This window comes from Miniopterus natalensis, chromosome 9, assembly GCF_054644295.1.
Source record: "Miniopterus natalensis isolate mMinNat1 chromosome 9, mMinNat1.hap1, whole genome shotgun sequence".
Classification (NCBI taxonomy): domain Eukaryota; kingdom Metazoa; phylum Chordata; class Mammalia; order Chiroptera; family Miniopteridae; genus Miniopterus; species Miniopterus natalensis.
Window position 1 is genome coordinate 5,897,643 of NC_142089.1, and position 60,948 is coordinate 5,958,590.

General features: G+C 48.3%; 2 protein-coding genes across 3 annotated transcripts in view; both read left to right on the forward strand.

Annotated features, from left to right (window-relative positions):
* Window positions 1-9,171, forward strand: part of LZIC (leucine zipper and CTNNBIP1 domain containing) — a 12,657-nt gene extending 3,486 nt beyond the window's left edge. Inside the window, exons 3-7 of the mRNA XM_087820121.1 lie at window positions 573-708; window positions 1,038-1,136; window positions 2,648-2,743; window positions 2,926-3,007; window positions 3,423-9,171. Coding sequence (XP_087676247.1) covers window positions 573-708; window positions 1,038-1,136; window positions 2,648-2,743; window positions 2,926-3,007; window positions 3,423-3,481 — 472 coding nt within the window. The 3' untranslated portion in view covers window positions 3,482-9,171. The remainder of the gene's footprint in view (window positions 1-572; window positions 709-1,037; window positions 1,137-2,647; window positions 2,744-2,925; window positions 3,008-3,422) is intronic.
* A 9,874-nt stretch (window positions 9,172-19,045) lies between these two features.
* CTNNBIP1 (catenin beta interacting protein 1) lies at window positions 19,046-60,623 on the forward strand. 2 transcript variants are annotated; one of them, XM_087820784.1, is made up of 5 exons: window positions 19,046-19,173; window positions 37,770-37,854; window positions 42,690-42,808; window positions 43,376-43,466; window positions 58,301-60,623. In XM_087820784.1, exons 3-5 carry the CDS (start codon window positions 42,713-42,715, stop codon window positions 58,357-58,359), a joined length of 246 nt encoding a protein of 81 aa, XP_087676910.1. In that variant the 5' UTR covers window positions 19,046-19,173; window positions 37,770-37,854; window positions 42,690-42,712; the 3' UTR covers window positions 58,360-60,623. The 2 variants fall into 2 exon arrangements, with proteins under 2 accessions (XP_087676910.1, XP_016070182.1); XM_016214696.2 differs by lacking the exon at window positions 19,046-19,173 and having other exon boundaries at window positions 37,664-37,854.
* The last annotated feature ends 325 nt before the right edge of the window (window positions 60,624-60,948 follow it).

Sequence of the window (60,948 nt, forward strand, 5' to 3'; positions counted from 1 at the left end):
CTGTTGTTATTTGTAATAAATGTTTAATAAATGCTTTGTTTGGTGAATAAAAGTAGTCTCTTCTTCAGGTGGCAAGTACTGCATTGCTGTTGTATTTCAAGGTGCACAAAATTTTACCTACCATTAATGGTAATAATGTCAGCTATTTATCTAGTACCTTTACATACCAAGCACTTTCTGTATTTCAATTAATGTTCCTAGCAACGCTATAAGGAGAGTACTCTCAATATCTTCAGTTTATAGATAAGGAAACTGGGGCTTGGCTGTGTTAAGCATCTTGCCCAAGGCTGTACCATTGATTTATAGACTGCTTAAAAGGAAGTTATTATATGGTTTAAGTGTGCCTCATTTTAATAAAAGAAAGATGTTTAATTATCAAAGTAACTACATTGCAGAAAAATGCCCACATTTTAAATATCTGAATACATCCATCATTAGTATTTTGATATTTCCTTTTAGCCTTTTTCCCCAAGATATTTTTTGTAAATACATGTGTGTGAAGTCTTAGTGTACAAACATTGCTGTTTTCACTTGGAACCCTGTGTTTTTATGTTATGCTCATGGTACTTCAGAGAGGAACTTGATACAGATGAATATGAGGAAACCAAAAAGGAGACTCTGGAGCAACTAAGTGAATTTAATGATTCCCTGAAGAAAATTATGTCTGGAAATATGACTTTGGTAGATGAGCTAAGTGGAATGCAGCTGGTAAGCATGATTTACGTATATTGGCGATACAGATTACTTTTTTCTTTCTTTTTTTTTTGTAAGTATACTTAAGATAGAAAATGTACCCTTTTTTGGGTTTAACTTCTAGATGAGTGTCTACTTGTGGATAAAACAGCTTATGCTTCCAGATCTTTACTTAGTTAGGTATTTGACTCCAGTGACATGCACAGAAATAGCAAATGGAAACTAAAATTGTAACAGTATTTGATAAAGAAGACCTATTAATAATTGAAGACCCATCAATCAATTATTGCAGTGTTCGATTCATTGGAGTATTTTGGTTAGTTTTTACCTATTTGTATTTCTAGGCTATCCAAGCAGCTATCAGCCAGGCCTTTAAAACCCCAGAGGTCATCAGATTGTTTGCAAAGAAACAACCAGGTCAGCTTCGGACAAGGTTAGCAGAGGTAAAGTTTGTTTACTTATTTATTTTTTTAAACATATCTTTATTGATTTCAGAGAGAGGAAAGGAGGGGGAGAGCGAGAGACAGAAACATCAATGATGAGAGAATCATTAATCGGCTGCCTAGCCCGCAACCCAGGCATGTGCCCTGACCGGGAATCGAACCCCGATCTCCTGGATCCTAGGTCGATGCTCAACCGCTGAGCCACGCCTGGCTGGGCAAAGTTTGTTTAAATTGATCCAATTGCTGTGTGGGGTTTTTTTTCTTAGCCCAAGAATTTGCTCATTATGTTATTCTGAAGTTTAAGAATTGGTCAGTTGAGAATGTACCAATACCAAGAGTGAACCCTAGTATAAACGGTGTCAGTGTAGGTTCATCAGTTGCATCAAATGTACCACTCTGGTGGGGGAAGTTTATAATGGAGAGGCTGTGCATGAGTAGGGGCAAGGGGTATATGGGAAATCTCAGTACCTTTTGCTCAATTTACTGTGAACCTAAAATTGCTCTAAAAAATATTCTATTTTTTAAAAATTGGTCAAAATTAGCCCTTTGATCAGTTATTGTTGATACTGAATATAGAAGGTTAAACAGCAAATGGCAGTTTAAATTGCTACTGACCAACCGCTTCTACTTGAACTCCACCTGTAAGGTTTTACTATTTACTTCTGAAGCCCTGAGTTGGAATCCTATCTAGAATTCATTAGCGGCATTGCTTTATGCGTGTGTGGCCTTTCTCACCTAAGAATTTCAAACCTCTTTATAAACCTAATACTTGAAGAAGAGAAGTCTATTTATAGACTTGGATGTAATTAAGGCATTAACAGTTATTTGCAAGCACTGGTAATTCAGTAGGATAGTGGTTAAGAGCATGGACTTAGGTCAGACTGGCTGGATTTGTATTCTTGCTCCATATGGAGGTATATGGCCTTGGAGAAGTTATTTTGTTTAAACCCTTGTGCCTCAATTTCTCCACCTATAAAAAGGTGATAATGATAGTTTCTACCTCTTATGGTTGTTATGAGAATTAAGTGAAGTAATACGTGTAGAGCACATATGTATGTGTAATATGTAATATATATAAAGCACATAGGATAGTACCAATGCATAGTATATACTCTCAGTGTTTCTGGTAGTAAAGGCAATATTTAACCCAAGTTCCAGGAGACCTGTTACCAGTTATCTCATTCAAGCCTATAAACCACACTTCAGTTTAATGAAATGAGGTCTTAGAGGATGGCTCCTCTCTAAAGGAAGCTACTGACTTAGTAATTCCTAATTCCTACAGTCTACTACTAAGTAAAGTTTATAGCTAAGACAATGGTTATTAGCATTAAGATTTATTAGAACTGTGTAATAGCATTTCTGTCATGTTTGTCTTGAATTGTTTCTATAGTTCCTTATAATATTAATCAGCTAAAGGATCTTTTTTTAAAGAAGTAGACCTGAAAAGTTGGATTTTATGCACAGAATGTTTTTAACTGAAATACCATATGCTTTGTGTTCATCCATTGTAGATGGATAGAGATCTCATGGTAGGAAAGTTGGAAAGAGACCTGTACACTCAACAGAAAGTGGAGATACTAACAGCTCTCAGGAAACTTGGAGAGAAGGTACCTGTATTTAATATAATATAGTATTAGGCATTAAGAAAAATGTAAAGTATGTGGTACAGAACCTCTTGATCCGTGATCTAGTTTGTGGTCCTGAGACATTCTTAATGATGGTTCCTAGAACTGCTTGTTAAGATTTGAACCCACTCCACTTGTTTTGTTTTGTTTTATTTTTTGTTTAGCTGACTGCAGACGATGAGGCCTTCTTGTCAGCAAATGCAGGTGCTATACTCAGCCAGTTTGAGAAAGTCTCTACAGATCTTGGTGAGTACCTTCATATTTCTGAAAGTTGGACATGAATTACTGTCCGATAGACAGATAGCATGGGTGAGATAACTTTATTGCCTTCTCTCAAGCTTAGAGGTAAAACCAGAATTGTGTTCTTTATAAATCCCCTTTATTGAGTTTATTTCCCAATGCTTTCTAATTAAAAAATTAAATTAAAGCCTAATGTTTTAAAAATATTTGTCATCTAAACATAAATATAAAAGTAAATTGTAACCAATAAATGGCTCTATGTAGCTGAGTTGTTTGTAGGGGGGAGGAAATTGTAATTCTCTAATAATAGGAGCTAATTTTATTTTCTCTTTTAATATGTATGTAACAAGTTTTTGCCTCTTTACCTGGAACTGTAAATGCATTTGAAATGACCTTTTCGTTTATGTGTTTTTCTCCTTAGGCTCTGGAGACAAAGTTCTTGCTTTGGCAAGTTTTGAGGTTGAAAAAACAAAAAAATGACATGGTGTGGACGCTTGGGACAGTGATCACATTCTTGTTGTAAATGGCATTTTTCTTCTGGGGATTTTGAGTCATTGCAAAGAAATCAAGAGATTCTCAAAGTGCATTAATAACCTAAGAAAAGGTGACAGAAAAACATACTTGTGGCTTGTGTTTATGCCCTTCACCACTGTGCTTTGTGCAGGGCTATCTGCTTGAGTGGTCCTCGACTTGGTGGGATGGAGGGATCACTAGACCTATTCATTATGATTTGTCTGTTTAAGAGAGAGAGTAGACTGTTTTCTCTGACTGTTTTTTTTTAAGGCTCTTTGTTTTTAGGTGCTGTTAGTAAATGAAAAGATGGGAACTAGTCGTTCTTTCCTGCTCATAATTTATCCCCACTTGTTGGTGTGAATAGTGTAGCAGCACCATTAATAGACCTCATAAGTGTTCACAGAATTTTAGAGTCCTAAGTGATCTTAGAAACCATTTTCATTTTACAAAAAAAAAAAAAGGAAGCTGAGGCTCAGAAACAAAGTGACTTCTTAAAGTCACATCAGAGAGTTGGGGATAAAACTTGGATGTCCGGCTCAGTTTAGAGTCTATTGAATTTTATTTTTTTATTTTGTTCTGTTCTTTAAAAATAATTAACATGTACTTGTGCAAGTCCATGTTTATAAAAATTCGATGTCCCAACAGAAAGTTGTCGCTAAGGGACCATTCCCCAGCCTATAAGCTGTCCTGATGAATGGGGCCTATTGTATCTCTGAGTTTTGAGCTTGGAACAATGGGAGCCCTGTTGAGAGTCTCCTGAAGTAACTTAACCTCCTGTGTTGTTTCACCGGGGAAGCAATTGGAAGTGGCAGCTAGAGGCCCTCCCTGTGTGTGACCTCTTTGCTGAAACCCGTTGGGTGGTGACTGCAAATTGCTGTTTACTAGTCAGTTTTTGGAGAAACACAAAATAAGTTCTGAGGAAAAGCAGGTTTCTCTCCTGAGTGTTTACATCTCTCTGTATGCTCAAGCATATAGCTTTCCCCATATGCATGTGTTTGCTTCTTTCCTAGGCTCTGGCTACTTACTCTTTCATGTATTTCTCAATATTCTTTTCCTTTGCATTTTATACAAATTAAAAACATTTTTAAAGCTTCATATATACTGTAAACTCAACTAGGTGCTCTGTCAACTGGACAAATTAGGGGAACTCAGCTACATTAATGCCTTATTTGGAACTTTTAATGGGTAATTTTTTATATGTTGGTTTATGATGGTTAAAAACTCACTGAAATTGTGACAAGCCAAGAAAAAGCAAATTACCTGTTCTTCATCTAGGGCTTTATGGTCAATCATCATTATTTCATTATTCTGTATTTTTGTTTTAACTGAAGTGAATTCACATAACATAAAATTCACCATTTTAAAGTGTATAATTCAGTGGCATTCAATGCATTCGCCAATCACCACCACTGTCTAGTTCCAAAGCATTTTCATCACCTCTAAACGAGATCCCATACTTCTTAAGCAGACACTCCCTGTCCCTTCCCAGCCCCATAGCCACCGCTAATTTACTTTCTGTCTTAATGGATTTGCCTATGCTGGATATTTCATATAATTAGAATCATACAGTATGTGACCATTTGTGTCTGGCTTCTTTTGGTTAGCACATTTTTGAGGTTAATCCTATTGTAGCATATATCAGTACTTCATTCCTTTCTTTTACATATATATATATATCTTTATTGATTTCAGAGAGAGGGAAGGAGAGGGAAAGAGAGAGATAGAAACATCAATGATGAGAGAGTCACTGATCCAACCCGCAACCGGGCATGTGCCCTGACCGGGAATTGAACCCTGATCGCCTGGATCCTAGGTCGACGCTCACCCGCTGAGCCACGCCCGGCCGGGCAGTACTTCATTCCTTTCAGTGGGTGAAAATGTTCCCTTGCATGGATACCATACTGTGTTTTTCCATTTATCTCTTGATGGACATTTGGGATTTTTGTGCATAATACTGCTATTAACACTTGTGTATAACTCTTTGTTTAAATACCTGTTTTCAGTTCTTTTGGATAGGTACCTAGGAGTGGAATTGCTGTTTATGTTTTAAGCCATAGCACACCTTCCCCTTCCCCTCCAGTAGCAGGATGAGGAAAATTAGGACTATTTTGTATTTGAAAGGGGCCTAGATGAATCTGGAGTCCTTAATTTTGGTTTCTCTTAAACTTTCTATAAGACCAACATCAGTGAAATATTTTCATTAACCACATTAATGTATTCATTTTGTAAGTAATGACTAGTACTCCATTTAAAATTAATCTTTTTTTAAAATATATCTATTGATTTCAGAGAGAGGGAGAGAGAGAGAAACATCAATGATGAAAGAGTCATCGATCGGCTGCCTAGCCCACAACCCCTGGGCATGTGCCCTGATGGGGAATCGAACCCCAATCGCCTGGATCCTAGGTCGAAGCTCAACCCCTCTTTAAAAGAGGTCAAGTTTGCAGTGCCTCGAAAGACACTGCCAGTCATGGCCATGTGACCTTTGATCTTTTTGAGCCTCTTTTCCCTTTTGTGTTCAGTGGGGATAATAGGACCTACCTACCACATAGGATGACTGTGTTCCCTCTCTTCCTTAGTACAGAAAGAAGTTTTGCATTGGAGTTAATCCACCACTTAATAGTTCTTTCAAGGGCCATATGATAGATTTTGTTTCACAAATTTGGTATTTAATTCAGAAAAATAATTTGAAAAATAAATAATTTGAAAATTCTGTACAGCTATAGTTGTTATTAAATAACTTGCAAACTATGTTTCCTGTTCATATTTTGCTATATTTAATCTTGGCTTTTTAGACCTCTTGGGAGGTCTCAGACTGCAATAACTAATGCTGAGGCAGCTAACTCTTTTATATCCTTGGGTCAAGTTAATATTTTAATGAAAAGAATTTTTGCATTTTTCAAAGAACTGGAGTTGAAGCAAAAGTAAATTCCAGTGACCAAGTGTCCAACTAGGCTGTTTAATGAAATCTAATAATTTAAATGTTTCCGTGTTTTGCCTTACTCTGTGAGTGGTAAGATAAGTACTCTAGGTGGGCGGTAGAGGAAGAAACCAAGAACTAAAGTGGGTTGTTCCCAGGAAGGAGTTGGAGCTGGGACAGATGGATTGTTAACTTTCATTGTTAGGCCTTTTATTGAAGACACTCAGCCAAAGAATGGTCATCTTAGGCAAAAGAAAAGACTGCAAAGCCACCATTGCCGTGGTATCTTATTACAGTGAATGATGGATAGTTTGAAATTATTACAGAAAAAAAATAAACCCAGACCATTTTGCCTAGAGCTTTTGAGCCACTTTCCTGTCTATTTTTTTCTTATTCTATTCATTATTAAGACCAAAGAGTGCTCTTCTTTGCCTCTGAAAATGTTTTCCAGCATTAATATGTAAATTAAAACTGCCAGCATTCCCACAGACCCCTGAACAAGCTGTAATTGCTCCCAGTCTGTCTGGCCTGAAATGGAAAGATTTAGAAACTGGGTTTCTAAACTAGCATTTAATATTTTCATTAAGTCATAAAAACACAGGTTAAAAATGTGGCTCTTCTAGATATTCCCCTGGAATATGGCCTTTTGTCATCCTAATTCGCTCCCTTTTTGAAATCCCTCTCCCTGCTCACACTGATAGCAAAGTGGAGAGACTGTAATGCTGAAAGGGCCTCAGACACAAGGGGTCAGTAGTGTTCTCAGGAGTTCACAATGGAGAGTCCGCGCTGTTGCCAGCAGAGGACCGGGAAAGGTGAGAGGTTTGAGGCTGTCAGTTGGAAGCTTCCTAATGCCTGTCTTCCTCTGAGATGATCACATCCCTTACAGCCTCAGGCATTGGACTTAAATTAAAAAGAAGTAAACTAGCAAAAAATTATTTGCTGAAAAAGAGTCAGGGAGAGCCACCAATTTTCTTTTGAGTTAGAAAAGAGGAAGGCAGTACTAGTAAGGGTTCTTTGTAAGGTTATGCCTCAGCCACAGATCCTCCGCCCCTGACTGCTGGCAACTGTGACTGATTTTTTGAGGCCTTCCCACAAGAACCTCTGTGTTATAGTCATAATTTCAATAAATGGTTTCAGAGCTTAAGTTATCTTAATTATGTCTGTTTATACTAAAATGTCTTAGTAGGTGGGGTACTTTTTTTGGTGCTGCTCACTTGTGTTACATGGGAACACTCTTTCCTACGAGAGGAGATTCATGGGTTTTTTTGTTTGTGTGTAAACGTGGCTCGTTTAGGCCTGGTGTTATTCCTCCAATACTTATAAACCAAGCCAGGCTGAAAACTGAAAGCCTTATCTTCAGTGATAATCAAAGAGATTGGTAATTTAGGCAAAAACAGATATTTGGCCTGGATTAGATTATAACAGATTGCCTTAACCCTGATTTGATTATGACCTTAGAAAATGTGGTGCTTTTACTATTTAAAAAATAAAAAAGATAACTTGTCCTGGCCAGGTAGCTCCGTTGGTTGGAGCATTGTCCCGATGCGCCAAGATTGTAGGTTCAATCCCCAGTCAGGGCATATGCATTTTTTTAAAAAAAGAAAATGGATAACTTTGCTAGCATCTCAAACCTTACATACATCAAGTTTATTCAGGTCTTGGTAAATTGTACCTTAGATTTGTTTTATAAAGTTCTGGGGATATACTCATTTATTTAAATATTTTGTTTCATATTTATTCACAAAAGGAGCATGTGTATATTTGGAGCAAACAGGTGAACTCTCAGCCCCTTAGCCTGAGCCTTGTGGCATTTTTTTTCATCCTACCAGAAGTATGAGTGGCTTGTTCCTCTGCAAGAAAATATCATGAACAAGATTCCATACAGAGGAGCGTATATAGACATACCTAAATCCACTTTGCATTCTCAGAAAGGAACACATGGGCTCTGTCTTTTAACTTGTGAGCTTGGGGGAGAAGTGAGAGATGAGAGATGTGAGCATGTGCTCACTCATGTGCATGCGTCTTCTGGGAGTCTGACCCGACTAGTTGCACGACCAGTTGCATGTCTCCCACAAGACACTTATGACCTCCCACAGTGCTGCTCTCGCCCGAGTGGAGGTTGATTGTGCCAGGTTAATTTTGTTACAATCAAAGCACTGGACAAATTGTGTGCACTAGGCCATTTTGGTTTGAAAACTCAAAACGTGTTTTTCCCTGGTGGGGATTATGTCTTGAAATTGAGAGGAAAACATGCTTTGGAAAAATCTTAATGACTGTGGGAGCAGGGACAGTTTCTATCTGCTAACTCTTCTGATTATGTCATTCATTCTTTCCTCAGACATTTACTGAGTGCTGATATATGCAGACACAGTACTTGGCTCTTTTTGTTAAACTTTCTAAAATGGATATTATATGGAATCCTTTCTTTAAATAAGACTCTTAAGTGTTTATATAATTAATAGAGGTTTAGATATCCAGCTGCATCACCAAAAGTTTTACAATGATAAAATTGTATTTTAAATAGACCTCACATTAAAAAAAAAAGGTATGTTTCTATCATGGTTAGCTGGGTTCTTAGAAACAGTACTTCAGCTGTGTATCTGTATAGAATATTATGCTTAGAAATAACCCTGATATATACAATTTGATCTAAGTCATCTCTTTCAACTATAATTCTATCTCATCTTTTAATCAGTCTTGTAAACTGCATATCTCATTAAAATATTTGTGTTATTAAGTTGTTTTGGAGACTATTAAATGGAGAAAAAGTTGGAATACTACTATAGGGGAGGGAAAATATCTTTCCTCTACCCTTTTATGTTCTTGGCTGAGACTCCTATAACAAAAGACAGATTAATAAGAGATAAGCATATAAATTTATTTAATATAAGTTTTGTGTAGCATGGGAGCCTTTATAAGGAAATAAAGACCCAGAGGAACAATTAAACCTGAGCCTTTTTATGCTAGCTTAAAACAATTCTTTTTAATCCTCACCCAAGGATATGTTTATTGATTAAAACAAATTTTTTTTAGGGAGAGGGAGGGAGAGAGAGAAACATCAATATGAGAAACATTGATTGGTTACTTCCAATATGTACCCTCACCCTGGACCAAACCTGCAACCTAGGTATGTGCCTTGACTGGGAATCGAACCTGCAGCCTTTTGGTGTACGAGACGCTCCAACCAACTGAGCCGCCCAGCCAGGGCTATGCTAGCTTTGATGGAGAGCGGAAAGTCCTGGAAAGATGTGACAGGACAAAGGCAAGCTAAATACAGTAAACAGAGGAAAACTTAGGAACATCTGTTTGTTCAGGTTGGTCTCTGTCCCTCGTCTTCAGGAGATAAGGATTCTCCTTTCCTCCAGGTACTGGGAAGGCACCGCTTATGAGGTTTTATGACCTGTTTCAGGGGAAGGTTGAAAGTTCTTCCTGCACCTGCCATTTCTCAAATGCCTTCATCTTAAAATGCCAAGATGCCAGATTTCTGGGTATCATGTCCTGAATCTCATCATTCCATTTTTAGTTCTTTCTGCCATTCTTTTTTTTTTTTTTTTTTAAGGCCAGAGATACCCTTTTATTTTTTTAATTAAAAAATTTTAATATGTTTTTATTGACTTCAGAGAGAGGAAACGAGAGACAGAAATATCAATGATGAGAGTCATTGATCAGCTGCCTCCTGCATGCCCCTCACGGGAGATCGAGCCCACAACCTGGGTATGTGCCCTGACTGGGAATCGAACCCTGACCTGCTAATCAACATTCAGCCACTGAGCCATGCCAGCTGGGCTAATTCTGCCATTATCAGTTTTTATCCCATTTTGTCAAGTCACATTCCAACTATTCATGTAGGTATTTTATGAGGAATGGTTATTAATTGTATAAATTACTTTGAAACTACAGTATAAGGAACTGTATAAAAGCTAAATAATACCACTTTTATTAACAATTATTTAAAATCTTTCCTGGCCAGACGTGGCTCAGTGGTTGAGCGTCGACCTAGGATCCAGGTGATTGGGGTTCGATTCCCGGTCAGGGCACATGCCCCGGTTGCCAGCTCAATCCCCAGTTAGGGGCATGCAGGAGGCAGCTGATCAATGACTCTCTCATCATTGATGTTTCTGTCTCTCTCTCTCCCTCTCCTTTCCTCTCTCTGAAATCAATAAAGATATATATATATTTTTTAAATCTTAAAACACATTTTAAGAATACTAAATAAAATGGAGTCATTGTGTTTGGTTTGACTAAAGGAAGCTTGTGTTCATATTCTAGACATTTGAAGTAATGGGAAATAAAGATCATAATATAAAATTAATATAAATATAAAATTCTGTTACTCTTGTTTTTTCCTTTCTTGGAGGTGAGATATATTACTTTTTCTGTTGTGCTTTCTCTTAATAATATAAGTTGTGCTAAAGAGATCTTACAATAACCCAAGACATCCTAATGAGAGAATGTTACTGGGTTTGTGGGAATTTGTGCGCTAATATTATAGTCCGTCCCAGCAGGGTGTCATGAGCAGCAGAAATGGAAGGCAAATTAAAACCGGTTCCTTTATCTTTTGTAGACACCGTAGCCTCTTTAGCGTGCTGCTTCTATGTCTCCTACTCTGAAAAGAAATTAAGTGGAAATTGCCTGTTCAGAGTTGTTTTAAAAAGCCACAAGTGTCACCTGTATGCTTTCTTAATGTCTCCCTCCTCTTCTCTATAAGCCTGTCTTCTGCTCTTTCCTAAGAAAGCTTTTCTACTTATTGGTAAAATAAGTGTCCCTTTTCCGTCTGTATTTAGCCACCAATTAGTAAGATGAGCAGAAATGCTGCATGCTGAGTGCTGTGCTCAGGGCATGGAAGAGGCTGACACCACATGAAGCGAGCTGTAAAAGTGCCTTTTTCTCTTCCAGGAGGGGGCCTCAAATGGTTGGCCTACCCCCTGGGGCCTGGAGCTATTTCAGTCTGACTACTCATTAAAGCCCATCTGAGATATTGCTGAAGCCTTTGGATCCTTTAAGTGAATTGCCTCCACTTGAATTCAGCTAAAAATAGTTCACTTTTACTCCCCACAGGGCTGCTCCCAAGTTACATGAACTCTCCCCTCAGCCTCGCACCCCACCCAAAGTATTGATGTCCACAGCAAGACTAGCTTCTTATTAGAGACCCAGGACTATCGCTGTAAATGTATGCCTAATCGCAAGAAGGGAAGGAAAGGATGAACCCCTTTAAAGCTGAGCCCAAGAATGTGAGACATGCCCTAGCTGGTGTGGCTCAGTTGGTTGAGCGTCAACCCATGTACTGAGAGGTCGCTGGTTCGATTCCCAGTCAGGGCACATGCCCAGGTTGTGGGCTCAATCCCCCCGTGGGAAGTGTGCAGGAGGTGGCCAACCTATGTTCTGCTCTCAGATCCATGTTGCTTTTTCTCTCTCCCTCTCCCTTCCTCTCTCAAAATCAATTATATATATGTATATTTTTTAAAAAGATAAGAAATCAGGATTTGGGGGGGAAAAAAGATTTTATTTTCCCCCTCAAACTAAATTATTTTTAAAAAGAAAAATATTTTATCTAAAAACTGATGAGAGTACATAGCCATCCAAATAAATTGAGTACCTACTATTCCTTTTCATTTGGGAAACATTGTAGAATTGGTAGGTATCCTTGGAACAGTGGGCAGAAGAGTGAGCATTTCTGGGCAAGCTGGAGCCAGCCCTGACAGGAGGAAACTCATCTCATGTTTACTTAGAAATAAGTGTAAAAAGGGATCAATTTGTTTCTTAAAACCTGTAAAACCATCCATCTTTACAGTATGTGCTTCTGATCACCTGCAAGTCATATATATACACTTCATCCACAGGCTCAGTGAAAAAAATTGGGGTCAAGGACCCTGAACTGTTCTGTAAATGATCAAAGTAATTCTAGGCTGGTAATATTACACAAGTTTTACATCCTATCCATTAGAGGCTTTGGGGAAATTAAAGCTCTTGTTTGGGAGCTAAAGCAAGGTGGCTTAGGATGGGGAAAGCAATAGACTCTACCATTTAGTTTCCATCAGAGTGGAAAATGCCTTCATCATAACTGCTTTGATATATTTGAATGTTACTCAACAAATATTTATTCACACCTCCCTCCCTTGGGGTAGAATATACTTATCCCATTGTTTAGGGCTGGCCATGAAACAATTTGGCCAAGGGAATGTTTATGGACATGGCTCCTGGAGGGGCCTTCAGTGTGCTCTCACAGTTTGGCTTGCTGCTCTTGCTCTTCTGCCATTCATCGTAAGAGGAATGTGCCCTGTGTAGCATTTGGTCCAAAGAGAATGAGGGGACATGTGGAGCAGACTTAATCCCAATCTTTAGCTAAACCCTGCTGATCCCAGTCCAACCCATTGCCTAAAGTAAACCCATACTACACAATTCACAGATGCCTGAGCGAAAATCAAGTGGCTTGTTTCAGCCACTGAGTTTTGAAGTGGTTTGTTATGCAGCAATAGCTGACTGATACACCATTCTTGTTCCATGTTAGCCCATTCTCCATGCTAAAGCCATGGTCGTCTATTTAAATACAAATCCAACCATGTCCCATCCTTGTTTAAACCTTCCATTAGTTCTCATTACTTTCGGAATAAAGACCTACAAAGTCCTCTGTGATCTGAGTGTGGCCTCCACCCGCCTCACTGGGGCCTCTTCCCCCGTCACTCTGCACTCCAGCCATCTGGCCTTCTTGCTCAGTTGTTTGATGTCAGCGTGCTCTCTTTTCTCTTCATGGCCTTTTTATGGCCCCACTGTGTGCTGTCCTCCCCACTCTTCTCTAGTTAACTCCTACTTACACCTCAAGTGTAAGTTTAAATGTTACTTTCCCATAGAAGCTCTTCTTGATGCAAGGTTTGATTCCCAATTATATGGTCTCACAGCCCATTGCATTTTGGCTTTTAGTACTCAACTATAGTTATAAAGAATTGTTCAGTTCTGCAACTCATCAGTGTCTGTCTTACCCTTCATGAGGACAAGGACAGTGTGTGTCTGATTTGTACTTTATCCCTTGCCTAGCACAGAGACATGCACCTGGGAAGTACTCAGTATTTTTTGAATGAGTGATTGCCTAAAGAGACTATGCTGAACAAAAGCCAAAGGATACATAATAGTTCACATGTGATGTTGAAGATCTGAACTAGTTCAATGGAAAGGTCCTGTAAGAACTTAGTGTGAGGTAGTGTGAATATTGGAACACAATCAGAAAAAGACACCTGCAAAGGAAGCATGGTCTCTTATTAGTTGCAGAGCCAGGGTAGTTACAATGAGAGCTAGATTCCTAACTATTACTGAATTAGAAGTGAAAACTGGTTATAAGAGGAAATGCCATTATCTGGAGGGGGACTGACAATGTGGAAAGTTTGGACTGTTGTAGAACTATCAGTGAATTTCCAACAAGTGAAGATAGTCCAAGAATTTGAAAATAAGGTCAAAACTATGTCTTTTTGGGTTCTTTGTAAAGTGTCACAGCTTATCCAGTAGGGAGAAACCCTAGGTATCATGATATATACAAAGAAAAAGTAAAACCTACCAGGAATGACACAAGGTTTGAAATTTGGAGTGAAAATCCCATGAAGGTTTCAGTTCAGAGTACAAAGAAAACAATCAGGATGGATGGAGTTACAACTTTTAGAGTTTTGAACAAGAAAGACACATCTCGAGGGGAGACGTGGGACTCACAGCCTCAGGATTCACTGGCGAGCCTCCTCATGTCACCCCCATCCCCACCTGCCATCACAGAGGGAGCCTGTGGAAGCCGTTTCATTTTCATATTCCAGTTTGTCAGCATTGTATACAAATATAGCCTAAGTTGTCTTTTTTTTAAGGGAAAATAAGTGGTAGAAAATTCTGAAAAATTCTTTAGCTATTACACATCTTGGTCTATTTCCCTTGGCTCTATTGCTTGTCTAATTAAAGTTATTTCAACAGAGGATCCTAGAGCGCTGCCTGTGTTGGCTCTCATGTTCTTTGCTTAAATAATTAATAATCATTACTATCGGTTATGCAGTGTGTGGGAGAGGGGTGAGTAGTCCTGGATCCCAGGACGTTTGCACCATGCCTGTCGCCTTTGCATAAGCTTTCATGTGAGGCTTTTCATTAGCTAGCACCACAGTGTAGGCTTTCCGCCCTCAGCCTTTAGTGCTTATTAACTATAAAAAGGAGCTCCATCTGATTCACCAGCTGGGGGCAAATACTGCTGATGGGAAGTAATTCCCCGGAAGGACATTAAAGAAGAAAGTGAGGAGAGGAGGTGGGGAGACCAAACCACAAAGTTCATTTAGATTGAGCAATCTCTGCTGGACCAAAATGCAAACTAAGTGCCTGTCACATTACTGCAAAGCCAGACCTCAGTCTTACAAAGAGCAAAGGATTTAAGAAAACCCCTAGCTAAACACTGGAATGTCAAACAGGAAGGTTTATAGTCTCAGGTAGGTTTGAAATTTTTCTACTCTTAAAACAATGAAGGGGAGGAGCAAAGCTACAAGTAGCAGTAACAGGCCCCACTGCTTGTTTACAATAACTGCTGGGCAGCCGGTAGTCAGCTGGGGCGGAAGGAATTGTTTGTCAGGAATGGTCTTTTCAGTCTCACCTAAGTACACTGATAACATTGCAACATCTAGAGACGTGAAATGCGCTGGTAGGTGCTGGGGGGAAGGACAGCTGTTTATCATTTGTTCCCAGAGAGGAGAGGCTCTGCTTTCAGGGATGGTCATTTTTTAGACTTAATTGGATGATAACCAGCGGAGGGGGAAAAAGGTGATAAATAGACTACTATGCTTAAAGGCAAAGAGACTAGTATTTGGATCCAAATTGAGATCTTATGTTGCTTTGTCTTTACTAAGTGGTTAGAATGTTGGACGCTGCACACACAAAATATTAGACATGTTCATCTATCACAACACCCAGCCAAAGAAATGAATAACTACTTGTTTATACTCTCCCCAAGCGCAAAACAAGCAGGATTCTGGGATGTGGGATGGATCTTACCCATCTGAGGCTGCAGAAGCTGACACTCTGGGGACAGGTTGGCAGACAGCCAGACGTTCACAGCTGCACGTACCCCACGCGTGACACAAAATATGTATATTCACTGATCTACAAAATGCTTTCATCATTGTGATTAATAATTCCGTATTATCTCCACAGTGAAATGAGATGACAAGTGATTTGCCAAGGCAAACGGCACATGGCTGTGGCACTGTCCCCTGTGCACTTAGGCGCCTTATCGCTGTCCTCAGAGAAGTCAGAGCCATACCAAAGGTAAACTGGATGACAAGCATAGGGACCAAAGCCAAAAACAATTATTTTACTTTCTATATTACTGGAAATTATTAATGTTTAAAATTCGGCTCTCAAAAAGAATTTGTTCTCATTTTTTCTTTACTAAAAAATCTCTTATTGTTCAGTACAAAGCCCCTTCCTTTCTCTCCCATTCTCACCTCGTAGGCAGAACGGCCCTCTTATGGGGTAAAATTTGAGGACTACGATCGCCATAACTGCTCCAAAATAGCCCTTCTCCCCTGAAGCCTGCTGTGGCTCCACCGTTGTTTCACACTTGATGTGAAAATTTTACTATGGTGATAGCACTGGAGTTGGGGAAGTAGGAGTGGCTGGCCAATGGGTAAAAAAACCTGGGTGAGGTATTTATACATTTATACACTTAGTTATTCATTTAATATTTTTAATTGATTAATTTTAGAACGCAGGGAAGAGGGGGGAGAAACACTGATTTGCTGTTCCACTTACTTATGCATTTATTGGTTGATTCTTGTATGTGCCCTGACCAGGGATCAAACACACAACCTTGGCATGTCAGAATGACGCACTAACCAACTCACCTACCTGGCCAGGGCCCATTTAGTTATTGATGCAATAACATTTGTTGGGCATCTTTGTGTGTCAGGTACTGTGCTAGGTAGGAGTGGTTCACAGTGACCTCCTTGCCCTCCTGGAATTTATGGCCATTCTGGGACTGGATCTAGCATAGGTTAAGAAAAAGTCTCCTTGACGAAGACCAAATATTCAGTCAGGTGAAGGGGGAGAAGTGGGAAAAATAGAGCCATAGAGGCAGAGGGAACTGCACACTCACCAGCCCCGAAGCACAAAGAAGTACCTTGTGATCAAGGAATAGGAAGAAGGCCTGGGTGTAGCTGGAGCCTAGTCAGCAAGGGTGGTTCAAGGTCAGGCTGGAGCCAGATTATGCAGGGTCGTGTAGTCATGCTAAGGATTTTGAACATCATGAAAGAACTGGTTGAACTGCAGAAGTCTGGCAACATCAATACATTTTAAGAAGATTCCTCTAGTTGCTATGTGGGTAATGGATTGGGGGTGGTAGGAAAAACCTGAATGAGAGGGTACTTGGAACATATTGCTGGAGTCAAGGTGAGAGCTGATAGGTTACACTGGGACAGAGCAGTGTAGGTGGTAGGGAGTGGAGAGATTCAAGATATGGTTTGGGGGCGGAAACAGCATGGACTGGATATGAGGGGTAAAGGAGAGAGTGGTGTCAAGGATACTCTTTTAAGTTGTAAGCAACTGTGGAGCAGTGCCAGTTACTGAAGGGGGAAGCACTGGAGGAGAGGGAGATTTGGGGACCTACTAAGTGTTAGACGGTGTGAGCAAAGCTGGTGCCAGGTCTACTGAAACGGTGGAACACACTGTTAGGGGTCTCCTTTTTTCTCCCTCTCCCCTTCCCTCCCTCCAAATTCTTGTTTCTGTCCAGTAGCATGGCCTCATTCTTTCCCAATTTTCCATGTGGTGGGTGGAGGATGATGCTAACATTTTTGAGGTCACATCCTTATAGTTCTGGATCCAGTAGGAAATACAGAACTCCCCTTCATTTCTAATTCAGAAGGTTTCAGGGAAGAACTCCAGTAGGCTTAGCTAGGGTCATATCCTACTCAGCCAGTCGTCAAGAGGATGCAGCACTCGGATTGGTCCAGCCTGAGAGCCATGTCTTCCCTGTTTTCTTTTTTTGTTTGTTTTTGTGGAGGGAAGAATGTAGATACTATAACTGGTACCTTCATCAGCACCATCGGGTAGAAAGGAGAGAGGAGCAGTTCCCCAAGGAGAAGGGATGGTACTGGGCTATCAAAACAGACGCTCCCTGTCTCCTAAGCCTTCAGTGTTTCATTTTAAGATCCTGCAGATGGATGGTGCCTGATTCAGTCCCGAAGTAATACTGCTATCTAGAAATGCAGAATTTTCCAGCTCTGAGCTCATGGGGTAGTCGAGGCACTGGGTGTGTTGATGAACTTACTATAATTTTGAACTATAAGATCAATATATTTATGAAAATCTGGAAAGAAAGGAAAAGCGTCCATTTCACACTGACACATTTTCACTTTGTGCATTCCTTTCCCACCTTACTTCTTAAGCATATATCTTTTTTAAAAATATTTATACCTTGTGTCTTAAATAGCAAGTGACTTGTTCAATGTTAATTCATTTGTATAATTCATTTTTATGTAAATATCAACATTTACATAAAAAATAATTTGAATGTGTAAGTCGTTTGTTTGTTTTGTTTTGTTTTGCACTTGTGTGGGCTGAAAAACTGGAAGGACCAGCAAATACACGTGTCCCTTTCAAAGGGAAGGTGGGTGTTCAAAGCAATTTACATTTTGCCCATAAAGGGCTGTTTCTCCCTAATACTCTCTCCAGAGAGAGCCAGATAGAGTCAGATTCCCTATAGAAACATTTTAATCATGGACCCCTTTCCTTTAGAAAAATGCACTCATTGGTGTTCGTAAACACACACGATATTCTAAGGTTAAGGGGCCCACGAGGCCCATCCCCGGGCTCTCTGGGTGCCGTGGGCCCCAGGTTGGACAGCCCCCAGTTAAAGAGCGGGCCTGCTTCCCAGGCAGCGGCGTTCCCAGCTCCAGGGCTCAGGGAGGCCGCGCCCCTAAAGGTCTCGCCACCTGGTCCACTCAGAATTTTCCGTGGTCCGGGGTACACCGGCCTCAGCAAGGCCTCCGCCCGGCCCGGCAGCTCCCATTTCTAAACACACACCCGGGTGTGGAAGGGACCATTATTCCTACGGGCTCACGGTGCTCCAGGAGCAGCGAGGGGCACGCGAAGTTGCTTTTCTCAGCGACCCCTGCGTCCTGCACCCCGGCCCCGCCCCCAGGCCGCCTCCTCCTCCGAGCCCGGCCCCGCCCCCTGCCCACCTCCGGCCCCGCCCCTCCCCTCGCTCCGAGCGCCGCTCAGCCTCGACTCCCGACCCTGTTCCACCCGCCCATCTCGTGGCCCCGCCCGGTGTGTGGGGGGGTCCATGGCCGGCTCCGCCCCTTGCTGGAGGCGACCAATGCGTGCCCCCGAACGCCCAGTAACTCCCGCCCCACTGGCCTATGTAACCAATGAGCGTCCCCGCCCACCCGGGCCACGCCCCCTACAGCAGGCCCCGCCCCGGCCCTCCGCGGCCCCCGCCACTCTGCTGGGCGTCGCCGTGGCCGTGCCTCCGCCGCCCGCGCGGAGCCAGATGCCGCCCCCTTCGCCGGTCCCTCCCCCGGCGGCCTGGCGCCTCCCTCCCTCCCCGCCGCGGTGACTCACGGAGCGGGAGGCGGAGGCTGAGGTGGCCGCTCCCGCTTGCTGCTTCTGCTTCTGCTGCTGCTGCTGCTGCCGTCGCGGCTGCTTGGGGCGAGCGTGCCCCGGAACAGGCCGCCGCGCGCCGCGCACGGACCCGCAGCCCACGCCGGCCCGGCCGGGTCGGGCGGCCCAGGTAAGCGCCGAGGCCAGCCCGCGTCCGTAGCGCCCGGGCCCGCGCCGCGCCTGGGCTCGGGGGAGCCGCCGGCCCTTTGTCTCCCGGGGAGGGGCCGCGGAGGGCACCCCCGACCCCGCTCCGACCCGCCGGCCGGGCCCCCGGCGCGGCGCCCTGGTCTGGGCCAGGCCTCCTCGCCCCTCCGGGCCGCCGCTGCCGCCCGCCCCCGCCGAAGACCACCCTGCGGGGCTCCTCACCTTCTCCCGGGGGTCGCCTCCACAGGTGTCCGAGCCGCCCGCCCTGTCGCTCGCCTCGCCGCGTCGGCGCGGTTGTCACGCCTGTCAGCGCCTCAGGTCCCGCGTCCTCTTGCCTCAGCCCTCACCTGAGCCCCGCTCTCAGCATCCTGACCCCGTGTCTGGAGCTCCTCCATATTTCCCCCAAGTCCGTGCTGCCGAGGTCTGGCCCGGGGCTGCCCTTCCTCCCTCTCAGTTGGCGGAACTGTCGTCTCCCGGTCCCTCCTCTCCCCGCGAGGGGTCCCGGCGGGTACACATTGTAGCACACGCCTCACCGGTAGGGCCAGCTGTTCCGTGAGCCTGCAGAATTAACCACTTGGAGCCCCAAACTGCACGTCTCCCCCCTTTCCATCACCCCCCACCCCCACCCCACCCCCACCCCACCCCAACCACCTTCCTTCTTTTTGAACTTGGCAGCCAAGACACATAGCTCTGGACACCCAGCCTGTTAGGCCCCGCGTGCCTCCCTCCCTCCCGTGTGCTGAACTTGTCTGAGCAGTGCCTGCTGTCAGGTTAGCCCTTGGGAAGGCCCAGGAGGCCTGTGCTGGCAGCAAATCAAGAGTTTTATGAGTAATGAGATGTGTGGCTTGCAGCACCTCCTATCTGAGGATCTAAGTAAACTATAGCTGTTAGTTTTTTTGTCTCCTGCCACTCAGAACTTAGGGGAGGGTGCCTGGTGACTGCCGGGTACATTGAGGCAGTCGCTAAGGGACCCAGAGGCAAGCGGGAGTTTGCTCCCAGGCTCTGTTCCCAAGCGCCTGGACTCTTCGCTTCCTGCTACAACTGCTGGGCTCTAGTTCCTGGCTTTAGACCATAAATGATATTGATCTTTTGGACTTTTAAAGTATCCAGAGATACCAAGTTTCCTCTGACTTGAAGCAGGACTTTGAATCATAAATAAAGGTGCCAGCTGTTAAATGCCAGTGTGTCATTCATGGTTTCCGGGTGGAGTTTGTGGTCCTTGTAAATACAAGTTGCCTCTATGGGATAGAGATTCATCCATTCAGTAGCGAACGCTTACTATGTGGCAGGCGCCATTCAAGCACCGGGGTTCCAGTGGTGAAGGCAGACCCGGCTCCTGCCCTCCTGTGGCCGACATTCTAACATTCTAGTTGGGAGGGAGCAAACAAAGCAAACAGAATCATTTCAGTAGCGGTAAGGGCTGTGAAGGTGGGAGGAACCGGTTTGGATTTTATTCCCAGTGCAGTTAGAAGCCATTGGAGGATTTTCAGCAGAGAGGTAATAAGATCTAAATCTAAGTTCTCAAAGATCGTGCTGGCTGCTAGTAAGAAGCAAACATAGAGTCTGGCTGGTGTGACTCAGTGGTTGGCCGTGGAACCATGAACCAAGTGGTCACAGTTCAGTTCCCTGTCAGGGCATATGCCGGGTCTCATCCCCAGTAGGGGGTGTGCAGGAGGCAGGAGGCAGCGGATGGATGATGTTTCTTTCTCATCGATGTTTCTACCTCTCTATCCCTCTCCCTCTCTCTCTTAAAATCATATTAAAAAAAAAAAAAAAGAAGCAAACATAGAAGCGGGGATACCAGTTGGGAGACAGACTATTGCAGCTGCCTGACAAGAGATGATGGAGGCTTGGGGGACCAGCGTGGTAATTGAAAGTGAAGCAGTAGAACCAGCCTGCTCCCCTGGGAGAGGCTGAGGGCTATAAAGCAAAACTTCAGGGAACACTGCCTGTGATTTATGTCTAGCAGAGAATTTCTAGACCTGACCATGTTCAGGTTTAGCTCCACAAACCTTACTTGGTACCTGTTGTGAGTCAGGTACTGCACTAGACTCTAGGGGTACAGACATGAACAAGGGGAATAGGGAGCAGTCCCCCCCATGTAACAATGTTTTCACAGAAGGGTCACCACCTCCTTGATGGAAAGAGGGTTTGTGGGTTTAAAAGCCAGTTCGAAGTGGAGGAGGGCAGAGCACACTAGGCGTTGTGCCCATGTCTAGCTGCATTATTTAAATGACAGCATTATAGCCCTTCTGCTGCTGTAAGATGTTGCCCAAAGAAATTGGAACTGTTCTTAGCTAGGAGAGCATGAACAAGTTCAGTGGCCATGAACTTGAACCATTAACCAGAATAAAACTTGATCTTCATGCCCCTCCAAATCTGTGCTGTCAGAACGCGTCAGAACTAGAGGACCTCTGGGGTTATGTAGGCCAGGCCCTTTTATGGTTGGGCACCTGTGGCCCCTAGAGGCTGAATAACTCTTGAAATTCCATAGCAGTTTGTACATTTTCTTATGGCACCCACCGCTTTTTATCTCTATTTCAGCTCCATGTGTACGTGCATGACTCTAAGCTTTCTGAAGCCAGGATCTCTATTGGGTTCATCTTCGCATCCCTCACAGCGCCTCAGTCAGTGTCCTGTACAAAAAGTAAACTCATCAAGTGTTGGTTGACGTGCCTGGGTGTTTCACAGCACCTAAAACTAGAAGTCAGGTGTCCTTACCCTTGTCCCCCCTTGTCTTTTCATCAGACCACGCTTCCTTTCAGATTTCTCTTCATCCAGTGTGCAACACTGGTAAACCCAGCAGCCTCCATCTCACTGAGCTCCCAGAACAGGGCAGCCCTTCCTTGATGGGCCTGCTCTCTCTCCAGCCCTGCCTACAAGGAACAGCTGCTGGATTTGGATCTTGGTTCTGCCATTGTGAGCTGTGTGACCTTCAGCAAGTAACTTAAACCCCTCTGTGCTTCAGTTTCCCCATCTGTAAAATAATAATACTTCCTTCATGAAGTAGTTGGGAGGGTTAAATAAAGTAATACCTATCAGATGCTTAGGACAGCACCGAGCACTGAGTGCCTGCTTGGCTGAAGTAGCAGCCATTATCTCACCATTATTTATTTATCTTATCTCCCAACAGAATTTAAGCTGTTTGAGGGCAGAGATTTTGTCTTTTTTATTTTATTTTTTTGTCTGCTATTATAGTTCAGTGCCTAAACTTTGTAGGTACTCAGTAAATATTTGTTAAAATGAATCACTTATTGAGCACCTATTAAGTGTAGGCACTGCTGCAGGTGCTGGGGATATAGCCAAAAACAAGATCACCAAGATACATGGTCTAATATAGTTTATGTTGTAGTGGGTGAGATAGATAGTAAACAAGTAGACAAGTGAAAAGAATAACCTAGAATGGTTATTCTAGGGAGAATAAAACTGGCAATGAGATGGGGAGTGACGAGAGTGGAGGTTAGGTCATAACTTTAGCTAGCTCTGAGGAGGTGACTTTGAATAGACACCTGGTGGATGGACAGAGAGGACAGCAGGAGCAATAAAGCCCGTGGGGCTGGAACGAGGTGGGTGAGGAGTTGGTAGGGGCTGGATCTGTGACCACAGTGAGGAGTTTGGATTTTACCCTTTAATTCCGAACAGTGGGAAGTCGCTGTGCAGGAACTTTTCCTGGTGGTCCCTCCTGGGAGAAAGAGCAGGACACCAGGAAGAGTAGTGAGTGTGCTCTCCTTGTACTGGGAAGGCTTTTGGAGGCCAGGAGGCCAGCAGTGTTGAGTTTATTTCCATTAGATTCTTCCCTTTTCTGGCCGAGGTACCTAGGAGATGTGGGGCTATCAGCCAGGTTAGTGAAGGTACAGGTATGTGTCTATGTCCTGCAGATTCCACTGAGCCCTCTTTTCCCCGAGTCCATAAGTAATCAATAAACATTTCTGGAGTTGAATGAATGAGAGGGCCAGCGCTTAGCATCTCATCCTATACACGGGTATGTCCTATGTTCTCTGCTCATTTCTGTGTGAGTTAAAGATGCTTATCTTGCCATTGACTCTAATGTAACCTTGGGGTTTTACTGTGATTCTTCAGGTGTGCACCAAGGACACCTACACAGTGTCTCTGTTGGGGGTATACCAGGATTGACTGGGCAGCTTTCCCCCACCCCCTTCTCTTCCAGTCTCCTGCTAAGGATCACCAGGCCCTCTGTAGAGGATCCGGCCACACTGTCACTGTTTGGTCACTTGATCAGGAACACAGTGGTACCTAGAAAGCATCGGCTATCTTTGGTCTGGGCTGAGTGGAGTTGGGCAGCTCAGCAGAGCACTCAGAGAAATGGCATTTCAAACCAAGGGCTTCAGCTTGCCAGGAATCCAGAGTTGGCCTCCTTAGACTGCGTGCAGTTGGCCGGCTTTTCAAATCCTCGCTCAGGCATCCCCTTGTCAGTTAGTGGCCACAATGCTATTTGCTCTTAACCTTGAGAGGTCAGCAGGAGTTAGTGGGAATCAAATAGGACTTCTGTGTTGTAAGTCACCTTCAGGGTCCTGGGGCATTTCATTGGCAGGATCCGAAATGCCTGTTAGGCACTGTCATCTGTAGCCTTGTAAAAACTAGACAGAGTGGGCGAAACATTTGTCTCAAGTAACTGGTTTGCTTTTTTATTATAAGAGTGATATGTGCTCATTCATTTAGAGAATGAGGAAATGAATGATACTGGCATTTCACACACAGTGTCTCACTTAATCCTCACTGTAGTTTCTGAGATGCACACCATTTTACCTGTTCAGAAGCCAAGGCTTAGAAAGGTTGAATGACTGGTTTGAGGTCAAGCTAGTGGGGAACAGAGTCAGATTCAAGCCCTGGAAGCATGTACGGCTCCTGAGCGTGAGCTCTGGGCACCATGTTAGATGCTGCTTCTTAGTTGAAACAATAGAGAAGGGAAAAAATCTCCCTTAAGCCTGGCGTGGGTGGCATTGTTAGGGTCCGGAGTTAGCGCACTGGCTGCTGCAGAGTTTGAATCCTCCGCCCTTTCCCTGTCTCTTCTGACCTTGGGCAAGCTAATTAACCTCCATTTGCCTCACTTTCCCCAACTGTAAGTGTGGATAATGATACCTGTACCTTCATAGCTCGCAGGGGCATTATGATGTCTGAGCCAAGGCGCTTTTGAACTTCTTTTATGAAAGGGCGCTGAGCACCAACTGCTGTTATACTCAGTTATTAAAGACCTATTAGGCCCTGATCCTCCACAAAGCCTTGTTAAAGGGGGAAGGCAACAGCCCACAGAGGGAAAGGTGGCCTCCCGTGATGGGCATGGCTGGACCAAAACATTGTTTTCCTCCTGAAGTCTCCTAACAATTGAGGGTCGGGAGTGTTTCTCCATTCTACACGGTTGTGTTGTACTGTGTAAGCTTCTGTAAGTACCTGTGCATAACACGATCGAGGGCCATTCACAGCAGGGCAGAGAAGGGGTTAAAGGGCTTGGGTTCTGATCCTGCCTCTGATGTCTTTATAATAAAAGCCAAGAACGCAGAGATACCAAGGAGGGATGGCAGTCTTCCATTTGTCTTTCCTTCCCTCCCTCCTAATGATTCATTAATTCAATTAATAAATATTTACTGAGCTTTTATTGCAGTCTGGGCCCCACTGGGAGTTCAGTGGTGAGCAGGGTGAAGAGAATTCTTCCCGTATAGTCGAGGGCCAAGAAGCTTATTATCTAGTCAGAGTCGTGTGAATGAAGGAAGAACGTGTTGGTGAGTGTTTTGAACTCTCGGGGAGAGTCAGGATATCATTTCCAGATGTACACATCAGCCCCCATGGGTACCTGCCCTGGGAGGGCATTAGGTGGAGGGGCTGTTTGGCTTCCCAGAAGAGCAGAGGAAGAGTTAATAGATCAGAGCCCTTCTGCGCCACACTTAACAAAAGCTGCTCTTGGTGTGGGCATCTTTAGAAACAATTAGCACCTGATGGCAGTGGTTAGCAAGAACTTGATTTCTGTTTAAGGCCTTAACCCTTTGTTATTGGAGTTCAAGTCAGGGAGAGTTCAAGATCTGGGCGGTGGGCTCTTTCCAAAGTTTTTTGAAGTTATGCCACCAGTCTAGTGAGTTTCTTATGAAATGACTGCCAGACCTTGTCTCTCCAGAATGCTCTCCCTGCCTGATAGGCCTCTCTCTGCCAACGTTGGAAAACAGGTATATGGCGGCAGGCGGGCTGTGGGCCTAGTTGCTCAGTGTTCTCCGGCATGCTCATGGGGTTCCTGAAAGAACTGATGCCTGTGGACACCTGTGTCCTCGAGCCCCCATTTGGGGTCAGTATAAACAGAGTAGGGTAGGGGAAGTTTCTTTTTTCCCTGAGTCTGCCCAGCACCAGGCCTCAGGGTCACTTCAAAGAGCAAGGTCGGGGAGGCCCAGCAGTTCATGAGAAAGCACACAGTGTTCCTGTCTCCTTCCAGCCAGGACTGGCGTGGAGAGGGCAAAGGGCTGGCAGAGGCATCTACCCACAGTTGGAGTGAGAGGAAGGCGCCAGGATAGCGGGGTGTGCTCCCAGGCAATGTTACTTTCACCCAGACCCTGACATGTCCCTGCGTTCCTGGTGCTAATCAGCTGCCCCCTCAGTCTGGGGGGGCCCAGAATCATTCAGCATCTGATCGAGAGGAAATGGCTAGCTCGGCAAGGAGACTGGGTCACTCAGTGTCCCTGGACTTCTTCAAGTGTGGTTGGAGCCCACAGGGGGACGCCAGTTCATCTGGGAGAACTTGACCCACTTTCATATCCTCTCCCACGTGGAGAGCTGGGTGGGAGGCTTTTGGAGACCAGCTCCAATTAAGGTTTTTTCAGGCCTGAGTATCTCCTGAGTATCCAACCCACATGTTTCCTGCTGTGGAATTCTGTGGTCCATGTCCCTGAACTGAAAACAACCCGAGACAGATGAAGTTACCGCCTTGTTCTGCAGTCTTGGATTCTGCAAGCGTAGCTTCCTGTGGGGATCAGGGTCCCTTGTGGGTTTAAACACCTCTCACAATGTGAGCCCCACCCTTGTTCTTCCTGCTAAATCACTAGGCAAACCAGGGACCCAGGTTCCAAGGAGATGGGTTAACCCTGACCTCCCTGCCCAGACCAAGGCCTCACAGCGCAGCAGCCCTGACTTCTGACAGATCCACCCTGACCCTTATCCTGGCAGATGGTCCTTCTGCTGCAGGAATGTGAACTGAAACGTGTTCTGGACCCTCTAGGTTTCTTCTGTTCTCTGCAGGTAGAGGGCATTTGAATGTCCATTTGTAATTTTATGTTTGTCCTGTGTGTGGTTGGAGGCTCTGGAGCCTGCTTTAAATCCCTGAAGCTTGAGTACTGCCAAGATGATTGGGGATTTTAAGCTGGTAAAGTGGTGATTAAGGGCCCCCAAATGATCCAGTCTTATTTACAAAGGAAGGAGCAAGAGGTGAGGTAGGGAAACTGCTAAGGTGAGCTCCGGCTACGCTGTGATTTCAGACCCGCGGGAGCTTCCCGTCTGAGGCAGAGGCTGTTCAGCAACGCCCGTCACCACCACCGTGTCTGTCCCCATTGTTGGCACTGCCCCGTGCCTTTCAAGGCACATGGTGTTCCTCCAGCCCATTGTTGGAGTTGCAGGAAGACGGGGGTGCAGTGATTTTAGGAGACATGATTGGGCCTATAGGCCAGCAAGCTGGCTGTGGGGGCATCTGCCCAGGGCCCTGGCTTTGCTTTCCTGCATGGAGCAGCCTTCCTTCCAGAGCTCATGGTGGGACAGGGTGGAGTGGAGTTGCCAGAACAAGTGTCTGTCCTTCCACCTGGCGTGAAGCTGCTGCTGCCACTTGCAAGGCAGCACATGCCCATCGGCTTACGTTTGCTCCAGGCGTTGGCTGCCCACCCTAACGTTCCATCTCCTGGGAGAGGAGTCTCCTCAGGCCTGTGAGCAGTGATGTGGGGCTTGGATGCTCAACACCAGGCCCTGCCCCGGACTGGCCGACAATCAGAAAAATCTTTCTTTTGTTCTCATGTTCTTACCCCACTCCATTTCCTTTAAAAGAGTCATTTATTTATTTATTTTTTGGAGTGGGTAATGCATATACATTGTACAGAATTCAAAAGGCTATATGAAGAAAATGTGTCTTCCTTCTTCCCTGGATTCCCATCCCTGGAAGAGACTGCTGTTAGCCGTCTTGTGCATCTTAACCGGGGACATTCTGCACATGTAAAAGTGATCATGCCACATGTGTGACCACACACAGGCCTGACATGCACTATTTTATTTTCACACTGTCATACAGTGTTCTGCACCTTACTTTTTTTCACTTCACAATAAATACTAGGACTCTGTATACCACCACCACCATCATCATTCAGCTAATACCGCTTGAGCATTTCCTGTGCGCTGGCTGTTGTTGAAAGTGCTTTACTTTATCTATCTACTCCTTCACTTCTCACAACAACCCTATGAACTACGTCCTGTTATTGTGGACAGTTTGCAGATGAGTAAACAGGCACACAGAGAGGTAAGTGTATTCATAGGATCAATTCCTACAGGCTGAATTGTTAGAACAAAGGGTACATCTGTTTCAGTTTTTAGTATTGTCAAATTTCCCTTCGTGGAGATACTAACATTTTATATACCCACTAAAATTGTACAAGAATACCTATTTCCCTGATACCCTGGCAGAAATTCTTAAACTTTTTGATTGTTGCTAATCTGATTGGTGAAAAGTGGCATGTTATTATAATTTTAATTTGCATTTTCCTTATGAGGAAATAAAGCATGATTTCATCTTTAAGAGCCATTTATGAACAATCTATTGTATTGTTTGTCCATTTCTTTCTTGGCTTGGCAGTCTTTTTCTTATTGATCTACAGGTATTATTTATATATTAAGGAAGTTTGTCCTATAGCTGTGATGTATATTACTACACACATTTCCACAATTTGTCATTGTTCTTTTTAAAATATATATATATATATTTTATTGATTTCAGAGAGAGGAAGGGAGAGGGAGAGAGATAGAAACAAGCATGATGAGAGAGTCATTGCTCGGCTGCCTCCCACATGCCCCCTACTGGGGGTTGAGCCCGCATCCCGGGCATGTGCCCTGACTGAGAATCGAACCATGTTCTCCTGGATCATAGGTTGATGCTCAACTGCTGAGCCATGCTGGCCTGGCTGTCATTGTTCTTTTGGTTATATTGTTTTTTTTCCATGCAGAGAGTTTGCTATTTATATAATCAGATTTTTAAATTTTTTCTTTTATCACTTCTAGGTTTTGCTTCATATTCTTTTCTCCCACTGTTTTGTTTTTTCTGTGTTTTCGTCTAATATACTTAATCTCTCTTCTCTACAGTTAAAATTTTGCTCCACAACCAAGGTATCAAACCCGGCATTGTGTTCCTCCAGCGGGATGTTGACAACATTAGCTGTAACAGCTTCTTGCCATAATGTTTAACTTTACTCTAATCTAAGGAACAATTAGACACATCCACCTTGTGGGACATCCTAAAGACAATGGTCCTGGGCTCTAGAAAATGTTAGTGTTGTGATAGACCAGGAAAAGCTGGCGAACCTTCTAGGCTAAAGGAGGTGAAAGAGCGTGGGACCCAAGTGCAGCTGAGATCCTTGATTGGATCCTGGGTTAAACATCGGTGAAGGCCAAAGAGGGGAGTGGGGCTGGGGAAATTTGGACATGGGCTGTACATCAGAGACTACTACTGGGCCAGTATGAAGTTCCGCGGGGGTGAAAAGAACTCTGCGGGAGAACGGCCTTAGGAGAGACATGAGACGCTTAGCGAAGTATCATGATATCCGCAACTTTCTCACAAGTGCTCAGGCTAAGCAGCAGACGTGCTCACATCTGCACCACATGGAGAGGCGTGGGACAGACATGGCACACTGTCAGCAACGGGGCCCTCGGGGCGGGTATTGGGCTGTTCCTTGTGCTGCTTTTTCAGCTTTGCTGTGGCTTTGAAATTTTTCAAAATAAAAAGGTGAGGAGAAAAGAACACCAACCTTGTTCCATCTGGAAGTTATTTTTGTCCCAGTTCACTTGGCTTTGTCTGGCTCTCCCGGGTCATTGTCCGGGATTTCTGGTTTCTTGCCCCTTCTTTTATGGCATACACAGTCACCTGTTTCCCTTTCTCTTAGGGATTTCTGTTTTGGATGAGCTATTCTGTTTTGGACTTGGACGTTTTTATGATCGAGTATCTTTTTGGCAAACATGTGACTTTTCTAGAAGCAGGTAAGAACCGGTGTGCACTGGTGCCTGTTGTCTTGTTTTAACAGCTCTGATGATCAGTTATGTGTTCCGAGTAAATTTGCAAGGAAGTCTCATTCTCTGAGACTGGAGTCGTCATCCTCAGGAGACTGTCGCGCTGATGTGCAGTGTAATTCATCTTGCCCTCGTGGACCTCGCTTGATACAGGCTTTTCCTCTCCGGTAGGGGTTTTCCAAGAGTCAGGTTCTGCTTGGGTTCTGTGGACATGGGATTGTGAAAGACTCCTGGGTTTCATTTTATGAAATGTGACAGTCTTGGGTGAGTAGCTGGCCTATAAACCAGGAGTCTTTTTGCCAGGGGAGTGCTAACAGGCCAGTTTTGCCGGAAGCTTCTGCTGCCTTTCTATGGCTCGGTGACTAATGGTTTTGCTGCTTTGGGAATCGGGATGTCATTACAAATGGGTAATAAGGATTTGGCTCCTAAACTGGTTCCCTGGGTGCGCCTGTCTGGGTGTTTATGCCTACACCCATTGAGAATGGGGACAGTCTCTTGTGGCCCTCACACGGCCCCTGTGGCCTCCATTCCATTTCTATCCACATGTCTGAGCTTTTGCACTGTGGCCCAGGCCTGGAGCAAACCCTGCAGGTGGCTGTGGGTGGATTCCTGCTGCTTTAGGTGTTCTGTTTTCCCATCAGAGCAGCATGTGCATTTTCTCTGGTCATTCCTCACCTAACCTCCTGCCACCACTGTCCTTGCCTTCTGCTGGCCAAGTTTAGTGACCCCTCAGAACTTCTCGTCCTCACGCTGCTTCCCCCAGCGAGTTTCTGGAATAAGTGCCTGTAGGTTCTGGAGTTGTCTTTGTTTAAAATATTTTTGACTCTGATTATCAGCTTGTTCAACATTTAGGAAGGAAGGAAACCGAGTCTTCGGCAGCCTCTTAGGGGAGGTTTCCTCCTTCCTTGGATTATTTTTTGTCCAGAGGGAGCTGGAGGGAAAGGAGAGGGAAGGTCACTGCCTGTGTAGTAGGGCAGAGCAGTTATCCAAACAAACAGTGCATATGGCTGTGTGACGCTGAAAGTATGATGAATCCTTGCAAGCAGTAGCTATGGTGTGGGTATTTTAGAGGTAAACAAACATACCTATATTCTTATGCAAATTAGCACATACTTGTATGCTGAAAGCCTGTAAGTATAGGAGGCAGTAACCCTAAAACCTATTTTCTTTTTTTATCCTCACCTACGAATATGTTTATTGATTTTTAGACAGTAGAAAGAGGGGACAGGGAGAGAGAGAGAGAGAGGGAGGGAGGGAGAGAAACATTGATGTGAGAGAGAAACATCCATCGTTGCCTCCTGTATGCACTCTGACCGGAGATGGAACTCGCAACCTAGGTATTTACCCTGACTGGGAATCAAACCTGAAAGTTTTTGGTACACAGGACAACGCTCCAACCAACTGAGCCACCCAGCCAGGACAAAAACCTATTTTCTTAAGAGTTTATAGGCATTTGACCCAGGAGACCGCACTGAGAGCCTGTCAGCAGGGTCCTGAGGACAGCCATCCCCAGAGCTGGGCAGTGAGCAGGTGGCTGGCTCTGGAGGCCAAGTGGCTGCTAGCCTGTCCCTCTGGGGGCATGCACAGCTGGGGGCCCAGCTCTTGCCCTGTAGGCAACCCCATTGATTTAATGACCTACTTACTGCAATAGGAAGCTGGAGGTTCCTGGCCCTGGGCTTCTGAGGGGCTGCAGTGAATCAGATTCAGGAGGCTTATTTATTTGACCCAATTATAGGAGACTTTAATGGAGGGAGAGTGGGGACCAGGGGGAAGAGCTGGGGAGGGCAGTGATTTCTGGGCAGGCCAGCCTGCCGTGAGCACTGGGAGGGCCCCGCAGGCCATGCCTGGGCCTGCCTTTGAGGGCAAGGCTTGTCCCTGTGAGAACGAGGGTAGCGTGAATGTGTCCACATGGCTCTCAGTGGAGGAACCTTCTACAGCTCCTGATAAATAAATAGCACTGTGTCACTTTCCCCCCTTCCTCTTTAAAAACAAACAAACAAACTTTAAAATTTCCCAATTAGAATTTTAAATGGTGACTCTACAGGATTTGACATAGCCCTGGGCAGCAGGGTTGAAGGTGATGGGCCAAAATGCACATTCTGGCATCCTTTTCTGGAGGTGACCTGAGGTCTGTGAAACCTCCTGGCCAGGCTCCTTCTCTGGGATTATTCGGCTTGGAACTGGTCCTTCCATCCTCAAGTTGACTTCAGCAAACTCCCTAAGAACACTGACCAGCAGTGCAAATGGAGTTTTCTCTTGGTGAGGGGGAGGAGGGTTGTCACATGCTGGGGTACCTCAGCCGCTAACCTAGGTCACAGGAGAGAAGAAGGGTCCTTCTGCCACCAGCTGGCATGGGTGAGCTTTTGGCACTGCCAGGTGCTTGGCCCATGAGGGTGATCCAGCCTGGGAGCCTTGTGCCCAGGATGGAGGTAGGGCCATTTCATCCACTTGAAAGCTGGGGTTTCCAGCCCTTACATTCACTTATAAATAGACCAGGGCTCTGGAGTGTGCATTACCTACCCCCATGGAACCTGCCAGAGTCCGAAGGTCACGAGTCAGACTGAATCAGAGGACCATCCGGAGCGGGATTCTGTAGGCCCGCTGGTTCCTGAATTCAGGTCTCAGGCTCCCTGCCTTGGCCAGGTTTCAGGGCTCCAGCTGTTCTCTGGGAAGAAGAAAAAGAATCTTTTTAAAGTAGGTCAAAAGATGCCTTTTTTTCCTTCTGTCACTGTTCCCCTACTGTGCGAAGAGGAGAGAAAACCACCACCTGCATGTCCCTTGGTCAGAACTGTGGAGCTAATGACTTGCCCAGGATGGGGAGTGCCCTGCTGCAGCCAGAAACTTCCTCAGGCTCCAGGTTCCCTTCCCGTTTGCCTTGTTCTCAGAGCTGTCGGAGCGGCCACCAGGTACTCTTTCTTAGCTGTAAAACGGTGGGTTTCACTCAGTTCAGGACTCAAAGAGACAGTAAGATTGGGTAACTTTTTCTACAAATCAGGCCAAAATCACAAATACATTTTTTATACCAGAAGTTCTAAACAGATGCCTTGTACCAGTTCAGTTACATCAACATATATAACATGTATGGACAAGTGCCTTCAGTTCCTCCGAGTCTCAGATTCTCTGAGGAAAGGAAATCCTGAGTTTGGGAGCCTTCCTTCGTGGTGCCCAAGTGAATCTAGCACAGATGTGACTGGCAACACTGTCTCATCCAGCCAGGTTCTTCACCACAAGGATCTGAGGTTTTTTGAGGGGCCACGAAAATACTGGAGACCAGAAAAAAATATGTCAGCTCCCTCTACTCTTGTGAGTTATATGAGAATTCTGTTTGATGAGATGGGTTCCTTTTGATCTGTCTCTGAGAATAAGGCTGCCTGGGGCCTCTGAAGGCCTTCAGACCAGCCTGTGGCCTGCCCTCAGAAGGCTTCCAGTTTGGAGGTGGAAACAGATATGCAGACACCACTGCCACTCCTCACTCCCCAGTGGCTTTTTAATGTTTTCCCGGCTTTTAATTTTGATTTCAAATCTACAGAGAAGTTGAAATAGTACAATGAACACCCCTATCTATGCCTTTTACCTAGATTCACCAATGTTAACGTTTTGTCGGATTTGCTCACACATTCTCTGTCTCCACACGCATTCACACTCACACTTTTTTTTCTGAACCATTTGAGAGTAAGTTGCAGGCATCGAGGCATTTCATGCTTAAACACTTCAGCCTGTATCTTAGGAACCAGGATACTTTCCAGCATAATCACAACATAATCAGTATATTCAACACATATAACGTTGACACATTACTATTATCTAATAAATACTCCCTATTAAATTTTCTGCAATTGCCCAGTAATGGCCTTTATGACTCTTCCCCCCCCCCCCCCATCCCGTCAAGGACCATTCATTGTATTTGGTTGTTATGCTGCCTTATCTTATTTTCTGATTGGCAGTAGTTTGGGGCTCTGGCTTTCTTTTTTTCTGTAAAGTAGATTTTCATTTTAATTAAAATGGCTAATGCATCTATAAATTTCTGAGCCAGAAGGGGCTGATAGGATGGAGAGAAAGCACAGATTCTAGTCCAGGCTCTGTCACTGATTAGCTCCATGGCCCGGAGCAGGTTATTTGTCTTCTCTGAGCCTCAGTTGTCTCATCTTTAACAGGAAAACGGTTCTTGCCATGCAGGCTTGTTGTGAGAACTCACATTAAATGAGACAGTGTGCTGAACGTGACTGACATTGTGCCTGGCCCCTGGAAAAGGCTATAGCAGCAACAGTAATTATTGTTCTGCAGTGTTGCTGGCTTCACAGAGCAGGAAGGAGCTCTGGATCAGGTTTGAATTGGATTGGTGACCTCAGGACAAATTCTTAATCCCAAGCTCATGCCCTAAAAATGGTGCTGCGTCCTGCAAACTCCCTGACTCGCAGGGCCATCATTAGACCTGTTTTGCTCGTGCTGCTGGAGCGTGGTTCGAGAATGTTGAGCCCAGCTCTGGATTGAGGAGGCTGAAATGTGGAATTTATTAATTAAGGCAGTTGCTCATGAGGCCATACAGTCTGGGAGGTTGCAGTTTAATTACTAAGAGCGGAACTTGTGGAAATTCTCTCTGGTGCCCCAGTTTTGATGTCATTAGAGTACCTGAGGTGCCGCCTTGCGTGGGACTCCAAGCCAGAGCTGCAGATCAGGCCTCAGTCTTGGCCCCCTCTTCCTGGCTCCGAGCTCATTTTTATCCATTTACTTGTATACTGGAGAGCAGGTGAGTGTAGGGGTAAGAGCTCAGATAGTTCGGGTTTGACTCCTGCCCCAGAACAGTGTAGGTCACACTAGCTGGGTGGTCACAGGCGAGGTACTCTCTGCATCTGTGTCCTCACTTGTAAAACATATAGAGATGTTTGTTATGAAGATTGAACAGTTTCACATAAGTGAAGATGAAGAACAAGGCCTGGCCAATAGTAAGCTAGAAAATGTAAGCTATTTCTTTAAAGCAGTGATCACAACCAGCGTGACTTTGCCTCTTAGGGGACACATGACAACATGTTGGAGATATTCTTGGTTGTGTCTATGTAAGAACGTCCAAACCTGTAGAGAATTTTTATAAAAATGTATTTGAGCCAAACAAAGGACATGCCTGGAAGCAAGATCTCAACAGACTGAGAAAAATGCTTCCTATGATGACGGTCTGCAGCTCCTTTTATGCTGTTGGAACTAAGGAGGGAATGTGAGGAAGATTGCATAAAGGTGGGAGAAAGCAAGGTGGGGGTGGGATTACAGGATCGTTAACAAGACTCTTGAGGGTGGTTTAACCTAGGTACACAGAAACAATGGACTGGGCTTGCTTAAGGCAAAGAAAACCTTTCACTAAAGAAGGTACATGCCTATGGCTTAACTTCCCACCATGACCTGCCCACTTACTAATTTACATCAGATCACCTGTGAGGTTATTTTCCATAGAACCCCTTTTTTGACCACAGTTGTCACAACCAAGGTGGTGGTGCTACTGTATCTACATCATGCACTGCTTAATGATAGGAATATGTTCTGCATTGTTAGGTGATTTTGTTGTGCAGAGATCAGAGTGCACTTACAGAAACCCACATGGTACAGCCTCCTGCACACCTAGGTTATATGGTGTAGCCCACTGCTCTGTAGGGGAGGAAAAATAATTCTTCCTCTGCCCTTCTGGATTCTTGGCTGAGACATCCCTGTAATAAAAGACAGATTAACAGAAGAAAACCAAACAAGTTTAATAACATGTATATTTCCTGTATACATTGGAGAGACCCAGGAAAACTAAGTAACTCACCCAAATGGTGAAAGCCACCACCTTAGATACTGTCTTCAGTTGAAGACAAAGATGTTGAGGGAGGGGGGCTCAAATGTTGGGGGAGGGAGGAGGTTACCAGAAAAGCACAGTAAACTAGGGCAGGGTTGCTATGCCAATTTAAGTCTTGTGCACTGATACGAGTCTCTAGAGATAAGGTCATCCCCAGTTCCTGGTACAAATGGAGATCTCCCTTACACATGTAAATGTGTTTTATAAAGAGTAATTTCTACTTGGTTTTCAGAGCTTCTCCCATGTCTGCTGTTTCTTAAAATTAACCAGCCTAAAATAATCCTTATGCCAAATAGACATATTTGGGAGTGACAGACTCTTCCCCTGCAGCTCCTAGGCTGCAAAGCTGTACAGCATGTTATTGTACTGAATACTGTAGGCATTTGTAACACAGTGGTATTTGTGTAATTGCAAGGGCTCCGATGTCACTAGGCGATTGGAATTTTTTAGCTCTATTATAATCTTATGGGATCTCTGTTGTATATGGGGTCTGTCATTGACTGAAACATGACTGTATTATGCAGGGCCCAGGGATGCTGCTAAATATCCTACACAACAGTTATCCAGTCCAAAATGTCAGTACTGCCAAAGATTGAGAAACCAGGGATTCGGCGCAGCATGAAGAAAACGTGGAAGTTAGGTCCTGTTCCCCTACCCCCAGTAGCTCTTCACCCCTTATCATTCCTTTGAGCCAGTTGGGAGCTGGTGGGCGAACTGGGAGGGAAGAAGAGAGGAAAGGAAGCTGGAGTATTTTAAACCTTTGAATTCTTATTTTTAAACAAAAATATCCTGTAGCAAAAATATCATTCTTTACATTGCCTGTGTTGCCGTCTGATCTATCACTAGTAAGAGTAATATTTATTGAGTGCTTGCTGTGTACCAGGCACTATGCTCAGTGCTTTCTTTGTGTGTCATCTCATTTAATTTTCAGCCAGCACTTCAGGCAGGTACCATTGCTGCCTCCATTCTATAGATAAGGAGACTGAGGCTTAGAGATGGGAAGGCTCTAACTATCTAAAGTTTAACTCCTGGTCTCTCCCCCAAACTGCTCCACTTGTGCCTCCCCCATCTTGGTTGGTAGGAACGCCCACCTTTAGTTGCTCAGCCCACCTCCTGGGAGTCACCATCATACTCCGCTCTTCTCACACCCCACACTGCGCCCACCAGCCCTCCTTCCCCTTAAAGTCACCAATACAAAGCTCTTCTCTGCTCCTTGGAAGGGCCCGAGCCCTGTAGACAGTAGGAGGCTCACTGGCTGTTTGGTAGGTGAAGAAACTAAAGCCCTTCAGAAGTAGAGAAGGCTGTCTATTTTCGTCTCCTTCTGAAGGAATGTGGGGCCTTGGGTAGAAAGTTCCCCAGGGGCCCTTGGTATTTGGGTGCTTTGATATCTAGAGGAATGAAAGAGCAGTTAATCACTATAAACCTCTGTCCCCACAGGGGTAGTCTGAAGGGGAGGGGGTGGCAGTGTCGGCTGATAGCTCTTCCATCCCAGGGCCATCGCTAGGTGTAGGGACAGGCAGAACAGAGACCCAGAGGGTGGAGCTGCATCTTTGTGTCTGAAACCTCATTTTTTATGGAAAACGTGTTTTCTTTAACCCCTTGGATGAACAAGTAGCTTTCTTTGCAGAAATCTTTGAAGACACAGGGTTTCAAAGCTCCCCTTGGTCCTGTACCTCCCTTGGCACAGATTTCTCAAAGTATTGTCCTCACACCCTGTCCTCACTGCAGGACATGAACCCCGCTACTCTGAGGTCCATGTCACAGCAGAAGAGGTGACCAGGAGGCAATCAGTGAGCAGGTCTCCCTGACGACCCCTGCTTGCCTTCCCTGTGTCTCCCGCCTATTGGCCTTGGTCCCTGCTTCTGTTAAGTTAATCTGCAAAGGGCCTGAACAATGCGGTTGTGTGGGGGAGACAAAAGACAAGAAGACAGTGTTCTTTGATTCCTGGAAGAGGTGTGTTTGGCACAAGTGGACATGTGGTCAGGCTAGTAGGTTGTAAATGATCTGCACTGTGTTGTGTATTAGTCTTTGTTTCCATATACCAAGCACACAGACACAATACATATCTGGCACAAAAGAGGCAGAGTGCCCAGGTACCTGTACCTGCTTATATTTAGGTTTGGAGGGTGCACCCTCTCGTGCGGATGTGGGACTTGCTGGTCAGCTGCCCTGGAGTGACTCGCTCAGGTCCGTAACATCTCCCAGCACAGCTCTCAATTGGACTTGGTGACTAACCCAAGGGGAGAAGGGTGTGTGCTGACCTGCTTTAGCTGGAAATGACAGGCGAGCACAGCCGCAGTCAGCACCTTATCCCAGAGATGTTGGTGCAGGTTCCCTGGGCTGGCCAGACACACAGGTATTTCTGGACCGTGGCAGAGCCTGTTGCTATGAGCTCCCCACCCGCGGTCCTGTATCTGTCAGCACGGGGTGTGTGCTCCAGGTTGGAGTCTGGCAGCCGTTGGGGCCCTCTTGGCTCCTCCCATGACCTATGTTCTGTGTTTCTGCAGGGCCGCACCTTCCTATTTCTCCCTGGCCACAGCCCGCCCGTCACAGTTGAGCACCCGTTTGCCTGAAGTTAATTTCCAGGAGCAGGTAAGGACCTCGGGGGAAGGATGGCTGGTGATATGGCTGTAGATCGGTGTTGGGAGGGGGCCTTGGGTACTGTCTCAAGGCTGACAGCAAAGTTAGTGCGTCTCGTTTCCCCCTCCTTCGTCCTTCATAATGCTCATTCCTTCAGAGGGTGGGTTCCCATGGTGAGTGCCGTGGCGCTGCTGGTTGCTTTCAGGCTATTAAGATGGGTACAGTCTCTGAAGACTATTTTATAGAAGCTGTATGAATAGCACAATTATATGGCATTGTATTTGCATGCAATGTAAACATTGTACAAATGTAAATGTACATTTTAAAATGTGAGCATTTAAAATATATTACTTTTTTATTTTTATTTTTATATTTTATTGAATTTATTGGAGTGACCCTGGTTAACAAAATTATTCAGGCTTCAGGTGCACAGTAGTGCAACACATCATCTGTACACGGTATTGTGTGTTCACCACCCCAAGTCAAGATAACGTATCACTTTTTTTTAAATGGACAAAACAAAAGACAAGTGTTGGGACCTATGCGGCAGAGGTGGCTTGTGTATCTAAAGGACCCCCTGCTGTCCTGCCTCGCCTGAGGTTACTCAGGATTTTCCAAGCAGGTACAAGATCACCCTGGGTATAAATGTATATTTCAGTTTATATAAATGTGGGTGTTCAAACAGCATTAGCTTCACTTTATAAATAAAAATGAGTGCAGGTGGCTGTGTTTGTATTCAGGGCCACACGTGCCTGTCAAAGGGAAGCCAGCTTTCGAAGTAATTTATCATAATGGGTCTGATTGCTGCATGTACCATTCAGCAGTCCTGCGTGCCCGGCCCTCTCCATTCCTCTAAAGTGAGATCCGCTGCTTCAAAGCTGGATGCATGTGCTGGTAGAGATTAGGTCCCTGCGGAGGCTGGGCAGGATGTCTCCCAGAGAGTGCAGGGTGGCCTCTCAGGCCACAGCCCCGTTTGTCACTTCTTATCCTTCCCTGTGAGCCCCTTCCTCATTCTCCGTTACCAGCCAGCCTTCCTTCAACAGAGATGCGGGCTCAGAGCCAACAGGAGTGTTGGGGGGGCGTGGGGAGTCAGGAATATGCCTGTGTCTGCAGTGAATGTATGTACCTCAGTTTCTGTAATTGCATTTGTCTCAATCAGATATAATTTTTTGGAATCACCTCCACTTTTATCTATAGCATGACATATGGCCTTAGGCCTCTCCCCTCACTGTTCATTTGGATAGTTGATAGCTGTTTCTTTCCATTTTCTGTTTTTTAGCTCATCTATGCCTTTCCCTAGTTAGCTTCCAGAATGTCATATCTTAAGAGAGGGAGCAAGTCTGTCTCTTACTTGGGCAGTTAACACATTTTCTTAGGATATCAGATGAAAATGCCACTATATTAGATGATGGGACATTGATGGGACTAGCCGGGAGACCCGAATTGAGAAGCGTGGTTACCTTGGCCCATAAGGCTGAGGGCAGGATGAGTAATGGATGAGTCTAAATTAGTTGCAGTTTGGACTTGTGTAACTTAAACACATTTTAATGGAGATAAGTTCTTGATCTCTACAAGGGGAGTAAGAATCTCAAAGGAAGTTAGTCTGATGCTTGTCAGAATGGTGGTGAAAATCTAATAGCCTGTTTGCTTAGATGGGCACCAAATGCAAGCATACCTTAATATCGTGCAGCCTACCAGCGGCTTGAGTGCCATTGCTTGGGTTATTATGGCTGACTCTCTTCATTACTCACTCTCCTCACACTGGCCCCTTGCTGCAGACTGTTTGGAAGTTATGTAAACCAGTTGTGAAGGCCTAGTCCGTTTAGATGGGAGCGTGAAGGGGCAGTGGGGGCTCACTGGCCACGTTATGCCCCGGATCAGCCCTGGGTGTTCTCTCTGCCAGGAGGCAGGGTGGGTGGATCAGCTCACGTGGGAGCCCGAGAACCCTAGAAGATCGTAATTTTTAGAAGTGACAATCTCCCTCCCCGAAGCAGGGAAGGACAGATAAGTAGCAGCCTCTGCCAGGGAAGTGCGCTGATGTGGGAGTGACCCAGCCCCAGAGACTCAGGCTCCCTGAACACCCTGCAGCCCCCCTCCCCCCAGTAATCACTGCATGAGTACGGGAGGCCCCTGGGGGTGGGCCACAGTGGTGGCAGAAGATGGAATGATGCTGGTCTGTCTGTGCAGGGTGCCGGGGGTAGGACTCTTGGACAGAGCAAAATTCTGAAAAATAGACCACATGTAAAAAAATAGCGCGCACACACACACACTCCTGTTGGTTCTGAGCCTGCATCTCTGTTGTAGGAAGCTTGGCTGTCAGGAAAGGACAGTGAGGAAGGGGCTCCCAACCACAGTGAAGCCAGGACCCCTAGCTCCTGGGATGTGCAGCACCCAGTAGAGCTGACCCCTGAATGAATGACTAGATCTTGCTGTGGGACCTGGGACTGGGTGTGGTTTGTGGCAGTAGGATCAGAGTAAGGGCTTGAGCCTGCTGGGCCTACTGGGAGAGTTGAGGGATGGTGTGGTACTGGAACACTGGTTCTTTTGTGTGCAGTGACATCTAGTGGCTGGTCACTTGTCTTCCAGGCTGTCTTTCACAAGGAGAGAGCTAACTGACCACATTAGCCCTTGGACACAGGACAGAGTTGGAAGATTTTACTCCTGGAAGCCCTAGCTCCCAGTTTGGAGGCTTCTTGGAGCATTTTAGGTGTCCTTGGAGTACGCAGTAGCCCACTGCACACAAACTACTCAGGAACAAGAGTCCTTTGGAAAAGCTCAGTGTGGTTCTGGAGACTGGATTAGGTATTTTGGTCTCTTTCAACACGATGACATTTGGCCCTAAATTGGCGTGGGTGTTGTAGGGATGGGGAAGCTTGGCTACCACAGGCTAATCTCCATACTGCATTCAGCCACTGGGCTGTATTCCTAGCACCGGCCATGCATGGTGCTGGGTGGCAGGGAAGCAAAGCATATGTTTCCTGGTCAGGCTGGGAAGAGACAAAAGCAAGTGCTCCAACAAGGTGCCTTCATAAAATTGGGACAACGCAGGGCTACGTAACTGAAAGGGCTGCAGAGGGGCACAGACCCTGCTTTGGCTGTGCTGCAGGAAAGGCTTCCCGGGAAGACGTCTGAGTGAGATGAAGGATGCAAAGAATCCAGTTCCAGGCCCCAGGGACACAGTGCAAAGGCTGCTGGGGAAAAGAGCTCCTTGGCTTGTTCTAGAAACAGACTAGGGCCAGGAAGGCAGAGCGGCAAGGGGAGGAGAGAGGAGAGGGGGGCCAGGCCAACCTTGCGGGCCTCCTGGGGTTTTGGCAAAGACTGTGCATTGGGGGTAGGGTGAACTGGGAGTGGTGTCATCTGTTCAGGCTTTTTTTAAGGATCATGCTGGTGGGGTGGTGGAGTGGAAGGCAATGAGAAGGGGTCAGTGTGACAAGTGAAATCCCAGAGCCCAGTTTCCCACTCAGCTGTACTGGGAAGTTATGGTTGCTCCCTGCACTCTACACACCTGGCCTCGGGGGTGGCAGAGGGCTGCCTCCCATCAGGGATGCTCTTTCCCAGGTACTGTTCTTTCCCAGGTACTGGTTATTAGTTACAGCCTTTTCTGCACCCAGAGGAGGTGGAAGCCGGGTAGACAGTAGACTCAGGAGCCTGGGGCTTTAGTGGCAGAAGGGAAGTCCCTGAAAGGGGATCATGTCACATGGGGCAAATAGCTGCTACTTAAGCCCCAGCTGGTCAGCTTTCTGGCCTATTGTGTGGGCTTTTAGGGCTAGGGCCCCTGTTAGGTTATGGGGACTGAGCAGTTGACAGGGGACCTCCAGGGAAGCTGCTATTCAGGGCTCTGGCACATCTCTGAGTCCACCCTTTGCACCGAGAGCCTCCCTCCCCAAAAGAGCCACCCAGCCTGGGAGAGCCTACTGGTCTAGGGCTTGCAAGCCCCGAGGGATGGATGGTGTGAGGAGTGTTCTTGACCCACCAGCCCAGTGCTCTTGGTCCTTCAAGCGAGCGCAGCTCTTTGGCACTAGGGCTGCTGAGGCTCCACCCCCACCAGCTGCTGCGTTATTTCTGACTCATCCAGGAGTTACAAATATGTAATCTAAACCCCTCCACGCCTGGCTTCCTCTCTAGCTGCTCCTTCCGGAGGGGAAACCCTGAGACTTCTCTCCTGGGACCTTTCTGCAGGTCAGGTCCCTGTTGCACCTGAACACAGCTGCTGCCTGCAGGAGCTGCTCTCTGACAGGTGGGGTGGGCCTGTGAGGGCATTGGCACTGAGCCTGGGTGGGTCTTGTGTCCTACAGCCCTGGGCCCGCCTGTCCCCATCGAGGGACTCTTTGGAGCCCAGCCCGGGAGCTGGCCTCTTGAACTCATCAGGGGCTTTGCCTGAGGGAACTGCCTTGGGGTTTGGGGGCTGGGTACTGATCAGTTTCTCCAGCAAAGGCCTGACCAACTGCCTCTGGTTGTGCCACTTTTGCTCCTTGTAGGGGTTTCTTGCTTTGAAAACCTGGGATACTGTGGGGTCATATAGCACATCTCTTGTGGCTCATAGTAGGAGCCTTGCTGAGGGGGTGGCCAGAAAGTGGAGCTGGCCAGAAGTCTAGGTCAGCATAGTCTCCCTGGGCCCAACAGCTCTGCACACATAGGGGCCACCAGTGCCCACTCCAGGTGGAACTGCCCAGTCTGGTTGGGGCCAGTGGGGTCAAGGGGGAACAGGCAACTCACCACCCACTTGGGGCTCTCAGAAACGAGGCGCTGCAGAATAGTGGGCTGCCTGACAGCTCCCACCAAGCTCCCTGTCTGTATCTGGGTATGTCTCATCCTGACACCCCCTTGTGCTTCTCTTCACTCTCCAGCAGTCACCAGAGCTGGCCAGGGGATGAACCGCGAGGGGGCTCCGGCAAAGAGTCCGGAGGAGATGTACATTCAGCAGAAGGTCCGGGTGCTGCTCATGCTGAGGAAGATGGGATCAAACGTGAGTGCCTGTGGGGTGTCCAGCCACAGCCCCCAGGGAGGGCGCCGGGTGCAGGCAGAGCAGAGGCTGTAGCCACCACCTGTACAACCATGGTCAGGGAGGGGGATGCTGAGCCTGTGGTTTGGCTCTGCGGCTGGTCCAGTTCCAGGCCACTGCCGGGGCAGTCTGCCCTCTGGGCCAGGCTGGGGCCAGGTAGGGAGAGTTCTAATTCCCGACCTCCTTTCCTCCCCTCTCCTAGCCCTAAGTCTCCTCTCCCAGGGAGCGTTTGAGGGGCACTGGGCAGAACAGGCACTGAGAGGGCAGCAGATGTGCAGGGCATTTCTCCAAGCAGGGCCTGTGTCTTCCTACTGTCCCTGCACTGCCCTAGAGCCCAGTCTCAGGTCTGCTCTGAGGGGCAAGGCCCTGTGGACCACGTTCCAGGGGTGGGAGGGGTTGCTCACTCTGGAACTGAGGGGTCAAATCTCTAGGGAGCAAATGAAGAGGCACCTCTTGGGGATCAAGCAGGCCTGGGCAGGTGCCTTCAGAAGTGATGGTCCACCCTCACCTGCAATTCTCTCGCCCTTACAGCTGACGGCCAGTGAGGAGGAGTTCCTGCGCACCTATGCGGGGGTGGTCAACAGCCAGCTCAGCCAGCTGCCACAGCACTCCATCGACCAGGGTGAGTCAAGGGTCGGGGCTGCCGGCCATGCCCTTCCCAGGGGCACCTGTGTGGTTCCTTCAGAAAGCAGCCCTCCTAGATAGGTGTCCATGAGAGACAAGGAGGGACCACAGCTCCCTCCTACCCACAGAGCTGAGCCCCAGGCGGCCACTGCATCTAGCCAAGGAGCCCTGGGGGCCTCATGCCTGGTCTTAGCCCAGTGGGATCCCTTTTTAGGCCTGGGGAAGGCAAGAAGTGGAGGTTTCTGGGCGCCCCTGTCACTGCAGAGGCTCTAATTGTTGCATTCTCAACCTTTGGCCTGGCCCCTGCCCACCCAGCACCCTGTTCAGGGGGAGCAAAACTGCCCCTGTGTGCTAGGACCTGGCCTGGGTGCAGCTACACAGTGGCTGGGGTGTTCCTGGCTGTGTCCAGAGGGGAGGCCCCAAAGGCCCTGGAAGTTCTGTGTGCCCTCGGGAGTTATTTCTTTTTTGGGTGCCCTCAACCAATCATAATAATGATAGTGGGTGACATTCGAGTATATTGTCTAGTAGGTGTGTGCTAAGTGCTTGATACATGTCATTTCATTTAATTGTAGCTGCTGTTTGTATTATTTCCACTAACCAGCAAGGGAGCGGGTTCAGAAGCAACAAGTTACTGCCTTGGTCATGCAGCCAATTACCAGGGAGCCCAGGGTGCAAATGTGCAGCCCGATTCTGGATCTGGGAACTGGGTTCATCACTGCCTGTCCTGGGACAGCAGGAGGCTGCTGGGTATCGACAGGATCCTCCTTTCTGGAAGGCTTATCCTGACCCTGTAGCTCAGAATCCTGACCAGCATCTCCTTCTAGTTATTTATTTTGTTTTTCTTATTACTCTTAGTTTGGATTATTGGCCATAAAATAGTGTGACATGCCTGATGTGAGGGGTTCCATAAGCGGAGTGCCGAGGGGTGCATTTGCCCACCCATGAGGCCATGGGGAAGAGCAGGTCTGGCCCACGGGGCTGAAGTTGCCCTTGTTGTCCTGGATGTCACAGGGCTCTGCCCTGGCGCAGGGCCCAGTTCCCAAGCTCTGACGCTGGGTGTGACACGGCCTGTGCACCTAACTCAGCAGAAATGTACAGGACGTCCCAGTGGCTCGGGCAGCTCCCTGGGACAGCCGCTTGTCTCGTACAGCTTGCCTGGGCCACACTCACGTGGCAGCCTGTTCTGTACCGACTGTGCTGCTGGCGGAGCTGGGAGGGAGGTGAGGGGTGTGGAGTCTGCCCTGGCCTCCTTGCATGTGTTTTCTGGGGGTGCGCTTCTCTTCCAGGCTGATCGGGGTTTCCAGCATGGGTCCATCTCCCCAGTGCTCACATACCTGAGTCCCTGGACCTTACCTTGCCTCCCACCCTGGTCTTGGGTCACTGAGTTAACCTGAATTTGAACTGGGTGGTAAGAGCACCTCTAGTAGGATGCTCTTACTGGAAAAGTCAAGCTAAGCTGTAGAGCTGCCAGTATAGGAAGCAATACACGCATTCCTCCCCCACACTCACAGTGTACATGTATAGGAAAAAAGCTGAAAGTACACCAGGCTGTTAATAGAAAATTTTGAAAGAAGATAAAACTATATAAGGGACTTCCACTTTCCAAGTCATGCATTTTTGTAAAACTAGTTTTTAACATGGCACACACATTTCTTTTGTAATAAGGAAAGTTTAAATAAGTATTTTTAAGAGAACGCTTTATCTCACTCAGCCAAACCAACAATTGAGAATAAAAATGAGCTCTGTTGTGTCGCTTAAGGGGGTCACGGTGACCTCACCTGGCCTGAAACTGCTGAGCAGTCAGGAGTGGATCATAGGCGTGTGGGTGTGACCATGTGGTCCCCAGAATCTGGGCCCTTCTGAGTGTGGGGCATCCAGGGGACACCTCTATCTCCAAGAAGCAGGCTCCTTGGAGATGAACCTGGAGCCAGGGGAGAATCTCTGGGAAGGCTGGTGGTAGGAGTGGTCCTCTGCTGCTGGGTGTCCTGCAGGTGGCCCCTCACCTCCAACCCGAGCCTCCAGGGAAGCATGCACTGCAGAAGCCCAGAATTCCTGTGGACCATGAGTTGGAGACAGGAGGGTGGCTGTGCCTGGAAGAGCTTCACGAGCATGCTGTTATTTCTCTGTGTGCCTAAAGACACCACAGACAAACACGCAATAGCAGCCAAACAGCAACCTGTCCAGTCTCTCCCTCTGTGCTGGTACAAGCCTGCCAGCACGACCTTACATTTTTGCCCTTGCCTGGCACCAAATGGCTATGGCTAAAATTCTAGTCTGCCTACCTTCTCTGTTGGTAGAGACAACCTCAGCTGATGCCACAGGGCATGCTGCTGTCAAAGGCTCCAGTGCTGCCCAGGTGGCAAAAGCCCTGGCTCACTGCTTCCAGTGCAGGGGACCCCAGCCTGAAAGACCCCCAAAGGTCTAGGAGCAGAAGCCTGGTGTGAGTGCCTCCTGCCACGAGGTGGCACTGTCTCTCAGCAAATGCCCCATGCTCCCCTCCTTGGGTCTCTGCAGCCTACTGCTGTTCCAGCTCCCCTCGGTAGGGGGCCTGAGGCCACCCCACCCATGGATCTGTGCTTGGCATTGGTACTGGGGTCCTGCCCACAATCTTTATACCCAAACATGCTTCTTCTCTGGGCCTGGAGAGGGCTGGTACCAGGGGCACTGCTTGCACTCCCTAGACCCAGGGAGGAGAGTGGGCTAGGCATTCCTCTCCCACTGTGATCTGGCCCCTCACCCTGCACCCAGGCCTCCCAGCCTCCCTCATTCCCCTTCTTCCCTTAGTGAAGTTGTGGCCTGTATCTGCTGGAGACCCTGGAGCAGGGTCCTGAACCTGAGGGGCTCACTAAATGGTTCCAGCAGAGGGCCCAGTAGCCCCCAGTACTGAACTGAACGATGGACATGCCTGACCTCTGCTGGTCTGAGACCACCTATGGCAGTCTCCTTCTAGAAGCCCTGCTTTTCCTCCCTGTCTTCCATGTTACCTCTCTCTCTCTCTTCCCCTCTCTCCCCCTCCCCAATTTTCTACCTCTCTCCGCTCATCCCCCCTGTGAGCCCCCTCTTTCCCTTCGCCATGCTGGTCCTCTTGACTCTGGGAGCTCATATATGCTCCAGTGGCTTCCAAAGACACTCATCCTCAGCCCAGACCCCTCTGATGACCCCAGAACTCTATGTGCAGGTCCCTACTGACCATCTCACCACACATCCCACACTTAGCAGATTCAGATTCATAACTTCCCCCGCCTGTATTCTCTGTCATGACAAATGTGCCACCCACATACCCAGTGTCCTCCCCTCTTCCCCAAGTATCTCGGAAGTTACCAACTCCTTTGATTCTTCCACCTTGATGCTGCTCATATCCGCTTTGTCTTCATCTTGGTTTGATCCATTTTGGTCTTAGCCTGTACTAATTTTTGTCTCAGTTATTGCACACAGCTCCTAACTGGCATCTTGACTTCTCACTTGCCCCCCCGAAGTGCACTTTCTACCCTGTAGCCAGAGGGATATTTGAAGGACATGTCAGCAGGTCTCTCCTCCACTTAAAACCTTTCAGTGGCCTCTACTGCCTGAGGATGAAGTCCAGCCCCGTCAGCATGACAAGCAAGACCCCCTGCCTACCTGTGAAACCATGACCTCACGCACCAGCAACAGCCACAGTGAATGGCTCTTAGCTCCTGTCTCAGGCCATGAATATTCACACCTTTTGCCTCTGCATTTGCCTCTTGGCTGCCAGGAGCCTGGCCCTGACCCCCACTCTCTCCCTGCCTCCTGCAGGCCAGGCCTTCCTGTAATTTCCATCACGCATGTACCTCGGCTGTGCTGCTCCCCACACTGTCTCCTGGTCTGCCTCCTGACGAACTCTGAGCTCCTTGAGCTTGGGACCGTGGCTTCCCTCCTCGTGTTTGTGGGGCTGGGAGCCCATAGTCCCTCAGAAAGGCAGAAACATGGAGCCAGTTCTCTGCACACTGTCTCCTGGTCCCTGAGGGTAGCCGAGCAGATCTGACAGCCAGGCAGAACTGACTTTGAACCAGAGGAAATCAATACCTCTCTGGGAAGGTCGCCTTGTTGAGGAGGCCCAGCTGTAGCTTCCAAGGCAGGCGAGACAGAGTGCTGAGTTCACTCCTTTATTATTGCCAGCGCTCCTTTCTCTGTAACATTCACTGGCTATGAAATAATGCATAGTCATTGTAGAAAAGCACGGAAAGCTAGAAACAGCTGAAAAGCTTAAAGGATTGAACCCTATTACAGGATTCCTTACAGGATTAAATCCTATGTAAGCTGTAATCACCGTTACCTTTTGTCAAATTTCCTGTCAGCCTTTTAAAATTATGCATCTGTTTCCATCATAAAGTTGGGACCATATACTATAAACATTTTACTATCCATTTTAACATCCCTTTTTTTACTTATGATAACTTTACAATGTTCTTAAACAATTTTCAAGAAAACATTTTAGCAATTGCATACTATGCAGCCATATGGCTGTGCCATATTTTTTTGACCAATCCTTTACTGTTGGACAGTTGTTTTCTCACTTTTGCTACTAATCATAGTAACAGCAAACACTTAGTGAGGTCCTCCCCTGAGCTGGGGTTCTTGTCAAGGATTTTCGCAGTGAATCCTCACCGTAGGCCTGTGAGGCAGGTGCTGTCACAGGCTCCACTTTCAAAATGGGACAACAGGCTGGAGAGGTTAAGTGACAAGCTCAAGACCACAGAGCTTGTCAGCGCAGGTCCAGGGTGTGCCGCATGTTGAATATCCTTATGTATAAATCTTCCTTTATTTTAGGATGAATTCTAGGAGTGCCTTACAGGCCATATGCATTTTTAAGCAGGGCAGTGATTTACCTGAGAAACAGATGTGATCTAGGCAGTTACCATGGTATTGCAGAAGGGCACAGAAAAAATTTGGAAGAGGTTTCTACTGCTTTGTTATTCAGGGCCCTGCAGTGCCCTTGAACGTGCTGGTTCTCCAAGCTCCAGTCTCTTCCTGCCTCAGCACTGGGCAGGGAACAGGGCCCCAGCGAGTGCCCATCCCAGGCCCCCAGTGCGCTTTGCAAAGGCCCTTTTGTAGCCAGTTGCCTGCAGAACTGGCATCCTGGTGTGGTGCTTTGTATAGGCCCTTGTCCAGGTGCCCTGGGGCTGTAAGGAACCCTGTATAGGCACTGCCCATTTTGCTAAGGAAGCTCTTGCCTATCTTTTCCCCCTTCCTTGGCCCTGGGAGCAGTGGTGCTGGCATGGTGGCGCCTCAGGCCTGTTCCAGGCTCCGTCTGATCACGCTCTTTCTGCAAGAGACTTTCCAGGGAAGGTCCCTAGCCTGGAGCCAGCTGGGCTGTCTCAGGGCTCTGCTGGCTTTCCCCCTCGGAATCCAGAAGCCAAGGCTGCTGGCTCAGGGCATGCTGCCAGAGAACCTAAAATAGGTCATTTGGCCTCAGGGTTACACTGAACCTTGGTAAAGGAGCTGTGGTCATGGGCAAACCAGCAGGAGCAGCAGCTCCAAGGGAGTGGGCCCACCCTTTCCATAGCACCTGGCCCTCCCAGCAGACCTCAGTGGAGGCGCTGACGCCATCTGCTTTTACAGCCAGCATTCTTCCTGGAATCTTCTCGCACACCCTCGCAGCCTCCGCTCTCTCACTTCCTCCGTGCAGCCCTCCCTGCCCCTTTCGGGTTGTTGCTGCTCTTCCTCTGGCTCCTGAGCTGTGTCTCCCTTATGGTACTGTGATTAACGCATTGTGTCAGGAGCCCCATGGGGCCAGGGTCCGTGCTGTGTTCACCCGTAGTCCGGCCTCGGGCACAGAGCTGGGCTTGGCTGGATCCCTGTGTGGACCGAGGCATCTCCCAGAGGCTCCACATGGTAACAAACTCTGGACTGAAATTACAGTCAGGCCCTGGGAGAATGCCACTCTATGGAGTGGGAAGCTAATCTTCTTTAACTTTAATCAACACTTACATGAGAATTACCTGTAACCTAATAATAAAATTGAACCAAAAAATCACATATGCATTGAATCCATCTGAAAAACCAACCAGAAGCACTTGGTATGTGGTAACTTGTGTTACAGGAGAATAAAAAAATCCAAGAAGGCTAAGGAATGCACTGAAATGCAGGCCAGTTGCTCAATTCTGCACTCTGGTTTGGGCCTGTGAAGGGCTGCTGGACCCTTCCTTTGCCAGTGTCACAGGGTCTCTTGCTTAAAAATGAGAACAAAGCCCTTGCGCAACTCTAATTAACCTCCAGACACCCTGTAAGAGGCTGGCCTCTGCCAGGGACACGATCACCAAGGGGCCACTCTCCCAGCAATGGGACACTTTCACTCACATCAGCCCCCGGATCCGTGCCAGGCATAGTGCCAGATGACAGCCCCCGCCCTCGAGCTGCTGGTCTGGCAGGGCAGCCGCAAGAACAAATGTGTGAAGAACTTTGGGCACACAGATCACAGGGCGACTAGTCCCGAGAGAAGGGAGCCTCACCTAGGAAGCCACAGAGAAGAGGTGCTGTTTGGCTGGGCTGGAAGGATGTGTGGGAGTGTGGGTGTGGGAAACCTGGGTGGGGGAGGATGTCACAGGCGGAGGGAGCCCCTGGTGCCTGCCCAGCATGTGCAAGTGTTGAGTGTGTACATGTCCCCCTAAGACACTGGTGTGGTGGTTGCCAGGTGGGTGATAAGTGGCCGGAAAGGCAAATGGACTCAGGACCGAGTTTATTCTGAGGACTGCAAGGAGCCACCATGGACCTAGAGGGGAGATAACAGGCCAGTTGTCATCCATTGAGGGTGAGCGCTGGGCAACAGTTATGGGGCAGAGGTCAGTCAGGAAGACAGCTGGAGGGTCACAGTGATGGCAGGTGCAAGGTGATGCACGTGCATTTCAGAGGCAGGACACTTAGGACCATGAACCTGTAGGCTGGGTGGATAGGTGGGGGTGGGATTTGAGACCAAGGTTCTAGTGGATGAGACAGGGAGGGGAGCTCTGAGTGGGAGGGGCCTGTGGGTGTTCAGAAGGGGGTGGGAGCAGGGTCAGAGCAGATAGAGGCCTGGGTTTGGGTGTGGGTGAGTCATGGGGTCAGGTGAGGTTGTCCAGGGAATGTAGACAGGAGGAAGGCAAGGGGAACTCAGTGAACACAGCACGGAGGACAGTGGGAGGACCCAAGGGAGCTCTGGGAGGAGGAGAGGGTCAGCAGGGTCACTGTCAGGGGTCCCTGGGCTTGTAAATAAGGGGTCAGTGGTGACTTTTCCCAGTTTCTATGGAGTCCCGGCTGGAAGTCAGATTGCTGTGAGCCAGGGAGTGAGAATCGAGGGAGTAGAAGCAGGAGGACAGACGTCTCCCTTCAGAATGTTGGCCAAGAAGGGACAACAGCTCAGGGGGGAGAAGATCAAGGGACAGTCTGTAGAGTTGAGTTCTCAGAGCATGGGCCACAGGCTGCCACACTGGAGTCACCCAGGCCCCACCCCAGTCCTACTGAATTAGACAGATGGGCCCAGGAATCTGCATTTGAAATAGCCCTCCAGGTGATTCTGATGTCTGTTAGAATTTGAGGACATGCCAGGGCTTTGAAGACCTGGTCATTCCTGACCCCTGGAGGGACCCACCCACTCCCAGATTCTGTCCATTTCCTGCACAACAAAGCTCTTGGTCTAGGAGATCTGACATTTTGGGAAACCAAAGGATTAAAGTGAGGGAAATGGGCACCTCACTCACCTGGGAAGACAGACTCCAGAGGGAGGGTGTGTGTTGGGCTCGGGGTGTGGAGGGTGGGCGGGAGTGATGTGGGTTTGGGGAGTGGGTCTGGAACTAGAGCATGTGGACTTGGGGGAGCGGGTCTGGGACTAGAGCATGTGGACTTGGGGGAGCAGGTTTGGGACTAGAGCATGTGGATTTGGGGGAGTGGGTCTGGGACTAGAGCATGTGGACTTGGGGGAGCGGGTCTGGGACTAGAGCATATGGACTTGGGGGAGCAGGTCTTGGACTAGAGCAGGTGGACTTGGGAGAGCGGGTCTGGACCAGAGCGGGTGGATTTGGGGGAATGGGTCTGGGACTAGAGCAGGTAGACTTGGGAGAGCGGGCCTGGGACTAGAGCAGGTGGACTTGGGAGAGCGGGTCTGGACCAGAGTGGGTAGATTTGGGGGAGTGGGTCTGGACCAGAGCAGGTGGACTTGGGAGAGCGGGTCTGGGACTAGAGCAGGTGGACTTGGGAGAGCAGGTCTGGGACTAGAGCAGGTGGACTTGGGAGAGCAGGTCTGGGACTAGAGCAGGTGGACTTGGGAGAGCAGGTCTGGACCAGAGCGGGTGGATTTGGGGGAGCGGGTCTGGACCAGAGTGGGTGGACTTGGGAGAGCGGGTCTGGGACTAGAGCATATGGACTTGGAGAGCGGGTCTGGACCAGAGCAGGTGGACTTGGGGGAGCGGGTCTGGGACTAGAGCATGTGGACTTGGGAGAGCAGGTCTGGGACTAGAGCAGGTGGACTTGGGGGAGCGGGTCTGGACCAGAGCCGGTGGATTTGGGGGAGCGGGTCTGGACTAGTAGAAGAGCCAGCATGGTAGAACGTGAGTTGTGACCCCACAGAATGCTGTTGGTGATGCTCTGTGCTGTGGGCATTATCCTGGCTGCTCAGGTGGGCAGGATAGGTGCCATCCATCACGTTTTACAGATGAAGACATGGAGGTGGATGTGCAGGGACTCACCCTGCATCACACAAATAGGCAGGGTCAGGCCCAGAACTGGGCGCCAGGGTTCCAGAGTCCACAGAGGCAGCCCAAGCCCGGGGAGAGCCCTCAAGGGCTGGTCATGAGGCCCAGCATCCCTGATGGGAGCCGGCTTCATGCTCAGCCAACGTGCCCCACGTCCTGGCCCCCTGGGTGCCTGGTGATGGGTTGTCAGCTGGGAGCCCGGTAGGTGCCACCAAGCCTGGAGCCTGCTTTGGCTGCTGAGACCTTGGTGGATCAGGGCTGCTGTCCCCATGGCAACCAGTCTTGCTGTCTCTGGTAAAAGCTGTCCCCTGGGAACTTCGGGCATCAGAGCCGAGATGTATAGAACCCCCCGGGCTCCTACGCTGCGGTTGCTGAAAACAGTGCGCCGCCCAGCCGGTCGGAGTTTGTCTGGGAGCCTAGTCCAGGGTGCTGCGTGAGCCTCATCCCCGCGGAAACTTTCCCCCTTGGAGGAGCGTCTGAGGCCTGTTTTTCCAGGAGCCTTGCTACCTGGCTCATCTCCCCAGAGCTGGTAGCTGAGCCGCTGCAGTGTTGAGCAGCCGGGTGGCAGACTAGTTGGTACTGACAGCAAGACAATGAGGTCGTTGGGCGAAGAGGTACCACAACCAAAAGTCCTATGATCAGAGAAGGGGACAGGCATCGGGAGCGTATGACTGTGCATGGAGGGTGGCCCGGGTCTGGCAGGTCGGATTCCCTGGACCCCTGGATGGCTTTGAAGCTCTTAGCCAAAGTTAACATCCTGCACTGTCTCCCACCTCCAGCAGTGTGGGAATTTGGAGAGTGGGGTTTCAGGGTTGTATTTCTGAGTTTTCAGGCCACAGTGGTTTACCCTCATTAGGAAGGTGTTAGGCCCCTTAGGAGGTCAGGAGGTCAAGAGATCCCTGTCCCACCAAGTCTGACCCTGGAGTAGTCCTGGGAAGCCCTGGCCAGTGGGGGTGCTGGGGTCTCAGAGAGGTTCCAGAGTGCATGGTTGCAGGGGGCTGGGCTTGGAGGAGTCTATGGCTCCAAATTGGGTGATGTGGGAGCCCCGTCCTATGGCTGGGAGTAGCCCCTTTTCTCTGGTGACATCTGTACAGGGCTGTGTCCTGGACTGTGGGGCCCAGGGCTGGACACCTTTGGGAGCTGAACCCAACATTTTGTACCTTGTGTCAATTTCTTGGCTAGGGTTTGCCCTCAGGGTTATTTTCTCTCTTTGACCACCTTTGTGTGCCAGCTCTGAGCTGGGCTTTGCAGGATCCGGAGCTGGAAGAGCTCTGGGATTTGTCCCCCTGCAGCCTGGTGCTTTGGTGGAATGGCAGGAACTGCACTGTCACAGATGGCTGGGAGGCCTGTCCCTTCCTTCCTCACCTGGTCCCTCTGCAGGGTCCCTCCTGGAGAGGGAGGATGGTGTTGGGAGCTGTCCTGGACTGCTCTGGGGCCTGAGCCCAGCTCTCTGCGAGCTCAGGGTCTGTGCTTTTCCAGGACTGAGTTCTGAACGCCTAGGAAAGGGCGAGGGGCTCCACTAGGGTTTCCCTGGCCAGGTCTAAGAACGAGAGGCCGTGAGTACTCTCACTCCACCCTCCAGCCTCAGGGTTGCGGCCGCCTTCGAGTACCTATTCTGTTCTTTTTCACCCACCGTCACTGACCAGCTGTAACCATGTGGCCGATAGGGGTATGTTCTGACAATTCCGGAAACAGATCAAGGTGCCTAGCATGTTGATGAAAAGACCTTTGAAAGACTTTAACTTAGAGCCTCAAATGTTGAGAGTGACTCTCCAGGCATTGGGGGTTGTGTCTGAGTGTCTTGGGGGCTTTCTCCAAACCACACTGCCTCCTGCGCCTCAGCACACTGTGGTGAGCCAGGCCTCCTGATGGTGACGTGTAGATTCCCTTCAGCCAGCGGGCCGTGGGCCCAGCGTGGTGTTGGTGTGTGGAGCCTGTTCTGGGCTTTTGATGCTGCTGTTGTGAATTCATCCTGAGCTTGCAAACAGACCAGTGACCCTATTGTCTGTCTCCCGCCCCCGACTGGGGGCAGTCTCCCTTTTATAAGCTCCTGCATATTTGTCATTTTTCTCTCCCCAGTCACTTGACTGGTCTGTTAAAGTGGCAAAGCTGGCATTGGGCGTGGGCTGGGATGGCCTGCTGGGTACCCTGCCCTTGGGCAGAGCTGTGCCCTCACCAGCACCTTGGCCCTGCTTTCCATAGCAGGTGAGCCATAGGACTAGGGAGGAGTCTGGCAGGCAGCAGGCCAGGGCAGGGGGCGGGGAAGGGACAGGCATCTAGGGCCGGGGCTACTCTCAGGGTGGCGTTCTGGGTTCCATGTTGAATTTTCTCCAAGGCACCCTAGCGCTGCTTTGATGTTGCTTTTTAAATCCTGGGTCTTGGTTCCATTCTGACAGGGACGGGTGGATTGGTCCAGTCTCTGCCAGGAGGTCTGAGCCCACAGTGCTCTGAGTGACTGGGCAGGTCAGTTATCCCTTCTCCTGAGAGGAAATGGCAAGTGTCGTAGCGGTGAAGGCATGGACATAGAATCTGTGTCCAGCCCACCCTCTGCCTCTGATTCACCAAGTTGCTTTATTTCCCTGAGCTTATGGGTTCCTTGTCTATAAAATAATGATTCGTCCTGTATAACTAGGATTTTGATAGGGATTGTTTTGAACTCCTTTATGATGTTTTGAACAATGATGTTTTATATGTTTTAGAGTGCAAATTTTGTATTCATTTGTTAAATTTATTCCTAATAATTTTATTATTTTTATGCTATTGTAAATGAAATTGTTTTCTTAATTTTATTTTCAGATTGTTCATTGCTAGTGTATGATTTTTGTATATTGATCCTATATCCTGTAACTTTAACTTATTTATTAGTTCTAATAGTTTTTTAGTGGATCCCTTAGGATTTTCTGTATTTAAGATCTATGTTATCTACAAATGTAGTTCTTCTTCCTGTCCAATTGGGATGCCTTTTATTTCTTTTTCTTGCCTGATTGCCCTGGATAGAGCCTTTAGCACAATATCAAATAGAAGAGGTAAGAGTACAGACGTCCTTCCTTGTTCCTAACCTTGAAGGGGAAGAGCTTCCAGTCTCATCATTAAATACGATAACAGCTGTGGGTTTTAGCAAATGCCCTGTGTCAGACTGAAGAAGTTCCTTCTGTCCTGTGTGCTGGATGTGTTTGTCGTGGGGAGGTGCTGGGTTTTATCAGGCGCGTTTCTGCGTCGATTCGGGTGATTATATCGGCTTTTTCCTTTTTTCTATTCACTAACTGATTTTCTGATGTTAAACCAACCTTGCATTCCTGAGATAACCTCATTGGTCAGAGTATGTAATTATTTTTATGTGTTCTTTTTTCAGTTTGCTAGTATTGTTTAGTGTTTTTACATACCACAGGTATTGTGAATCTGTATATTCATAAAAGATACTGGTCTGCAGTTCTTTTTTCTTGTGATGTCTTTGGTTCTGGCTGTTTTTGTCTTAATGTGTTAGAGAGTATGGGACAGGAGAGACCGATCAGCTTCTCCCCTCCTGTACTCACATCTGGCGGGAAGGGGCGAACAGGAGCTATGAGCCCGAGTCCAGACGGTGTTGGCAGAAGTACCAAATCGGTGGACACCGCCTCATCTGTAAAAGAGGACAGGAAACCCGGCTCATCGCCTGAAGGCAGTGGGCTGGGCCTGCTAGCTTCTTTGCAGTGTCTTCCTGCTCTGAGCCCCATGATTCCATGACAGTGAGAGCACCCAAGGAAGACACCACATGCTGGCCTTTAAAGGAGGGGGACTGTGGTGATCATTCTCTGAGCTCCTTCCTGGCTCTAAAGCTCTAGTAGCTGGAATCATGGTAACTAACTGAGCAGCTCACCCTCCCTGTTAGGTAACTGGCCCAAATTCCTTGGAGAAAAGGAGAGGGAAAGCACATCCTCATCTAGAGGCCTTTTGGGTTCAGGGACAGGCCCTTGTTGAGCGATGGGTGCCAGACCAGCTGGTGGTAAGGGTAGGTCAGAGAATGCTGTGGAAGAGCCTACTCCCTTTTGGGTCCCAAAGGAAAGCAGGTCCCTGTGGTGAGGCCTGGAAAACAGCATGGTCCTTTAGGAGCAGAATGGCCTGGGATGGGCAGCAGCTCTGCAGGCGCTCTCCGCGAGTGGCTCCAGCAGCGAGTGGGCGGCTCTGTAAATGAGAGCCGCAGGTTCCCAGCCTTCCCCACCCTGACCAGGGATGGGGCACCCAGCTGGCACTGTGGCACCGGCGGGACTCTAGCAAATCCTCTGCTTCAGGTGTCCTGTTAAATAGTCACTGGAGTCCTTGTGTGACCTTGAGAAGGTTCCTTCCTTTCCCATCTCTCACAGTGCAGCCTGGGTCCACACACCAGGTAGCTGTGGTGTCAGGAGCCCTGGTCCCTGGGCCTGGGCTTCTCCAAGAAGCCAGTGTCCATTCCCTCTGCAACTCTCCATTCCCTCCTGGAGCAGCCAGTGCTATTTCTGTGACTGCAGCTCAGTACAGAGGCGCAAGGTCCCTGTGAGAAAGCCCCTGAGGCAGGCATGGAAAGAGCGCATGGTCTGCCACTGCTCATTGCAGCCAGGCATCCTGTGCTGACAAGTCCCCTTGCCTGGTCTCCCTCTAGCCCCCCACTGATTAGCGAGCTGGGAGGCGGCACTAGGGAAAAGCAGCATCTGTTAGGTAACCAGCTCAGCTGCCATGCAGGGTATGATGTAATCCTGGATTCAGTGGTTGCTAGGAAAATTCTGCCTGCAGTGATGTGTGGTCCTGGGACTAAGACGAGAACAGAATGTCCCTGAGAAGACGGGAGGACTTGCAGGGCTTCTCAATAAAGGACCCCCATCCCCAGGAGTCAGACATCTTGGGCTCCTTTCCAGAGCGTTATTCCCCTCCTCAGGGTGAGCTGCTCGGACCCCATCGAGGCAGGTGTGTGGCCACAGTGCCTGAGCTCTGGTGCCAAACCAGAGGCACATTTCTGCCGTGTTCCGCCCTTGTGGACAGCCCTCCTTCTGCAGCACCTGCAGCAGGGTGCCCCCTCCACTGCCCACGAGGCAGGACAGTTAGGAAGGAGGTCAGCAGGAGACTGCCATTGGGAAGCAGAGAATGCCCTGTGGTGTGGATGAAGCAGCCAACACCATGCCTGGCGGGCGGAATCCTGCCCTCTCCCCTATTCCATTTCACAGGCCAGAAGCTCCACTGTGCACCTCCCACACCACTCACCCTTTGGTGGCTTTTGTGTGCCTGCTGTTCCATCGTCCCCTCCCAGGAGAACTCCTCTAGTCAGTACAGAAGAGAAGCATGTCAGAAAGGCCACGGGCAGCCGACTATTACTGCTCTGGGCACAACCAAGAACTGCCCTTTAGAAATAGGGGAGAAAGTGGCAGGACGTGGGGAGGGTCAGGGCCTGGGAGGCACAGTGGTACCCGCCGGCCAGCTCACCTGCCCTACAGGGTCAGCAGCTCTGGGTGGGAGAGGCAGGTCATTATTTCAAGTGCTTTCCCTCCCCTCCTCCTGCCTTTTCTGGCTGCATGTCAGAGCCTGTCTTATGGAAAACAAGACAAAGGAAGTGATTTCATGAGTGCCTGGACCAGAGTCTCAAATCCACAATTAAAAGCAACAGTAATAAAGATTATGGCCATTATCTGTCCCCAGAGGAGCCAGACTGATTGCAGGCTGGAACCGGGCCTGGTCATGCTCCTTGGAACAGGTGTTGGGCTTGGGCAAAGAGGTGTGGCTACTAGAAATCATAATGAGCAAGGTCCTCCAAAGGGGTCAAGATAAGAATCTTAAGAAAAGAGAGGTTTCGAAGGACCTCTGGCATTGGTGGCTTTGGAGCAAGGGATGTGAGCAGAGCCCTGCTCCAGGACCAGCCTGGGTTCTCACTCACCTCTTAGCTGTGTAGCCTTGAGCAAGCCTGCGCCTCACCCTGGCAGCCCGCAGCAGCCCGCAGCCCTGCAGCAAGGTTGCTGGCATGTCCCCTGGCCAGACTGCAGGGAAGGTCTAGAGGGGAGGTGGGCTTCCTTGGCACTGCTTTGTACTCAGCACCTTGCTAGGGTGAACTGAACGCAACACCTGAGGGCCGCAGCCTCCCTGCCTGGTCCCAGGTTACAGCCCGATGCCGAGGCCCATCCAGCAATTCTCTTCCCCTGGTCTGCAGGTGCAGAGGACGTGGTGATGGCGTTTTCCAGGTCGGAGACAGAGGACCGGAGGCAGTAGCCACGAATCCCTTGGAACATCCTGAAAGCTGGCAAGGGCCAAGAGATCTGTGTGGACCTCATCTAGCTGAGTGGCAGCAGGTCGCCTTCCCCACCCCCTCCACCCCACCCACCCCACCCGACCCCACGGCCACTCAGCGGGGCTGGCATCGAGGGAAACACCGGTGGTGCAGTTATGATTGGCTTAAAGGGATGGACTCATGATTGGCTGCAGGAAGAAATCTTTTTATTTTTAAATCTTGACCAACAGAAACCTTTTATTTTTATTTCTGACTCTTTTTTTAATTTGCGCCTCGGGTATATGGCTTCCCAGGAAGCTCTCCGAGCTCTGGTGCTTTATTTAGGTCACTTTTTAGGAACATGAAGAGGTTGGATTGGCTGCTCAAACTGGAAAAGGATTTTGATTGGCTGGCTAATGGGAAACGGTTTTTTTCTTTGAATGGCTGCAGGTGTTCTGCTGATAGCAACAGCTTCTCTCTATTGAATGCTGAAAACAGGGTTTGGGACATTGGTTGTTATATTTGACTTGAAAAAAAAGAAAGAAACCAAGTGCGCTTTGCAATATTTATTACACAGCTTGCTGCTCTCACATGTTTTGTTTGTGTTTGCATTTGATTGTGGGTTTGGTTTCCCACTGGCTCACCTGTGACTCCCGTTGCCATGGCCTCCCCCCACTCTGCTGCACACAGTCCCTCTGCAGCCGGGGTCCACCAGGAAAGTGCATTTGCTGTAATGACCACACCTGGCTCCACAAGCAAGGGGACCTCAAGGAACCCAAGCAGGACCTGCAGCTGGAAAATGGGGCCCCCAGGAGGTTTGTGTTGTCCTGAAGGAGCAGCCCAGATCTGAGCGATGACCAGCCATTAGCCAGGATTTATGTGCATCACTTCCAGGAGCTGGCAGCCAGCCGGCTTCCCTGGATGAGGGTGGAATTGCTCCGCCACTGCCCGGGCCCCTCCGGCCTGCCGGTGCTGAGCAGAGGCACTGCGCCAGGCAGCTCTGTCCTTTCCATTCCCTCGGTATCCGCTTCCTGAGGCCTCATCTGGGGGCTCCTCCTGGAAAGGGCAGGAGCTGCTCTCCCAGCTATGGGACCCCACAATGTAGCACAGGTTTCTGCCCAGGAATCTAGAACCCACACAAAGACCCCAGCTTGGCTCACAAGGCCCACGAGTCCTTTGGCTGCAAACACCCACCCCTGACCTCCCCCATCCAGGCTCCCAAGGTGTCTGCCACTGGGACAGTAGGTCCTGGCCAGCACTCCTGGTTCTCTCACTCAGGCCTGTGCCTCTCACTGCACTGCCTTGTGAAGGGTCTCTCCGTGTCAGCCTGGAAGGGACAGTGTCATTTATGAAGTGCTTCACTGAGAAGACCCACCAGGCTGGCCCTCAACCCAGCCCCAGAATCACTTTACAGAGCCCCAGTCTTTGAATGGCTGCAGGCACCACGTCTTCCCACCTGCCCTCCCCCTTCCCCTGGAGGCAGCCTGCCCTCTTCCCTCATGTCTCACAGGAGTGGCATCTGGGTGGGGAGGTGGAGGAAGATGCAGGCCTCAGGGAGGGGAAGCCTCCACCCTCCCCTAAGGTAGACACCCATTCTTGCCCCCATACCCAGAGCCAGAAGATTCTCAGAGCCAAATTTCCCCTTCTTGGGGCTTGGGGCTGTCATGGAGCACAAGGGCTGAATGTCAGTGTGTCCTAAGGCTGAGCCTGGGAGAGCCCTGTGGTCAGGGGGAGATTCATGCTGTACTGAGTCTGGCCCCAGAAGGAGGACTTGAGCGGCACAGCCTAAACACTGTCTTCCACGCATGGGCCCCTGGCCCTGGTTAGCTGACCCTTAACTGCGAAGGCCATTGATCCCCAGGGGACGGGGACGGGGACAGGAGAGCATCTTCCTCCAGGGGAGCAGTGTGTGTGCACTTGCATGTGTGAGCACACACACGCACTCACAAGCACACTCACAGCTCAGTGGCCTGCAGTCCCCCTCCCCCAGGTTGTAACATCTGTTATCAGGTGTAGATGCCAGTGTTGCTGGTTGCCCCTCTCTCTGTACCTGTAGCTCTCATAAGGGTCCATGTCCTGGCCCGTGGTGTGTTCTCTGCCCCAGCCTGTCCTCGTCAAGGTCACGGGCCTCCGTCTTGTAACAGTGATTGCCCCGATCTGTCTCATCTTCTAAGGAAGAAAAGTGGAAGTGTTGCTGTGGCTTCTTATTTCCACTAAAAATATATCTGTTGGAGAAAAAAAATTAGCAATAAAGATTTTTAATAGCTTGGTGCGTGAGCTGAATTATCTCTCTCGGAGCTGGGTGCATCTGCTGACTTCCACGCATCACGGGCTGCGCTGCTGGGCCCACCCTCCGTCCCCAAGAAGGCGCCTGGGAGGGACGGAAACACCAGGTCCTAGTTGAATCATCTGGGATCCGGAGTGGAGCTCGGGGTTTGGAAGAATTTCCAGATCTGCCCAGCCTGGCTGACAGGTGCATAGGAAGACTGAGCCCCCTTTTTGACCTGAAGATTACAAATATCACCCTAGATTAGACTGAGGTCAAAAGTCTTCAGAGGCGACCTCACCCTTCGTGCTCTTGAGCAGACACC

Excerpts from the sequence above, each read along its gene's own strand:
- CTNNBIP1 (XM_087820784.1), top strand. The coding sequence starts at position 42,713 with ATGAACCGCGAGGGGGCTCCGGCAAAGAGTCCGGAGGAGATGTACATT. Across the intron at positions 42,809-43,375 it reads TGAGGAAGATGGGATCAAAC|CTGACGGCCAGTGAGGAGGA; the intron begins GTGAGTGCCTGT and ends TCGCCCTTACAG. Across the intron at positions 43,467-58,300 it reads ACAGCACTCCATCGACCAGG|GTGCAGAGGACGTGGTGATG; the intron begins GTGAGTCAAGGG and ends CCTGGTCTGCAG.